We start from the raw sequence: 72,089 nt of genomic DNA on the forward strand, positions 1-72,089 counted from the left end.
ATTATGCTCAGTTTATATTTACTTCATGCTCAGATTTGACTCATTTCCAACTCAAACTCTTTCAAATCTATCTCAGATTTTGAGTCCACACACTTGCACAGTTGTTACATCAGTCAAGGAGAATTTTCTAAAATTCAAGGATCTGACACTGCCAGTGAGAGCTTGCGCTCAAGGACCTGACATTTTTCTAGTTCGGGGAGAGTTTTACCCTCAAGGATCCGAACACCCTGACGAATTGCTAAATCAGGCTGCAAAATGAACTGTCACTAGCTTTGGCATTCGGATATCGCACTATCTATCAAAATAGATTTGCTATCTAGTTTGCTTCAACCCTCTGCCAAAGAGGGGCATCTGTAGACACCCCATTTTTGCACTCGCCTGATTAATCAACTCGTCAACGCGATCGCAACGGTTCCCAATGATGGATGTTTATTCTAATGCTTTATTTTGTTACCAGATATGTTTCAGAAATCCGGATGAGGTATCTCGAACTAACAAAACTTTAGAAACCACGCTACGTTAGGAAAATACGACCCCAGAAACATAAAAATCATCATCTTGCAGACCAAAAGGAAGCTTCACGATAAAAATTACTAAAAATGATCAAATTACCAAAATACCCCTAATATCAAAACAACCCTAGAACCTACGTTACGATTAGGAAAACTTATTCAAACACATAAAGTAACAAATCGAAACCAAATAAATCATTTCGCCAATTTTCACAGAATTTAAGAAAATTACGAAAATGCCCCTCATAAAGTTCACGACCATTTCATACAAAAAAATTCATAAATGACAAAAACCAACATTCCCATTGAATTCCTTACGAAAAACTGATTCCAAAACATCTTCGAACATTGAAAACGATTTAAAACGTAAAAAATCCTCTCTTAGGATAAAACGGTAATTTTACAATTTTAATAATTAAAAATTTTGAAATTAATAAATAAACTATTAAATAATGTAAAGTGAAACATTAATAAAATTAATTTAATAATTTTAACCAAAAAATCGACCAATCAGGCTTTCAGGCAAAATTGTTGATGGTTGCCAGGATATTTATTCAAGGACCCCTCCATCTGGGGGCCCAAAGAATTAAAGATATAATAAAAGGGGATTCTCCAAAAATTAAAGTCAATCAAGTAAGACTAAAGTCAATCCTAAAGTCAATCAAGTAAGGCTAAAGTCAAGATATTAAAAGTCAACCAAAAAAGACTAAAGTCAAAGTATTAAAGTCAATCTCATAAGACTAAAATCAAAACCCTAAATCAAAACCCTAATTTAAACTAATCAAGTCAATCTCATAAGACTAAAGTCAAAATCCTAAATCAAAACCCTAATCTAAACTAATCAAGTCAATCTCGTAAGACTAAAGTCAAAACCCTAACGAATAAGTCAATTTCATATGACCAAAGTCAAAATCCTAATTAAAACCCTAAAAGAAACCCTGATCAAACCCTTATTCTTCTAAAAAACTTTATAAATAGGAGCCTCCACATCCTATTTTCGTATAAAAAAAAAATCCTAGAAAAAGTAGGTGAAGAAGCCTCCACAACCTCTCCAAAACCCTAATTTTAGAGTCCCAACTCCTTACCTAACACCCATACTTCAATTTTAGCCTGAAAAACACCTAGAAACCTTTCAAAAACACCCCAAAATCCATAACAAATTCGAAGCATCCAGATCCAAAAAGGAGATACCTTGCCTCGGAGATCAGAAATCAAATTCGAAGACAGAACGAAGTAAAGAGTACGGTACAAGGAGTAGTTTCACCAGATTTGAGGGAATAGAACCTTTGCGTATCGAAAGTAACATTTCTATTATTTTTTATCTAGGTTTTGCCATTAGCAATGTAGTCTTATTTGGGATAAGTAGATATCGGCACTGGCCAGGCGAGGTTGGTGCCGAACACCTTCCAACCCCGTAATGTGATCACCGGATTCAGTTTTTCTATAGTAGATTAGTTTTTTATTCGTTTGGAGTCAGTATTCGGTTCCTAGACCGTAATAACTAGGTGGCGACTCCCAAATCTCAAAGGTCAAAAGCGGATCCGCACAACCCCCGGATCGAGGGTGCTTTCAGTTGTGACGATCTTGGTATTTTTGCCAAACACCGGGGATATAAGCTTCAATTATCTTTCGGTTCCTTTAGAGTCATCCCAGTGCCTTGGTATTGGAAGATTGTTATCTGCTTGGGAGATGGGTTTCGGAAAGATTTTTGCCATTCACAGTTTATACTCTTACGGGCCAGGAGTTTTTTGTTTTTTTATATTTTTTATTTTTTTGGTTTTTTATTTTTTTATTTTTTTAACTAACCCTTATTGCCCCTGGTGCCAGTTATGGTTTTCACCAGACCTGGTTTCCACATTTTTACGCATCGAAGTCCTTTTTGGGATTTTTATCGTGCTGGTGGCTTTGATCTTGCCATAGTCTGATTCTTTTACTAATAGCGCCCTTTCAGATTTTCACTATGCCCTTTCAGACTATGCTTGCATTTTTTTTATTTTTCATTATAATTCTGCTCGGAGTCTCTGTGTCTTTGTGGCTTGGTGACTCAAGTTGAGCTGCGAGATCGATGACTCTACTATTGTAGTGGCACTCTTTCTTGAGTAATAGATCTGGATTCCCCTCTCGAGTTCGCTGCGACTATTCGTGGTTCGACAACTCAAGTTGAGCCGCGACATCAGCTACTCTGCACTTCGAGTACTCTTTTTTTTCGAATATCCGACTTGGATTCCCCTCTCGAGTCTTCCAACGACTAATAAGACTTTTGAGGTCCGGACCGAGTTGCAAGATTATTGGTGCTGCCACTATCGTTATGTTGCCCTATAACATTTCCTGATCAAAAAGGACTTTTTGGTGGGACGAAACGTTGGCTTAGGCTTATGGTAGTGGAATGATACAAAAAGATTAAGGTCTGGATGTATTTAGAGTAGTTTAGACATGGGGCTCGTCTATTTTTGTTTCGAAAAGGTGATCTATGTCTCCTCCCAGCGTCTCTCGAACTTGTTTAGGCTGGAGATTTGGGTTGAGCTCAGATCAAGTATCCGAGTTTTTGACTTTTTTTGATTTTTTTTGTATTTTTAGCTGTTTACAGTTTATCCTCATGCGGGCCAGGAGTAATTTGATACTTTGATTTTTGTTGATTTTCTTTTCTTTTGTCTCTTTTTTCCTTTTTTTTGTATCGTTTTGTAGTTGTTGACTTGCCGCAATCTTAGGTTAAGAAATGAACGTGATGGCTCAAAAGGGTTGACTAGGGTTAGATAATTTGTTTGGGGTAGCAAAGATGGCCTTTCATCATCTTAGGGTCGATTTTTAGGCGTAGTATTTCTTGACAGTGTGAGCATTGATCGTTTGTGGGAAGACTTGTCCGTCCATCTCCGTAAGGATCAGAGCTCCTCCTGTCATTACCTTCTGCACGATGAATGGTCCCTCATAGTTCGATCTGAATTTCCCTCTAGCATCTTCTTGGATTGACAAAATTTTCTTCAGCACAAGGTCTCCTAGCGAGAAATTTCTAGGTTTGACTTTCTTGTTGTAGGCACGGGTTATCCGTTACTGATCGATCTGTCCATGGCAAATAACTGCAAGACGTTTCTCCTCTACCAGATTTAATTGATCGAACCGAGCCTGAATCTATTCAGCTTCATCCAACTTTGCTTCTTTCAATATTCGGAGGGAGGGAATCTCAACCTCAACGGGTAAGATTGCTTCCATTCCGTAGACCAATGAATACGGAGTTGCCCCAGTCGAAGTTCTGAACGAGGTTCAATATGCGTGAAGTGCAAAAGGTAACATATCGTGCCAATCTTTGTACGTAACTGCCATCTTCTCGATAATCTTCTTGATATTCTTGTTGGCTACCTCGATTACTTCATTCATCTTAGGTCTGTAGGGTACAGAGTTATGATGAGTGATCTGGAAGTCTTCGCACATTTTGATCATATCTTTGTTCTTGAAGTTCTTGGCATTATCCATCACCAATTCGCTTGGAAGCCCATATCTGCAGTTAATGTTGTTCTTGACAAACTTTAGGACATTACTTTTCGTGACGTTGGCGTATGAAGCAGCTTCTACCCACTTGGTGAAGTAGTTGATAGCCATTAAGATGAAGCGATGTCCATTTGCAGCTTTAGGTGAGATTGGCCCGATGATGTCCATTCCCCAGAGCGAAAAAGACCAAGGCGTAGTCATGTTATGCAATTCTGATGGCGGAGCATTGATCTTGTTGACGTAGATTTGGCACAGATGGCATTTGCGAACATGCTGATAGCAGTCACTTTCCATTGTTGCTCAGTAATATCCCATCCGCATAATCTTCTTTGCTAGCATGTGACCATTCATGTGGGGCCCACAGACTCTCCCATGTACAGTCTCAATTAGTCATTTTGCTTCTGTTTCTACTACACACAAAAGTAAGACCTCGTGTGTGATTTCTTGTACAGAATGCCATTGTTGATGAAGAATTGCCCTGCCAATTTCTGAACAGTTCTGCGATCATTTGACATTACATCTGAGGGGAGGGTTCGATCTTCGAGATATGCCTTGATGTCTGAGTACCAAGGCTTTTCTTCGGATTCTTCTACTTCGACGGGAAAACAGTAAGCCGGCTCATCTTGAATTCCAATCTCAATTGGGTCAATGATCAGATCTTCTGAAATGCTAATCATGGATGCAAGCGTATGTAGTGCATCTGCGAACTGATTCTTAGCTCTTGACATGTATGTGAATGAGAGCCTGTCAAAGCGTGAGCTTAGTTCCTTTAGATACTCGTGGTAAGGGACCAGCTTCTGTTCCCGGGTCTTCCATTCTCCAGTCGTTTGATAGACTACTAAGCTTGAATCTCCGAAAACGTCAATCTCATCTACCTCGAGATCTAACGCTGCTTTCAACCTTACTATGCATGCTTCGTATCCGAACTCGTTATTAAAGCATTGGAATTTCAATCTGATGGCGATTGGCACATGAGACCCATCTGGTTTGATCAAGACCACCCTTATTCTGTTTCCTTTCTGATTGGTTGTTCCGTCGAAGTACATTTTCCAGCCTGGTTCTTTGTCATCGTCATCATCCTCAACCTCGATAAATAGTATGGCTTCATCCAGAAAGTTCGTCTTTAATGACTCGTAATTAGGCAAAGGGTGTTCGACGAGGTGGTCAGTGATGGCTTGCCCTTTGATGACTTTTTGAATGACATAGGTGATATCAAACTCAAATAACAATAATTGTCATTTTGCTGTGCGGCCTGTTAGTGCTGGTTTTTCCAATAGGTACTTTAGGGGGTCCATCCTGGTGATAAGCATAGTCGAGTAATTGAGCAAGTAATGACGTAGTCGTTGAGATTTCCAGACTAATGCATAGCAAGTCTTCTCAAGTGTCGAATATTTTGCCTCGTACTCGGTGAATTTCTTGCTGAGATAGTAGATGGCATGTTCCTTCCGTCCTGATTCATCATGTTTTCCTAGCACACATCCCATTGACGTTTCTTTTACCGAGATATACATCAGTAGAGGTTGCCCTAGAGTAGGAGGGACTAAGACTGGTGGATTAAGCAGATATTGCTTGATCTTATTGAATGCTTCCTGACAGTCTTTGTTCCACTTCTTCGGCGTGTCTTTCCTCAATAGCTTGAAGACTGGCTCACAAATAGGTGTGAGCTAAGCAATGAAAAGGCTAATATATTGGATTCTCCCCAAGAATGCCCGAACATCTCTCTCTGAAACGGGTGCTTTCATCTCGAGGATATACTTGGTTTTTGCCGAATTTATCTCGATACCTCTTCTGCTTACTATAAACCCCAGTAGCTTGCCTGATGTTGCCCCGAACACGCATTTTGCCAGATTTAGCCTTAAACTGTACTTTCTGAGTCTATCGAACAACTTCTTCAGATTCACCAGATGGTCTTCTTCAATGCCGGATTTAGCAATCATGTCATCCACGTAGACCTCCATTTCCTTATGGATCATATCGTGGAATAATGCGATCATTGCCCGTTGGTAAGTCGTCCCTACGTTCTTCAGTCCGAATGGCATGACTTTGTAATGGAAAGTACCCCATGGTGTGATGAATACAGTCTTTTCTTGATCTTCTTCTACCATTTTTATCTGGTTATAGCCTGAGAAGCCTTCCATGAACGAGAACATGTCGTGCCCTACTGTACTATCGACTAGAGTGTCGATGTGTGGCAATGGGAAATCATCCTTAGGGCTGGCTTTGTTCAAGTCTTGATAGTCAACACGCATGCGTACCTTCCCATCTTTCTTAGGTACTGGGACAACGTTAGCCAACCACTCAGGGTACAAAGAAACTGCAAGAAATTCGGCTTCAAACTGTTTCATGACCTCGTATTTGACCTTGAGGGTCCATTTTGTCTTCAGTTTTCTCAGTTTTTGCTTGATTGACTTACTTCCGGAAGCGATTGGCATTTTGTGGACAACCAGATCTGTATCTAACCCAGGCATATCCCTGTATGACCATGCAAAGACGTCTTGGTAGTTTCGTAAAAATTTGACCATTTCCTCTTTCTGTTGTGACGTTAATAAGGCTCCAATCTTGACTATTCACGGGTCCTCTTCTGTACCAAGATTGATTGAATCTGTATCTTCGATGTTTGGCTGAACACCTTTCTCGTGACGTTCTACCAAGTCTTTGATTTCTTTGGGTGGGCATTCCATTTCGTCCTCAGATTCTTCTTCGATCCCCATGAGGTCGAAATCGAGTTCAAGATCGAAATCATACTCGTTCATTTCAAATTCTATTTTATCTGGATACTCATTTGATCTAGACAAATCCCTTGAAAACTCTTTTTTTGGGTTTTGAAAGATATCTATTTTTTTGTAATTTTGAAAGCTTTTTGATTTTTTTGATTTTTGAGAAATTTTTAATTTTTTCACTTTTTGAGGAATATTTATTTTTTTGTGAGTTTCTGGATACTTGAAATAAGAAGAACAATCATGCAAATTCGTTAATACAAATAGGAAGTCCCCAAAACAGTCTTTACCCGAGGACGAGGGCTTGTTATGATCCTCGGGTAAACTAATGTCGCCTAATGACTTTTTTTTTTAGGCCTCAACAGCCTCAAGAGTTAATGGGAATTCTTCCCAGTTGTACAATGTCTCCCTTTCTCTGAGGGGGCGGATGAGATGAACGAGTGATTTGTTAGATGATTTGATTGATGGTTCGAAGATGACAATGATCTCTGATTGATTGTTGTCAGATTGGGGCATAGTCCCTCCCAAACTCGGTGGGATGACGACTGATGCCCAGTCAATGCCCATGGGGAAGGGTGATTCGTTCCCTTAGTTGGTAGTGGTTTCCACTTTGGTGGATTCTAGAGTGGTCTCTGACAGACTTTCGTTGGAGTCCTCATTGAATAAAACATCAATGCCTTCTATGGAGGATGAGTGGGACTCAATAACTGAGTCTTCATGAATGTGCACAGGTTTAAGATTTACCAGTTTTGGTTTTTTTACCGATTTTGTTGGCAACGGTTCTGATAAACTGTCGGGCATAATATGAGATTTTGGGAAACTAACGTTGATGTGAGGGACCTTGCCCAAATTCCAGACATTCAGTTCCCAGTTTTGCCTTCTCGCTAGTCGAAGCTCTTTCTTCTTTTCGTTCATTTCTGCTATATCCTTTTTTGTAGGCCTAAACCCCAGACCAAAATAAGGAGTATGTTTTTTCGCTTCAACCGGCGTATCTCTCCCTTTTCCTCCCGATCCCAACCCTTGCTTGGGTCAGTGACCTGTCTTTTTCATAACCCGATCAATCATCAGATTTTTTCTTGATAGCTTTGCCTTTATCTTCTCTTTTCCCTTCTCAATGTGATTAACAGCAGCAAATTGGTAGGAATGGTACATCGCCTTATCCTTCGTCATCTCAATGTTGATGAATGGCACATCTGGAGCTTTCCCAGCTGGGATCAGGTTTTCTGTCAGTACAGATATCATCTTTTGTCCCATGATAAATTTGACTCTTTGATGCAATGAGGATGGTACTGCTCCGGCTATATGGATCCATGGTCTGCCCAGTAGCAAATTAAAGGTTGTCGGTATCTCCATGACCTCGAATGTTACCTTGAAGGTACAATGACCTATCGTGATTGGTAAATCCACCTCTCCCAAAGAGTCCCTTCTCGAGCTATCAAAACCTCGAACAACCTTGTTGTTTGGTTTGACATGCGACCAGTCAGCATTGAGTTTTCGGAAGGTTTCAAGCGGACAGACATTAAGTGCTGAACCATTATCAATTAGCACCCTGGCAACCATCATGCCCTTGCACATGACCATGATGTTTAGTGGCTCTACGTGCCCCCGCCCTTCTGGTACAAATTCACTTTTAGTGAAGATAATAGGATTGGGGGCCATGATCTAGCCAACTGTTTGCTTCAATTGTGTCGGTGAGGTGATTGTAGGTACATGTAATTTTCTCAAAACTCTCAGTAATGCCTCTTGGTGTTCTTCTAATTTCTGCATTAGGCCCAATATACTGATTTGAGCTGGCTCTTTGTTTAGCTGGTCCACAATATTATGCTCATTCTTTCGAACGAGCTTAATGAAGTCTGTAGCCTCTTGGTTTGTCACTTTCGCCTTCTCTTCTGCCTTATCGTCTTTGTACAACTTACCCTTTCCTTTTGCTTTCCTCTTTTCTTCATCTGTCACCTTTTTTGTTGTTTCTTTTGTTTCTTCCTTGATGTTTATCCCCTTTTCTAGTAATTTTTGACATCTCCCAACTCTTGTCATATGGCCGATATCAACCACCATGGCTTTCTTCATGATCTCGACCCCTGTTGTGGTGGTGATAGTGGTCTCGTAGCTCCAAGGCACTGCCTAGTTAGAATTATAGGGGAATGGTTTGGGTGAGTATATGGTTATTGGGTGGATCGGGTTTTACATTGAGAATGAGAGGTGGTGGTGATGATTTGGACATAATGGTGGTGGGAGGAGTTACATGAGGATTGTATGGAATGACGAGTGGTGGACGTGAAGATGAGGTGAATGGTATATAAAGGGGAGGTCGGGTTGATCCTTGAAGGGTTGGCAGTGTGTATGGTATGACAGGAAGAGGTCGGGTCGAATTTTGATGGTTTGGTGATCCGTAAGGTATAACTAAAGGTGGTCGGGTAGCAGTATTTTGATGAATGGGATGGATGGTGAGGTCCGCCAATCTGAGTGGCAATTACAAGTTTTGTGATGAATTTGTTGTATAATGGTTGACCGTGTTAACCGCGGACGCCTGCGATTCCTTGGTTAAGTGGACCTTGATTTTTTCCCCAATAGGCGCTATCAAATTTAAAGGATTGAAGTCGAGTTCTCCACAAACAGCATTTACCCTGTGCCCGCTCCCCTCTCCATTGTGAGTTGGTAAGGGGTTTTGATTGATATTCTGTTGTTGGGGCGGGTTGGCAGGTCCATCTAGGTTGAGAGTCCTTTTATCGATCAGGTTCTGTACTTGATGTTTGAGTTGCCAGCATTGGTATGTAGAGTGCCCTGGTGCACCCATGTGAAATTCACAAAAAAAATTGGGGTTGTACCCTGGCCCTTTAGCAGCCTCAGGATTTGGTGGACGTTTCGCAAGATGCTCACCCCTGAGCAAGATTGGTAGTAATTTCGATAATGTCATGGGTAACCTGGTGAACACTCTGTTTATTCTGTTGGGACATGCCTGTTGGTTCTACTCATATAGTGGTGCTTGCTGTGCAACTAGTGGAGGATTTGCCCTGAACTAGTTTTGAGGTGCATGATTCCAAACTGGTGGTGTTGGTGCCCATGAAGTTGATGGCACCTGAGGTCTTGGTGCTGGTGAAGGAATGAAGAGGGATCAGTTTGGCTGTACGTTGTTGACCTGCGTTTCTTGACTCTTCTTTCCTGTAGGTACTGGTTTTCTCTGAGAAGGGATTCCAGTTGTCTCCCCTAGACTTGTGAAGTCAAATATCAGACCGGTTCGGATCCCGTCCTCGACCCAATCTGCCACTTGTACTAGATTGGAGAATGTGCCTGTGGTGTGCCCCACCAGATAAGTATAGAAGACGTGCCATAATGTTGAGATAAACGTGGTGTTCATCTCTTGTTCGGTCATTACAGGCCTTACTTGTGAGGCTGATTCTCGCCATTTCTGTGCATATTCTTTCACCGTTTCTCTCTGCTTTCTTGTCATTTTTGCCATGTCATTCCGGTCCAGACCCACATCTATATTGAACTGGTAATTTTGCTAGAACATCTCGGCTAGGTCCTACCAGTTCTTAATGAGTGAGTGATCCAATCCAGAAAACCATTTAAGTGTCGGCCCTATTAAGCTTCTCTGAAACAACTGCACCAACAACCTGTCATCTTCGCCATACTGACACATGAATCTGTAGTATAACTTTAGATGTGACAGAGGACACCCTACTCCGTTATATTTCTCAAACTCCGGACACTTGAACTTAGCCGGTAATTGAGCATTGGGGTAGAAGCAGAGATCCTTGAATCGAGTCACATTCATCGTGTTGAGGCCCTTCATTCTTCTCATCTCTTCTTGTAGAGACTCGATTTGTTGAGCCAATTTTTCGTCTGTTGCGCTCTTAGTTTCTGTAGCTCTGTACTCACATTCATCATCAGGAATTACCACAGGGGGTGGTCGATTCTGTGGAATATAAAACATGGGCCCCTGGTATTCAGGCACCGCAGGCGGCATGGTGGTCTGTGGTCCTTGGGGAGGTTGCTCGGGTAAATCCTGATTTGATCCAGATGCATATTGCTGTATTGTTTGAGCTTGTATGATGCTGGCGTTGGCTAACACAGTATTTACTATATTTTCTTGCCTCTCGATTATTTTCAATAATGCTGCGATTTGTGGATCGATGCTTGACGTTTCGACCACCGTGGGCTGTGCTGATTCAGAAGAACTCATGGTGACTGTGGATGATCTCAAAAAATATAGAGGTACTTCTGGCTGCTTGTATTTCTTTTGCTTGGCCACCTGTGGGTACAGAAGACCAAGCGTTACTATCTTGTTTACAAAAATGAAGATGCATGATATTTTTATTAGGTCAGGTAAAGTTGTTTATTATGAGTTTTAACGGAAAAATAATTTCTTGGCGCGGAGCCGGCATCAACACGGAGTTGGTAAAATATTTTACAAAAGAATTACATCAGCACAGAGCTGGCATCGATATGGAGTCGGTAAAATGTTATTGAAAATGGAATTAACTCAGCGCGGAGCTGGCATCGACACGGAGTTGGCATGAACACGGAGTTGGCATCAGCACGGAGTTGGCATCGCCACGGAGTTGGTAAATATATATATATATATATATATATATATATATATATATATATATATATATATTTTAAAAAAAGGTAATTTCATCAGCATGGAGCTGGCATCGACACGGAGTTGGGAAAATATTTTGAAAAGTAATTTCATCAGCACGGAGCTGGCATCGACACAGAGTCGAGAAAACATTTTGAAATATGTCATCAGCATGGAGCTGGCATCTACACGGAGTCGGGAAAACATTTTGAAAAGATAATTTCATTAGCACGGAGTTGGCATCGACACGAAGTCGGGAAAATATTTAGAAAAGTAATTTCATCAGCACAGAGCTGGCATCGACACAGAGTCGGGAAAATATTTTGAAAAGGTGATTTCATCAGCACGGAGCTGGCATCGACACGGAGTCGGGAAAATATTTTGAAAAAGTAATTTCATCAGCACGGAGCTGGCATCGACACGGAGTCGGGAAAATATTTTGAAAAGGTGATTTCATCAGCACGGAGCTGGCATCGACACGGAGTTGGGAAAATATTTTGAAAATGTGATTTCATCAACACGGAGCTGGCATCGACACGGAGTCGAGAAATATTTTGAAAAAATTATTTTATCAGCACGGAGCTGGCATCGAGACGGAGTCGAAAAAATATTTTGAAAAAGTAATTTCATCAGCACGGAGCTGGCATCGACACGGAGTCGGGAAAATATTTTGAAAAGGTAATTTTTGAGATAAGTCGAGTCGGAATAACCCATGTTTTTGGTAGTCTCCAATTCAGTTATCTGAAATCACCGCCGGCCAGGCAGATCTCCAAGGAAGAGGCGGCGCACAATGGCACTCTTAAATCTCCTTATTCCATGAATAGACGTAGTCTATCCCCCTCGTATCAATAGGGTAAGATCTTTCTAGGCACCGACTTTGATCAAGGACTGCAATTGGTGCTTTTCAAATTTTTTTTTTAATTGAATGCATTTGAGTTGATTGATCGATTGTTATCTTTGTTAGATCATGAACTTGGTTCAAAATTGGATATGGATTCGACGTTTAGTAGATCTGGGTCTTAAACCCAGCCTAAATGGATCTGGGTCATAAACCCAGTTGAGTCGGGTTTGGGTCGTGGACCCTGTTGTAAATGGATTTGGGTCGTGGACCCAGTTGGATTGGATCTGGGTCGTGGACCCAGTTGAGACGGATCTGGGTTGTGGACCTTGATGAAATGGATCTGGGTCGTGGACCCAGTTGAAATGCTAATCTGGGTCATGGACCCAGATGAAATGGATCTGGGTCGGACCCAGTTGAGAATGGATCTGGGTCGTGGACCCAATTGAAAAGGTACATGGATCTAGGTCGTGGACCTAGTTAAAAATGGATCTAGGTCGTAGACCCAGTTGGATTGGATCTAGGTTGCGGACCCAGTTGGATTGGATCTGGGTCGTGGACCCATTTGGACTAGATCTGGGTCATGGACCCAGTGGGATTGAATCTGGGTCATGGACCCCAGTTTAAATGGGTACAAGTGGGAATCCGGTTCGCAAAATTATTTTGAGTTGGAAAATCCGCAAATTCTTTCCCCTCTTTTTTTTATTTTTTATTTTTTTTTTTTGTCCTTGAAAACATTGATTAACAAAATCCACTTTACTTAATTTTGTCCAAAACTTGAGATTTTTTAAGGATGCCATCAACGCTGGATCGATTGGTAAGTGAGCCTCTTCAAAACTGGACTGTCGAGTTCATTTTGTGGGGTTGAGTTCACTCTGGTCCGTGTTAATGGCATGGATGTAACCCTCATTCTGTTATCCGTGTTTTTAGCATGGATGAGACATTCATTGTTTCAATTGTGCTTAAAACACGGGTAAAATAGTCATTGTTTCAACCGTACTCAAAACACGGGTAAAATAGTCACTGTTTCAACCGTGTTCCCAACACGGATGAAGTATTAACTGCTTCAACCGTACTCCCAACACGGATGAGGCACATTTTTGTCCATCCGTGTCATGGACACGGACCAGAAAGAAATCCAGGTTCTGGAAATTCATAGAACTGTTTTCTTTGCCCATGTTTTCCATGTCTCCTTGTTTTAAGTCCTTTGCTCACTGTTTTTTTTTTGAATGATGCTATGTGCACTACTCCCTTTTACCTAAGGGAGGATAAAAATAAATTGAAACATCTACCTAGTAAACTAGGGGTGCCCCATTGGGCTTACAACATAGGCTTCGAGGCCCGACAACAACTTGTACCATTACAACCTTGCTTGGGGGCCTATATAACTTTGAAGATTCGTGTCCTAGCATTGACTAATCGGGCATATGCATGCGGCTAGTGGGTAGCTTCACGGTTACCCGATCTTCAAACCTCGATGCATACCAAAGTACACACGTCGTTGGTTGGTGATCAAATTTGATGTGTTCATTCCTGACACTTGAAATAACGATCTCAAGCCGTGGAACTACTAAGCATCGGGGCTAAGTATATTGAGGGTGGGGTGGCTTGGAAGTGAAGCTATGCTCGTAAGTGCATGTGCCATTTTTTTTTCATTTCTTTTCTATCGACCCCCTTACAAACATGTAATAAAAGAAGCAAAAGTAAATAAATATTACAATTTGATCAAGCGAAGAACAAAGAACACATAGGAGACAAACAAACAACGTTAGTAAAATAAATAAAAAGATCTATTTTTTTTCAAAACAATCGAGTTATCACGAGGGATGAACCATGGTTCCCCAGTGGAGTCGCCAGCTGTAGATACGTGGTTTTCGTCATTACGACGACCACATCTACTAAAGATTGGAGTCGCCACCATTCATGTGCTAAGTGGGTGTGAATGGTCACCCGATGGATATTTTTCAAAAAAATAATATTTTTGGCATTAGTGACTCGCGATGGATAAGGAACTAACAGAACCTAGGGATTCGGGCAAACGGCTCGGTTAGAGAAAATGGAAGGTGTTAGGCACCCTTTTCTACCCACCAAGTGGCGATAACCTCTACGTAACTCGATCATTTTGATTTAAAACGAAGAATAAAAAAAAAAGTGCCATGTGGGTGCATTTGTACCCTAGATAGGGATTCATTTTTAGCTTGATCATAGGGTCATTTTATTGATGGAAATGACCCTCATAGACCTTTAATCTTGGGGTCCATTTATCCTAAACCATTAAAAATAAAATGAAGAGGAGAGAGATGATAGAAGAGGGAAGATGATAGAAGAGGGAAGATGAGAGGGTAGAGAGAGGAGAAGGGGTGCACTTTGAACCCACCTTGTGTCCTTAATCTCATTTTCTTCTTCTCTTTTAACTTCTATGTCTTCTTGAATCCTTAGTAGAATGTGAGAGAGTTATTGTGAGAGTAGGAGAGTAGAAGAGAGATGAGTAGGGATTAGATTTTTTTTCTAGTAAGACTTGGTAACCATTTTCGGAAGGAGGGGAGGGGCATTTATAGGTGTTGGGAGGATGTTTGGGGGTATAATGGGTTTAAAGTTTAAAAAGAGGGATAATGACATAGGTTTTAAGGATGGGAAGTATGAAATTTGGGGTGAGATTGATGGTAGTTTTGTAAAGAATGAAAATGGGTGAGGTTTTGATCCAAATGGTTTGGATTCTACTCAAATCCATTTGGGTAGAGTGTTTGGTAGGATAAGATGAGTGATGGTTGATGGGGGGAATGGGGGTGTAGGGGAGTTGTTTAGAGAATGAGTGTTAGGTTGGTTAAAGAGGTGAGCTATGTAGATTTAAGAGAATGAGTTATGTAAGAGGTTGGTAGATTGATTTTTGGGAGGATTAAGGGGATGAAGACATGTGACAATCACGGTGAGAGAATGAGGTGATGAGATTGGGTGATTGGTTGATGGTGGTTGTTTGATTAGATAATAGGGTATGGGTTAGTTAGTTGATGATGAGGGGGGTATGGGTTGAGGTGATTTTATTGGAGTGTTTTAAGGGAAAGTGATGGGTTGATATGTAAGAGATATAGGTCGTGATGTGGGTAGGTTGATGATGTTAGAGGATGGTGATGGATTAGAGTATAGGTTGCAATGTGGGTGGTTGATGATGTTAGAGAATGGTGATAGGTTAGGCTAGGGTAGGGTATGGATTGAGGTGATTTTGGGGGGAAGTGATGTGGGTAGATGGATTGTTTAGAGAATGGTGATGGGGGTAGGTGATTAGATGAGGGAGGTGAAGGGTGGTGATGACATGTGTCATCTTTTGGTGTGAAGATTGGGATTGGTTGATGTGGGTAGTAGTTGATAGATTAGGGTTGTGGGTTGGATAATGAATTGGGTATGGATAGTGGTTTGTGGATTTTTGATATATTGGGCTTGGGCTTTTAGAGGGTTGTAGGTTATTTTGGCTTGGATATGATTAGTTTTGGATTGGGTTTTTGAGGGTAGGTTTGTTTTAGGGTTTGGGTGACATGGGGTTAATTTTAGGTTAGGGTGTAAGGTGGGAAATTAGTTTAGGAAAGAGGTAAATGTTTGTGGGCTTCGAATGTACTTAGGGTGTTTGCAGGTTTGGAAGTGGAGCGGTGGGAGGTAGATGAGGGGTAGGTATCCCAAGTCTCACATTTTTATTTTTTTTATTTTTTAATTTTTTTTGCATTTTTTTGAAATCATTGATTTGATCAAAAATGCCACGTGTTGGCAAATCGGGCCTTTTAGGCTCGTTGAAGGATTTGATTGAAAATCGGGTATTTTGGATGCAAGAGCGGAGCGGTGAGGGTTGGGGAGATGTAAGGTAGTTCAAACCCCCTTGGTGGGTCCCTTAGACCATTGGGAGGTCTCAGGGGCCTTGGCTCAATCGAAAATGTCATTTTTCACTGATTTGGGCCTTTGAGACCCATTGATAAATTTTGTTGGAAAATTGACATTTTTGGATTTTGATAGTGGAGCAGGTATATGGAAGTATACCGGATCTTTCCATGTGGGCCTGTTAGACCACGAGGTGGTCTTAAGGGCATCAATTCGATAAAAAATGTCAAAATTTTGTGATTTGGGCCTTTGAGGCTCGTTGACACGTATTGTTGAAAAACTGTTGTTTTTGAGCCCCTTTCAAGTATGGGCTCGTTCAAATTGGGGTATCTACAATGATGATCGATGTAATGTGAGTTTTAAAATGTTTAGTTGCTCATCCCTGGCTATATGTACCAGTTAATCGTAGTTTCTTCTTTAAAACTTTGCATATTTTAAAATGATTCAGTATGTTTAGTCGTTCATGTTGGGAGAGGTTATTGGCAGAAATTGTTTATTTCCTTATTGGGTAACCATTGTTACTCACCCTTTCCTTCTCCATTTTTTTTTAATTTCAGATCCGGAGTTTGGCGAAGCAGGTGTAGAACACGAGTGAGGACTATGTAGTAGGTCTGATAGACAACTAGAGTCCATTACCTGGTGAGTACTGGGGCTATATCCCCTAGTGGTGTCAGTTCGTCTAGAGGTATTTTGGATTCTGTATTGAGTGTTAGGAATTTTGTTAGAGTGAGGAAATCTCTGTATAATCCTGTATATAAATTTTCTTCTTCCGCACTCTGACTTATCGTACGTTATTAGACGTATATAGGCTTCCGCTAGTATTATATTTTGTTTGCTTATATGCAGGATTGTATGTCGTTTATCAGGTGCAAGTTGAACGCTTTAGAATGCTAACATAAACAGAGGAGACCATGCCAAAATTTCGAGGTGCCACTTAGTACCTCGAGATCTGACATGGGGATTTGTGTTAGTGTTCGGCGGGGTGCCACATGATAAAACCAATATTTAAAGGAGAAGAGGTTTTATATTTACCAATAAAAACATCTGAAACAGTGCCAAACTTTAAACCATGCCATGAGTACAAAATATTCATAATCAATAGTACAAAAGAGGAACATGGATGAAGATTCAACAATTGCAACTTGCTGGAAATCAAAACAATAAAAAAAAAAAAAACTTCAATTTTTTTTTTTTTTGACAAACAATAAAGAATTGTTGACATAAAAACGAGAGGAAAAAAAAAATATAAGTACAACAGTTTAGATGTTTGTGTGTATACATATTAAAAAACTTTTCCAATACTTATTAATAAACTTTCAAAATTTTGTGTGTATACATATTAAAAACCTTTTCCAATACTTATTAATAAACTTTCAAAATTTTGTGTGTATACCTATTAAATTTTCACAGAACTTATATCCAAATATTTAGAGAACTCTCCCATCTTTTTAAGATTTATTAATTTTACATCTCATCTTTCAAAATCACCATTAGTAGTACCCTTCATCTACTCGTATCCAAATATTTAGAGAACTCTCCTATATTTTTAAAACCATCCTTATGTAACTTAAGAACATAAGATACTTTTATACATGTATATCAAACATTTAAGCTTCACTACAAACCAATTACATTTTAATATTTATTCTTAAATAGCATGCATAAAATAAATTTAAAATTAAGAACATATTTTTTATGATTAATCATACTATTAACACAAATCTTCATAATGAAAATCACATACTATCTTACTTAATTGAGTTACTAAGATTCATGATCAAAAAATCTGAGAGGAGAGAGAAGATATATAAAAAGAGTGAAAAGACTAATTGTTGATCAATAACCGTGATATTCAATAACAAACAATGGGTAGTTATTGTCTAATTATGAAACCTTTAAGTGTAAAGAGAGAATAATGAAAATATTATTATGCGATGTTGAGATATAATTTGTTTTACAAAAATACAAGTTAATTTGTGTTTTAACCCTCTTTACATAAAGTATTTTTAATTTGTTTAATTCAAGAAAAGAATAAATCATGAATGATTAAAAAAAGTTCAAAAAGTTGTGAATTTTTATAAGAAGTTGAATTGGACGGAAGTTTTAATTGTTTTGTGTATCATTCGAAAAATTCGGGTATAATTCGCAAATTATTCAAAGAATTACTAACTCTGACATACTTCAACAATCATTAGGGCTTGGACCTATATTCAGTTGGTTGACATATATTTCAAACCAACTATGAGGTTGTGGGGATCAATTCTTGCTTGTTTTTTGCTAATTTCTCCATCAATAGTCTGATCTACAAAGAAAAATTATGGAAAATAAGTATATGTACCCTAAGCTCAAGGTTTCAACTTTGGTACTTCACACTAAAAAGATAAACTATTTTTCATCTCCATACAGAGGAATCCTCGTTCATTTATGTCCTCAATTAAAATTAATATCATGGAAAATAATTAAAAGCAAACAATCAATCACCATGTGGTTCAAGAAAATAAATGAATCTTCATAAATTTTGAAATTATAAAGGAAAAAAAACATCCATCTTGTTTTTGTTTTCTAGTTGGCAAGCCAAGATTGAATCCAGAGCACATAAACCAACTGAACAATAATCTCGATCCCAATAAATTTTTTTTATAATCAACCAACTACCATGTTCAGAAATGTTCAAGATTAGAATCAATTAGCCCCAAAAAACCCAAATAAAAAATACGAGAACGGTGACAATTAGAAATAAGAAATCCATCTAAATCATCGAAAAAAAGTAAACCACACCAAGATCATTAGAAATGAAATAAGTGTCTTCAATAATCTTGGAAACTCAGAAATACCACAAAAAAGGAAAATAAGTTTGATGTCACTAACCTGTAGGCATATTTGCAGAGCTTCTGTGTTTACACGAGAGAGAGAGAGAGTGTGAGAGAGAGAGAGAGTAAGAGAGAGATGTTTACTTGCAGAAAGGGCAACTTAAAAAGATAAAAATCCAACCTTATGTTTACAATCACTTATCCCAAAAGACCAATCAGATGGGGAAGGTGCAATTATGATAACACAACACTCGACACCTAATTTGTGTAAAAGAAGACTAGCATAAACTTATAAACATGATTCACATTGTATCATTGCAAGGCACAAAGGCTTTATTGTAGCAACCAAAGGCTCTTTGTTCATGAGTCAATTCACATGATTGACTCAACTAAACAACCTAGTTTGACTCTAGGAAAATTGAGTTTTGTCACAAGAATCAATTTAATTCAAAATGATACAAATTAAATTTTCATAGATAGATCACTTCCAAGGATTGTATAAAATATTATTTCTTAAGATCTATAGTAATTCTTGAAAGATAACAAACTAATAAGGATCAACAAATCTTAAAAATGAATTGCTGCAACTGATATTGCAGCGTTGAAAACTTCTATTTTAGTAATCTTTTATTTACATCTCATCAATTGTAGAGAGCCTTCAACGATACTAAATCAACATTCTATTTTATTAAGCAAAATCCAAATCTCAGATATCAAATCAGAAATCTATTTTATTAAGCAAAACCCAAATCTCTAAACTACAAATTCTCAAATCAGCAATCTATTTTATTAAGCAAAACCCAAATCTTTGATACCAAATCAGCAATCTATTTTATTAAGCAAAATCCAAATCTCTACAAATTCCCAACTACCCAACACTTATAAACTCTAAAATCTACAAAAAAGAAATTCTAACCCAAATCAACAAACACATTTTTAAGTACAACCTAAATTACCAAACACAATTTTGGGAAAAACCTAGATCACTTCAACTGGTATAGAAACACCAAAATCTAAATAAAATGACTAAATTTCAAAACTTTCAAGAGTAAATGCAGCAAACCCAGACCATCAAAATGAGGAGAGAGAAAAAAAATCATAATATTTACTAATAATACTATTGATTTTTTGAAAAAAAATAAGAAGAATGAGAGAGAGAGAGAATACCTTAGGTCGTCTCTTAGTCGAGGTCGTCTCTAGTCGAATTCGTCTCCTAGTCGAGGTCGCCGCTTTCGTCCCTTCTCTCTAGGGTTTTTTCTTCGTCTTCTTCGTAAATATTTATAGGATTTCATTGTGTTTTATTACTTGGGGTGTAACTAATAATAGTTAGCCTGCCAATATCATGTTTCTTTGGAAATTTTGAAAATGTTGAGGACAAATTTGGAAACAAAATTTTATTCTCTTCCCTTCCTCCTTCGTCTCTCCATTTTTTGAGGAAACACAATTTTGCCATTTTCCCCTTCCCTTCCCTCCATTTTTCTTCTCTTCTCCCCCCCCACTTAACAATCCAAACAGGAGAAAGGAAGAGAAAATTGCAAATTTTCCCTTCCCTTCCCTTCCCTTCCCTCAACGAGAAAATTGCAAAATTTCCCTTCCCTTCCCTTCCCTCAACCCAAACACACCGTAAAACACTTTTTATCATTTTTTTCTTACCCACACGAAGCAGAGACAGTCAAAAGAGAGAAACTCGACAGAACCTCAACAGAGAGAGCTCGTTGGGAACTCGACAGAGAGAGAGAGCCCTCGACAGAGAAAGAGAGAAGTCTGACTTCCTTCTGAGATCACAATAGATTTGGGTTTCTCTTTCCCAAACCCTAGCAAAAACAAAATCTCTAGCAGAGCAAACGAATCCCTTTCCTCCTTCTCCGTCGCCGATGAGCCTCGATCAAGCCCCGAAGACCGGAAGGTTCTCTCTCTCCATCATTGAGGTATCATCTCTCTCTCATTCTTCTGGTTTTTTTCAAAAAACCAATAGTATAAATTATCAAATAATATGGGTTCAATATTGTTGTTCTAGAGAAGAAGAAATTACATGGGAATTCGACCAGAATTTTTCGAAAATCATTCATAGTTGTTAGAGCTTTGACCAAAAGAGATGTAGGTAAGGTTGCATGATTTTGAGCCTTTGGGTTTTTCTCTCTCCCCATTTTGATGGTCTGGGTTTGCTGCATTTGCTCCTGAAAGTTTTGGAATTTAGTAATTTTCTTTAGATTTGTGTGTTTCTGTACCAGTTGAGGTGATATAGGTTTTCCCCAAAATTGTGTTTGGTAATTTGGGTTGTGCTTAAAAACGTGTTTGTTGATTTGGGTTTTAATTTCTTTTCTGTAGATTTTGGTGGTAAAAATCTTCGGTCTTTTATCCAAATCCATGCTGCAGAGATTTGGTTCGAATTTAGGCGTTCTAAGGCTTAGGGATATCGAAATTTATTCTTTTTGGATGCAAATTATGGTGATAACGAAGAATGGGTGGAAGCCTGATGTAGCTTTTTTACCATGTGTTTGTTATGTCGTTACACACTACTTTTTGGTTCGAATTTAGGCATTCTAAGGCTTAGGGTTGTCTGAATTTATTCTTTTGGGATGCACTTATATGAATCGAAGAAATGAGTAGAAGGCTGATGTAGCTAACTATGTGTTTGTTATGTTGTAACACACTCCTTTTTGGTACAAAAAATTTAGGTGTTTGATGGCTTAGGGTAGTCAGAATTTATTCCTTTTGGATGCATTTATGGTGATTCTGAAGAATGGGTGGAAGTACTTTGTGCCTTGTTATGTTGCAACAAACCCTTTTTTGGGAAAAGTTGGGAGGCTTAATTGTTCCACCAATATCTCAATGGTTCCCTTTGAGGGATTCACCACTTAACACAAAGACGAGATGGCTTTGTTTGATGTTTTGAGCATCTCATGCTGGAATCGCCTCTTTTGTTCATAAATACTAGTTGTGGCATTATGTTCTTTTATAATTATTTTATTGTTGAATACTACATTTCATTTGCCAAGCAATTGTATCCAACTAATCTTGCACATTGGAATGGTTTGTCTCTATGTTTGATTTTGGTTTTGGTTGTATGGTTTGGTTTGTTTTGATGTCAACTATGAGTACTTTGGGTGCAGGCTATTAATTTTCTTCATGTCTATTGATTTAATTTATCATAGTATATTTCTCAATGTGATCTAGGACTTCATGGCTTCAGTTTTAACTCTTCTTTATTAGTTACTCCTTTGACATGTTCTCCACAATTGTTCATTGGATGCTCGTTGGTTACATATTTGATTTAGTTTTACTTGGTGGATAACACATATTTCAGAGTACTTATCTTGAGGATAAATCTCAAAATTGGATTTTGTGTGATTGGGAGTACTTATGTTTTAAGTACTTCTGGCTCCTATATCCACACAGGCCCTTATGTTCTAACATGCATAAAAAAATTATTTATTTATTTTATAATATTATTTTATTACAAAACTAATACATTATTGCATTAAACTTCGATGTATCGTTATACATCAAAACTCGTCATCACCTTCTTTGTTAAAACAAAGAAGATGGGTTCTTACTGTAACAAAAAACCAAATCGTAAAAAATTCGACTTCTTCGTAGAGTATGAGGATGAAAGAAGGAACTAAGTCATCGTAGATGACTTAAGATCGAGTTTAAAGAGCAGCCACAGTATGGATCTTGGGGTGTTTCACGACCAAGCAGCAACCTCTACCACGTCGGAGCTTCGATCCAATAGCAGCCACGGCATGGATCGGAGGCAGCCTTGGCATGGATCTGAGGTGCAATCTTAGTGCGACTAAATCTAGATCAGAAGGTTGTGAGCTCGATCCATGCTCATCGCACAAAAACGACAGATTAGGTGAGTTTGATCTGATCTCGTCTCTTGTTCGTCTAACACTTCTGATTCTACCTCCTTCCCTTTTTGTTTTTTTTATGAACTTCAACAAAAAGTAACAGAAATCGAAAGAAAATAGGGTCTTCTTAGGGGGCGATTGATTGCGCTTCAAAACGCAATTTTACCGGCGTTTGCGTCAAAACGCTGCGTTTTGAAGCTGAATCAAACTGGGCGCAATCATTTGCGTTTTGCGTTACCGAGTTTGCGTTATCAAATTGCGTTTATAAACGCAAATGTGAAAAGCGGAATTTTAGAACTTCTTCAATTTGCGTTTGCGGGAGATGCGAATTACCGAAAAACGTCTCATGTGAAAAGACGTTATTGCCCTCCGTTTTTTTTAAACTCATTTCTCTTCGTATCTTCTTCGATAGAACCCTCACACAACATCGTTCTACCGAACCCTCGGACACCGACGTCTTCGTCTTCTCCTCTTCTCCTAAAGTCTCTCCCTCTCTCTCTCTCTCTTCCATAGAAACCCTCGATTTGGTATGGGTGCTTCTCAATTATTTCACCCTTCGATTTCTACAGCCGACTGATCTCATTGAAGACGACGACCAGTCGACTGATTCATGGTGCCAATAGATTTCTCGAGCTTCAATTCATGGTGCCAATAAATTTCTCCGTTTCAATTGCGCTTCGATAATAGATATTCGAAATTGGGATTTTTTCTTCTGCGAAGATGGGTCACTCGAACTTTTGGAATTCTCATCCGAAAACTTACGGTCCTGGATCTCGTGCCTGGTGAGACGATTTTGTTTCAGTTTTCGTCTCGGTTTGTTTAATTTATTTCGCTTTTTTGTTTTTCTTGAATCCATGGATTATCGTCTCGTCTGGTTCTATTCTTGTTAAACCCTAGCACAAAATATAATTTTTGTTCGATGATCTAACGCTCTGTTATTCTAACATTGAATTTGGGTTTTATTTTTATTTTTATTTTTTTTGTACTTCGCAAATTCTTATTTATGAATCAGTGCAGCTCGCCGGTGAGACGATTTTGTTTCAGTTTTATTCTCCATCTGTATTTATTTAATATCTTTCACTTTTTTTGGTTCTCGAATCGATGAATTATCATCTCTTCTGGTTCTGTTCTTGTTATAAATCGATTCGAAAGATAAGGGAGTTATAGATTATAATTTTTTAAAAAAAATAAATTGTCTCGAATGTTTTCGGATATTCAATAATTTATATATATATATTTTTATAATTGAATATAATGTTATTGGGTATTCGATAATCAAATTTATTAGGGGAGTTATCGATCTCTAACTCAACTCACCAAGATCTGCCAAATGAACAATAGATTCATATATTATCAAGTTTTAGTCCCCTCAATTTCAAGAGATAAATAGATTCATATATTTTTTAGGGTTTTATAATGGATAAAAAAATCCTTTTTGATGCCCCAAAGAAAATGCTCCTCAAATATCCAAAGAAATAATGCATGTATTATTTTTTGTAGTTGGCCATTATGCGGGATGGTTCTATCTTCTCATTTAATTTACTTATGGTATTACCTTGTACAGCATGCTTGGAATGAGAACTGTGAAACTATGAATTTTTATTATATTTTTCTTTTGATCGGTATAAGAAATTTTTTTATAAGACTTCCATTTATATTTGTTCCACTAAAATATTGGAGCTGATAACGTTGTCTTATAGGGAAAGTAAGTATGGCAACTATTGTATAGAGGACGATGATTTACATGTTGTAGTTTTGTATCTTTTTTTGGGGGTGAAACGTGTGATAAGTGCAATTCTTGGGGATAGTAAAGGTGAATTAAGTTTATATGTCCTATGTTGAATTTAAAGAATTTATAGCCGAACCTCACGGGCTTCTTTGTTTCAGACCTTAGTGAAATTTACTCTTTAGGATAGATATTTTTATTAGTTTAACTTGATTATAGATTCAGATATAAAAATAGTGGCCTTGTTAAAGACATCTAAAGGTATTTGAAAACGAAGGTGCATCTCAAATATTCACTTAAACGAAGAGGTGTATGTTTGTCTAAATTACTTTCTTTTTTAAAGTAATTCCTTTAGGATTTTTTTATATCAAATAACCAAAACTGCCTTAGTTGTAATTATTAGAGTCTCTGTGAATATTAGTTTGATATCTAACCGTGGGTTATATTCAAGGGGGGTTGAAAGGTAATTCATTGTCTCCTAACATGTGCCAATTGATTGGTCTTTGGTACTCGTAAGTGCTTATGTACAATGTGAATTTTGGATTGCGTACTATGCATGTATTTTGTTTGTCAGGAAAAATTTCATATGTCCATTTTTAAGAGGAAATGTTGCCGAAATTTCTATATAATTATAAATTTTTCTATAATTTTTTTTATAATTATAAATATTTTAAAATTAAAATAATTATATTTTTAAATTTTTATATAATTTTATTATATTTATATATATTTAGTGTAATTATATATTATAGAGGTATTTTGATAATTTTTAATGCATTCTAGGTGCATTATCAACCTTAAGGGTATTCTGGTCATTTTACCCTTATATAGTAGATTCTTGAAGCTGTATCAAACAGTAATCACCAGATTCTGACAGCACAGCACTTTTACAAAAGCTCTATCAAACAAGTTTTTCAGTGTTTCAGATTCTGACAGCAGAAGCTGACAGCAGATTCAGGCAGTTGAATCAATCGGGCCCTTAGTGTTTAACGAGGGTGAGAAGAAAAAACCCCCAAATTTCTTCCCCAAAATCGATGGAGAATTAAAAACCCCAAGTTTCTTTCCAAAAACGATTTAGGAAAAAAAATTTATGTAAGAAGAGATCTTAGGTTTTTGTTCAATCTAGTAAAAATCGATTTAGGTTTTTTATTCGAACAACGGAGCATGAAACAAATTAGGCTCTGATACCAATGTTAGGTTTTTATAGGGAGCGTACATTTTTTTGTTGCAGTGGAGATCCAAACCTTGAGTCGTGTCACGTTGAGTCGATCATTGGAGATCGGAAATCCAAATACCCGTCACGTCGACGCTTTTAGAGCAATCGTTGTTTCCACGCCTTAAACCCTAGGGTCTTTGATAGAAATTCAGAAAACTGCCTACTTAGAGAAAAGAAATTCTTTTGGGAGAATCTGATATTTTCTAGTGTTTTTGTTGTTGTTTTTAACGTCCCCACATCTTGTCTATTTATAGAGATAAAAAAAAGAAAAGAGATTGCAGTCTCCTATTATAATAGGGACTCAACCTTATTAGGATTCTTGACTTCAAGAGGAGTTTTAATACGTGATATACATAGATTGGGTCCACATGGACGCCCAAAACAACCAACATCTTCTTTATTTGAGTTTATGATTTTTCAAATTTCAGTTATAAGCTTCACAATTGATTATTATTTGCTTTTAATTTATTAGAGTAGATATTAGTGATTGTTTGGTCTGTGGGTTAGGCTGAAATCTATTTCTTGGAAGATTTCAGGTCTGAAACAAGAAGCTTAATTCACATTAGATCATAGAAGTGCTGATGTATATGACTTTTTGTTGCTCATTAAATTGAAATCTATTCTGAATGAATGAAAAATTTGAAATTTTGTTGTATTTTTGGTTCATCACATTTACACCTTTTAGTCCTCTTTACCAACAACAATGAAATACATTCTATAGAGTGAGGTCAAAGTTTTGAACTCCTATTTGAGGTATAATCACTTGTGGACTTTGCCAGCTTATAGGCTAGCACTTTCTTTCCTTTCTATATAAAATCAAATTTTGTACTCCTGTTTTTGAGGACCATAAGTATGTTGGAAGATCCAACAGCATATAAGTTGTCATGCTTGACATGATATCAGATCATTGTAAATAAAAATCACTCTTTTTTAACATTATAACCATCAAGAATAAATATTCCAAATTTTCATATAATTTAGATCAAATTTTCTAATGATATTAGAAATGTCAAAATGGATTGTATGTTATAATGTTTTTATTGAATAAAAATAGTAATTGTTACTTTTTTGGAGTATAAGTTGTTAAGTTATAATGTTAAAAACAGTAATTGTTACATATAAAGGCATTCTGGTCATTTTAATAGAATCTAGAATAGTTCTCAAACATAGAACTCTGTCAGAAGTACTTCTAAAAGTACTTTTCAAAATCTGTATCCAAACGCAAAACTTTGTCAGAACTACTCTAGACAGTACTTCAAAAAGTACTTCAGGGAGTACTTATGTTCTAAGTACTTCTGGCTCTTGCATCCACCCAGACCTATAGATTCCGCAAGATAAATTCTAATCGTTTTAAAGTTATTTTATAAGGTTGAGTTACTGGAACCTCATATTCTACTTCGTGACGTGAAAGTGGATAGGAATTGTAGATACTTTTTCATTCATATCTTGATGAAAAACATTTATGACTCCCATACACTTTCATGTCAAGAAGTGCGATGTGAGGTTTAGCCTGAGGTCACTTCACCATTATACCAAAAAAAAAAAAAAACATTCAATCATCCTCCACCTTTCCTGTAGTCATTGCCATATTAAATTAGAGTGATACTATTGTAGCACCAACTTGTACTAAGGCCACACCAATTCCTATGTATAAATCATCAAAGAATTGTGCATAGTTGGTGTGGTGGTAGTCAAAATTGGTGTGGCAATAGCAACTCTCTTAAGTCTTAATTAATAATTTAATATAAATCTATTTATTTGATAAGGGTTGAGATCCCGGTTTGATTTGATTATATATAAGCTTTGAATCGAGAATCAAATCGAATCGAATAGGTTGAATCTTCTTAACCCAAGACCAAATCACTCTGTGTTACAAATCAAACCAAACTAGACCAAGGGTGTGTTTGAAAACGGTGTATTGGACTTTGGAGAGAAACGGTGTATTGGACTTTGGAGAGTAACTTGCGCTAGTTACTTGCTAGAGTGTGTTTGAAATAGTCAAATACCATGAGTCGTCAACTCGTTCAACTCTCCAAAAATCTAAAATAGGGGTTTTTAACTTTCACCGTAAGTGGTGAAAGATGGCAGCACTCCTAGCTTGGTTTTTGATGATTATAATGATGCTGTATGCAATACCATGAACATTGCTAGCATAAATTTGTTTAATGATCTTCTTGGCACGACTATGCATATGACGTGCTCGATGAAATGCGTATGAAAACAAGATGTTGATTGTGGTGATTTGTTCTAGCTTGGTTACAATTTGGTTTTGTGTGAATCGAGTGGCTATGTCCAAGCTCAATTTGTTGTATTTTATTCTTCCACATTTTCTGTTATTAATTCTATGAGAAATTGTATATATTAAAATAGGGGAATGCTAACGTCCAAGACTAAATAGGGATGTTAGCATTCTCCACCACATTCACTTTTTAATAATACTCTTGCCCATTTTATTTTTTTTAGTAAAAAAGATAAGGGTGTGTTGGTTTTTCACATAATAAATTCTAAGAGCATTTTAATCTTTGGACTTAAATATCTTGTTTTCAGTAAATGTATTTATTTTGTAAAAAACCAAAGAACCCTTGTCTTTTTCACTAAAAGACAATGAATAGATGTATTATTGAAAAGTGGATGTGGTGGGGGAATGCTAATGTCCAAGACCTTAAAAGAGAAAACTATCAATCTTTTCTTTCCGAGTTCCGTGCATCTTTCTATTTTGTTAGTGTCGATCACTTTTTTACATGAGCTTCTTAAGGAAATTTTTATATTTAACTTGAGGAGATAAGTTTTTGACATCAACTAATAAGGGATCAAACTAGTCTGTTGTTATTCTTCTCAGATATCGTTAAATGCTCTACTATTTTTTTATTTTCTGGACATGGGTTAAGATGATTATGTTGATAATTTACATATTTTCTTATTCTTCCACAAAGACATTTAATTCAGAATGGCGACATGTCTTATGTATTTGCATTGGTGTATTATTTGTTTGCAAGTGAGCGCGTAGTGCCAACATACATATTCAATGTTGTTTACTTGAATTATTACATATTTTTTAGATTCATGGTGGAATGTCCCTGCTCATCACATTAAAAGAATTCGACAAAGGAAAGTAAAGCATTAGAATATGGGAATAGAACATGATGTTTGGCGAAGGTGTGAACTTGATCAAACTTTCTTTACATATTGCGAATCTCATAACAGAGAACGGCTCTGTCTCAAATCTCTAACTTGTGCTAGGGCCCTCATCATCAACCCTTCTACTTCCAATGAGATTAGAGATTGTGTCCTTGAAACCCTAGTTAATTGTCTGCAACACAACCAAGACCCTCTTCTTGTACACCATGTTCTCAAGCTTCTTTCTGATCTCGCTCTTCATCATTGCCATGTCACCCATGTTGTCTTCGACGCCATTTATGCTTATGTCTCGGTCCTCAAAGATGCATTTCATCACTTCACCGCTGAAGCAGTTGCGGTGCTCACCACGATCGCAAAGTACAGACGAAGCTCTTCATCGTCATCCACCATTACTATGCTTAACAAAGATTTCTTTCTCTCGTTATGTTTAAGTCCTAGTATGTCAGTTCGGTCTTGGCTTCTTTCCAACGCTGAAATATTTCACATCCATTCCTCTCTTTTGGTTACTTTGTTGTTATGGTTAACGAAAGACCCTTATCCTTATATGAGGAGAGCTGCTTTAGGTTGCTTGGCTGGTTTAAACAATTTGGTTGATATTAAGGAGTGTGGTTTGATTGAGGGATGCTATGGTCGTGCAGTGGAGCTTCTTTTTGACACAAATGAGTACGTGAGGTCTGTGGCAATTCATGTGGTAAGAGATCCATTTAATTATTTTAGTGTTGTGTTGCTTAATCTTCAACAATAAAAAAGAATCTGTTTTCTTTTTGCTAATATTACAAACTGGTGTCCATTTAGTTCAAAAGAATGTAGTAGCTTGGATGGTTATGATCTTCTGGTCAGATATTTCTTCTTGGCTTAAGAAGTATCCTTAGTGGGATTCATAAAATGGAGAATTACACCTTGTATGTGTGACACAAAGACTGGAATGACTTTCATGGATTATATTTTATATGTACTTATTATTCTCTTATATTTTCTTATGAGTCTAGGTCAGCGATTGGGGGCAAATGTTAGCAGTGTCCAATCATGAAGTTGGTAACGAAGATTGGTTTGATGCAGTCTTTGTTCAGGTACTTCCTACGATGATTCTGGGTGATGAAATATTCATTACTGCTGCTTGTCCAATCATTTAACTATTTTATGAATGTTGCTTGCCAATCACTTTTTTTTTTATTTTTATATTATAATTATTATAGATCTATAATTGCTTTGGGGTTTGAAATCTAAGTTGATCAATGAAGGCTTTTTTCTTATTCATAAAGAGAAAAATGGAATTGTAATATAGTCTAGACGTCAGCTTTACTTGAGGAGAAAGGCTCCCTTAATTAGATACACAATCCTAGAGACAATTTTGCTAAAGATCCATTAATATTATTTATGTTATGATGAATAGGGTGGATATTGGCTTAGTGAGGAGCACATGTGATGAATCTCATCTTTGCCTTTGGTGGATATCCATTTGGTGACAAATAATTCTTCCCCAATAGATTACATGGGATCATCTTTTATGATTTAGGGTGCTAAGAATGGCTTTGAGAAAACTTGAAGGCCTGGGATCAAATCTTCTAATATGCAAATGGTGCATTTTGTTAAGACTTGTAAGTGTTATGCATTGTTGATTGAGCTCCTTTCATGTGGTTTTAGATTGGTAGCTTTTTAGGAATGAAACTTGGTTGATCAAGCTCCCGTAGAGCCGTGTTTGGGCTGGCATTTTATGGCAATGTTAACTTGACGCTTCAAATTTCCAAGTATTTTTTTTATTCCACCATGCCGACATGACATGACATGACACTCCATAGCATGGTACGAAACACCAATACTCTCTCACATATGGTAGAACCGATTTTCCATATTTTCAAATGAATTAACATTATGAGTGTGGATAGTGTATTTTAGTAACTTGGCTAGCTATTCAACTCCAAATATTGTTCATTTCCACAAATTAATAGAGTACCACCTAGAATTGTCGAACTCCTTTGGACACCTTAATGCTTAGACCCTGTGCTATGTGTCAAGGTTTAGATATTTGAGCCATAAAAAAATTAGGTTAGGATGGACTAAAGCCAACCCGACCAACCTAAACCCGGATGCTTTGTACATAGTGTATAATACATTTTATATATTCATAATTTCTTTTACAACTTCTAAGCAATACCTCTCTTGAATTTTTTAATCTTGAAATATTTCCAAGTAACCTTTTTTGCAAAATATGTTGAAGATAAAATGATTTAGGGAGGATATGAATTATGTTGATACTAAACAGTAACAGATTCATACTTAAACTAGCAACCCAACCAACCCGATTAATTCAACCTAACCCAATACGATTGAGTTTGGCTTGGGTTGAGTAGTGAATATCTTGGGGGTCGGCCGAGCATCTCAGGCTCAACCATGGGTTGGTTTAGCTTGGGTTGAGTACTTTAAAGCATGGCTTTACCCCAATCCACTCAAATTGCATCCCCATAAAGAATGAAAAATACGTCCAAAGTCCTACTTCACTAGGGGGAATTAGAGATTATTCATTATTTTTCTGCCACTTTGAGATTATTTGCGACATTTAGTGAACATGGAGTAAGAAATACAAACTCTTATATGACTCAAGAATCACTTCGATAGGTCCGACTACCAACCACTATGACATAGCATGTAGTTGAGCGACCTTTAACCATTGGATCCTACCCAGATGATCCAACCAAAAGAATGCAATATTTGATGGTCACAGCTAATAACTATTTGATTAGGTCAAATTTTGACCTAGAGTCTACTAAACCTTCTTCACTTTGTGCATGGGGGAAGACAGCTTATTCCTACTTTTTTGGTTCTTATTATAATTTAAGCTCATGAAATAATTTTTAAGCATTTATAGGCCCCTGCTATTGTTTCTCATATCATGTTTGGTTACAGCTTTGTTCCTTGGTACGAGATATGTGTGTGGAGGTCAGAATCGAAGCTTTTCTTGCTCTTGGGAAAATAAAGCTGGTATCCGAGGATATATTGTTACAAACCCTATCAAAGAAGATCCTCAGAGTTGTAAAAGAAAGAAAAAACTTTTGTCCACATACTGCAGGAGTAATTGACTTACCAACATCAAATGTTGCTGGTGTTTTCGTACATGGGCTTGAGGACGAATTTTTTGAGGTAACTTGGACACTCTGGTCCTATTTTATTTACATTTTTGATGGTAGCCTACAGCTTGATGTGATGTTGATGAAAAAATCTAGTCCGATACTCTTTGGTACGTAAAGAGCATAATTGTACAGCTTGGCACTATTGGGTGAGGGATAGGGGGTCCATCAATTGATGGGCTTTGCTCCTATAATAGGGTGATCTCCAATACCCTTCCACCCAAAATGACTACCTCGGAGTGCTCACACACACACACACACACACACACACTCTCTCTCTCTCTCTCTCTCTCTCTCAATATATCTGTACATATCTAATCATGTCTTAAAAAGATCTAGTCAAATGCTCCCACAATAAGGAAAACCAATGATTGACTTTAGTTTCTTGCAAGAAATTTTGTAGTTCACAAGAAAATAGTTATTACTATTATTGTCGAAGTGATGTAAATTTGTGAGATTTTGATGTTTATAATTATTATAAAAAAGTTCAGTTTTCTTGCTACAAAAGTATTTTTTTACTTTCTATATTTTTAATTTTCTTAATTATTCCTCGATAAAATATGCCTCTTTATTTGGTTTGGAATACTGATCTATAGATCATCACATTTGATATTCAATTATACTTTTTACCTGCAATTTGGAAGTGATTTTCTCCCGTGCTTTTCTTGTACTTGCATAGACCATCAAATATGCGAGATTTTGATATTATAATTAAAATAAAATTTTTCAGATTTTCCTTATTTTTAACTCCCAATTATTCCTTGATAACTATGCTGGTAAGTTTGGCCTTGAGAATTAATCCATAGACCATAACATTTGATATTCAATTTTATTTGTTACTTATAATTCAAAAATGATTTTCTCATATACTTGTCTTGTACTTAAACAATTCTATATTCGCTTTATTGAAGGTACGAAGATCGGCCTGTAATTCCTTGGGGAGGCTCACTATTTTCTCTATCCAGTTTGCCAATGATGCCTTAAACTTGTTGATCGATATGTTGAATGATGATTCAATGACTGTTCGGCTACAAAGTTTGGAAACAATACATTATATTGCTACCTGTGATCGTCTAAAGATGCAAGAAGCGCACATGCATATGGTATATCTTTGGATCTTTTAAATTTCTTGGCTTGAAACACAAGACAGTCTGAAAAGGCTGGAGACTAGGGTTAGGTTGGGTTTAGTTATGTGCAGTTGTCACGTGTTATGGGTCTAGCTACACTATCAATGGGGAAAGACTTCTTTTACATCATGAAAGAATTGAGTCATACATAGTGTCCTCATTTTGTAACATGCTTTGATCTTTGCAGTTTCTCGGTACCCTTGTTGATTCCAGTACCTTGATCAGATGTGCAGCTAGAAATATCCTACGATTAGTGAAGCTGCCAGTTATGGAGATGTTCAAATCATCAATTAGTGGTCTTCTTACTAATTTGGAAACCTATCCAGAGGTGTCGTATTCCTTTGCCTTTTCCTTATCCCTTCTTTTATTTATTGAATGCATGTCTTTTTAAGCCAAATTATGTCTAGTAACGTACATATGCCTCCATTCAAGTCTTTTATTTCATCCTTTTCTTTTTTCTTTCTAATTTTTGTTTTGATTCTCCTATTTATACATATCATGCTGGTATCTTCTAATTTCTTAATTTCTTTTCAGGATGAAGCTGATATCTTCTTTGTTATATTTAATATTGGTAGAAGTCATGGGAACTTTGCTATCAACTATGTGAGGGAAGTTTCTCAAGAGGAGGTTGTTTGTTCTCTTGTACCATTAAAGTTCGAAATATCGTACTTTTATCTTTTTTTTGTTAGATGATGATTAATTTGTACAGCTTGTTGTCACATACCAAGCTTCTCCACATATGGTGTCCATGTGACACTCAAGCTAATCCCCCTACATACCCAAATCAACCTTCCACAAAGAGTCCTAGGAGTTCACTTCAAATTCTCAGTGCACTAGCCCACTCAAGAGATCACTCAAAGAAGTTGCTGAAAAAAATTGTATTGCTTATAATTTTGAGTGGTCCTTGAGGGATAGATATTATTGAGGACCTCCTCACTTTATATAGATGTGGGGACTATGATCTAGAAAATTTAACCACTATTTACATTTCATATTCATCGGACCAATCTAAAACTTCCATAGAATTACTCTAAGAGCACCATGCTCTAGAACCTTCACATGATATACAAGATTATATTCAACTCTTAGTACATCAAAAGATTGTTCTATGTTTTTCATATATAATTAGCACATTGTATAGGTGAGCCCTTCCAAAACTATCTAGCTTCCTCAAACCATGGTGAAAGGTAAAAATCTTAGGTCGGATAACGGACCATGACACACTTTCCATGAAGCCCAACCTGCCTCTTAACCTTTGCCTTTGGTCCGGGCAACAACATCCTCCATTTTGAGTTGCTTCTTTGGGTGTTCTGCCCGCCTCCTTGAGTCTTCTTTGGCCCAAGCCTTGCCCAAGTCACCTTATAATAAATGAACTCTCTAGACTCTTCTATATAACCGTAGCACATCCTAGAGATTTCCAGGCTCTTCTAGAATTTTCTATCTTCCTCAAGACTTGGTGAAGGGGAAAAATCTCGGGTAACATAATGGATACGTGGCATTAACTATATAATTTATTTTCCTTTTACAAAGCAAGTGTTTCCCTTGCAAGACATAACTGAAAATAATTGGTTACTTTCAGATAAAGCTGTCCTGTGAAGGAGAACTGAGAATGGACAATGCGAGAGTGCCAGCAATATTGGTGTTAGCCATCGCAGCAACACTTTCACATAAACACCGAGTCTGCAATATTATGGCAAGAATTTTTTCATATGCGATTCCGTTTCTGGGAAGGATATCCCTTTCTTTAAGAGATTTTATGGACCGAGATACTCTTTTAGCTTATTTATCTCGTTACAGTAGATTTATGCATTTTTCTGCCACAGAATTGCTTAGAGAGGACGATCTCTTCATGTCTGTGGTTGGAGGCATACAAAATCAGTATAACGACGAAATCATTCAGATAGCTCCCCTGCAGCAAATCGGTAATGAAACCTCAGTAATTCAGCCTCACAAAAATCTGTGGGATCCAAGACATGTAACTTCTGTTAAGGAATATCAACAGAAAGCGATTATCATGCATGAGGAAACAACAAATGCTGTGAAGTTAATTCTCAGAACGGTTGCAGAAACCTGGCCAATGATAAAATCTGGGTGCAAAGATGAAGTACAAAGAGCATTGAGGTTCTAATCTCAAATTATTTTCGCCTTGGCTTTTTAATCATTCTTATATGGATCAATTATTGCTGCTTTTCATTCTTGCCTTTTTTTTAATCAGTAAGTTGGGTTGGAGGGACCCCTCCCTTTATTTATTCAATACTCACGAATATAATTGCAAGATATATCTTCAAGAATAATATTAATGAGCTCTTGAGGAATAGAGACAATATCCTTAACTGCAAAAAACTCATTCCCACAAGCTCCTAGCCGAGCTAAAAAGTGTGCTGCCCTATTAGTTTCCCTCCAATGAAAAAACTAAGGTACAAAACTGTAAAGATCTTGCCAAGAGCTGGATTTCATCAATTCTTCATATTTCCATGAAGGATTGATCTCTCCATTTAATACAATGAATATGAACATATTTGCACTCTTATGAACCCCTTCCTAGAAGTAAAGAGTGTTGCTTCCTTCATTGCCAACAATTCGATAACAATAATGTCTTCATTGTCCACTGCTGCCCAATTCACAAACATGATCTTTCCTTCAAAATCTCTCCCAAGGAAGCCAATCCCAGCCCCAAATGAAGAACATGAACCATCCTTGTTAATCTTCACAATTCCTTCTTTCGGACAGGACCGGAAAAAACTCTTTGAAGTTTTCCCCACAAACTTACAAGAGTAATTCCAATTTCCGAAAAATGGTAGACTTCCTTGTTTAGGATCATTCTTAATTTCCACCCCTTCACAAGCTCCCCTTACATCCTCTCCGATCCTATCAAGAATATAGAGTTAAATCATTCTTTATTAATTTGCCTGTTTCTTCTTTCCATAAATGGTAAACTACAGTAAATAAGCATAAGTTCACCATATGTTGAATCTCTTTTCTTGGGAACTGGGCTCCATTTACCTCCAATGGTTCTTTACAAATAGTTCCAACTCCCACTCTACTAATCCCAAATTTCAGTAGTACAACTTTCCAAAGCCAACTACTGAAACTACACTCAACGAATACATGGTCACACGTTTGTAGAACCTTATAGCATAACGTACATCTGGAAACATAAAGGATAATACACCTTACCCTCTAGTGAAAGAGAGAATCACCATAAAAGGACCAACTTAAAACATGATAAAAATTTGATAAAGTTAAAACCATCCCTTTTCTTAGGAGTTACCATTCATTCTTAAATTCTTATACAACATCCTTTTAAACTTAATATCTATTTTTTGGTTTTGATAGTAGAAGAATCATCATTGTGGTTTTATGGTGGTAGTGAATTTTTTTTTGTTTAACATATAGGAACTGCAAGGAAGAGCTGGCGACAATCACCATGGACTCACCTGGATCCGTATGTTTGTTGGCATTTGCATCTCAATATATTCAGGTAATTCAAGTGCTAGCTAAAGTATGGGAGCATTTTCTGCCATCAAGAAAGTTTCATGGCAATGGAACCCAGAAGTTGGATCTTTTATTGGAAAAAATACAGACATATCTTAGAAGAATGAGGAGTAGCTTTTCAGGGTTGAGTAAAGAAGAAGAGTTACATGTCTTAGATTTGGCACTTCTTGCTTTCGTTATGAGATTGTCCATGGTTGAAACATGCTGTCACCTGTCTACTTTGAAGAGATTACGTGCTACAATGTCACGTGTAGAGCTTCTCTGTGAAGAAGGATCCATTAAGCCCTCCAATTTTGCTAGAGAACTAAAGAAGTTATTCTCTCTATGGGAGTCCTCAGATGAAGTTTTGTACTACTCATTACCTTTACAGAGTTTGCTTAAATTCTTTTCCCTTAAAGATGTCATGTTTTATGGAAAGTTCAAACATATCAGGGCAGAACTGGATGTCCCAGGTAACGACTCAGAGAACCCTCTTCCCTTCATTTCAGGCTTTCCCGTCGGTGTTACATTCCAAATCACCTTGTACAATGTTTCTCGTGAGGATAAGTTGTGGCTAAAGATGGCTGTGGAGGATCATATTCAATATGTTTTTCTGGATTTCAACCAAATTGAAGTGTATAATGAGGTCAGGAAAGTCACACTAAGTGTACCCTTCTACAGGACTCCAAAGACGGTTTCTTTCTCATTGAGAGCTTGTATTGGTAAGGAATATCCATTTGAAGATGCTGTTTATTTGGGCCAAGGTCGGGGAGGGCCAAAATGCGAGCTCACTTTTCTTTGCGAAGAAAAGGAAGTTTATTTGGTTTTAAGAAGTTGAAACCACCCCAAGAGAAGGGTCATGATATCTTGAAAGAAACCATCCCGGGTCTGGGCTAAATTAAATGTAGATAGGGCAAGTAAAACTAAAACATAAAAAATAAAAAATAAAAAATAAAAAATAAAAAATCAGGGTTTGGCTAGTGGCAGATGTCTCCTAAGGGGTGATGATGGTGAATTCTTAGCAGCTGCTGGCTGGATTTTTGGTGAAGCTTCTTCAAACATAGCCGAATGCTGTTAGTTAATGGTTTGATGGGTTCGTCTATCCCATGGAGATTGGATCCTATTCATCATTCAATTCTTTCCTCATTGTCAAAGCTCAATTGGGATATTCTCCATGTTTGGAGGGAGGGAGTGTAATACACAACAGCTGATGCACTGGCGGAGTTTGACTTTATGAGCAAATCCTCCTATCCATTTTTTCCAGCTTTGAAGTTCTTACTTTGTTAGCAAAAAAAAAAATGCTTCATGGGGGAATCGGCTGGAATTAGTGGGGATTTTAGACTTGTAAATTATAAGTGATCTTCTCATCCCGATTTGTTCTTGTGCATAATTAATTTCTTTCTATTTACCAAAAAAAAAAAAAAAAAAATTGAAAATCTATCATTAATATTATCAAAAAGACAAAACTTAATGCTGATATAAAGATAATTTGGTGGTACTCTTTCTCTCTAATATTAATGTAAGATTCATTGTATTACATTTGCAGTACATAAAGAATTACAATAGAAGCTAAAATAATTTCTAATTTAAAATATCATTATAGACTTGAATCTCTAATTGATGATATTTTTGGGTGTTGAACCTTTTAAAATAGGAATGAAGGTTAAGAAAGACATTGAAAACTGTTTCATCTTAATAAGAAGAATTATGAGTATCAAATAAAAGAACCTCAAGAACAATTTAGAGATGAGACATGAGAGGATACTTTTGGGATTTCAAAAATCCACTCATGTTAAGCGTAAGCTTCATCATGAGGAGCCTAACGCTGTGTTTGGATTGAGGGAAGGGGAGGGAAGAGAAACTCATTAAGGGAAGGGAAGGTTCTCTTCACCCTGTTTGGATTGAAAGAGAAGAAAAAAGAAAAAATTAACTTTCTCCTGTTTGGTTAGGATTCATAAGAGAAGAGAAGAGAAATTATTATTGTCAAATGATTATTATACCCTTCTTAGTAAAAGACAAAATTTTACTTATACAATGATACAAACCTTCATACCATATTTCTTGCAGAAATTCCCTATTATCAAACTTAAGAAATACAAGACTGTATATCATGAGAGCTTACATTTCCACCAATGTTTTAAAAATCAAATTGATTCCCTGGTTCAAGTTGGTTGGACAGATGTATGTTTTTATTAAAAAAACCCAATGTTTTAAAAATCAAATTGATTCCCTGGTTCAATTTGGTTGGACAGATGTATGCTTTTATTAAAAATACTTGTTCATCTCATTGACTCAAAATCCAAGTCATTTGGCACACTAAAATATGCAAATTTGAGATTAAAGACATGGTCCTAGACATTTAAGCCTACAATGATGGACCTTTTCAAGCTTCTTACAATTTTTAGCTCTCTCAAAATGTTGAAGTAAGCTATCAACCTCCCAATAGTTACTAGCACACATCATCTGTAACCCAAATTCAAGCAAATTATATAATTATAACGATTTATCATGCCATTTATTTTCGATCAATTATAGTGAGAGTGGATAACATTGATTAGAAAGGCTCATTTTTTTATTATTAATATTGTAAAGTTATAATGTTTTTCTAGACTATTTTGATCTAGATTAATTGTTCTTGATCGATTGGCGCTAATAGGGGTTATTCCATACTAAATATTTACAAAGTCTAAAAAAAAATTTCTTCCTTCCCCATATAAAACATAGTAGTAGAGCTTAGTTAAGAACCTTGAGAAGTTGAAGACAAGATCTACTGTCAATAAAAGCTTGAAGGGCCAGATGATTGGGAGTTTGATCTTTGAATTAATTTGCTTAACCTTTCCAGGCCACATGTTTGACTTAAACCCTTATCCTTAGTTGTTTGTTAACAAATGAGGTCAGGTTGTTGGGTGTGACATGGTTCATTGTTGACTCCTCATGCGTTACTACTTGGTGGCATTTTTAAAGGTTATTATAGCCATTTATTTTGATAAAAGGATAGCCATATATAGTAGTCAAATTACATAAAGGATGTTATGTTTCGGGTCGCAATATGGTTTTCATACATAGATGTTAGGCAGCCATCTTCAAGTTCTCCTAGGACTGTTTGGACCAACTCATGATGAACATCACAATTAAACCAGTATGATCGGTGGAGGATTTGCTTTTCTTCGTCAAGGAGCCAAAAGAAAAAAAAAATGTACATTATCACAATTATTGGTCTCTACCCAACAGATCCCTCTAGCTTCAAACTCATGAGCTCGTTCACGTCAGAACTGAACTCGGCAGGAAGCTTGTTGAAGACATCTTTGCAGAAACCAGAAATAAGGGCTTTGACTGCCTTCTCGTGATCAATGCCCCTTTGCTGAAAGTAGAATAGCTGATCTTCACTAATTTTTGAGGTGCTAGCTTCATGAAGAATAGAAAATAACCAAAAATACTATATAAGCTTCTACATCTATTAAAATTAGGCATATAACTAGGTCAGGAAACAATAGCATTATACATTTATGTACTTCTATTTGTAAATTCTAGCTGATAACAACATGTTTGCAACAAGAAGAAAACATTGATAGAACTCCCATACCCAGTTAGAATAAGGTTTACATCATGAGGGTTCTAATCAACACAGTGAAGATAAGCATTATGAGCTTTCTCGACCTGCCCACCCAAGATAAATAACACCCAAAGAACATCAGAATCAAAAGAGGCATTATCTAATAGAGAATTGTGCATATCAGGAAAGAGAAACTTTTATTGAATGTTACCAAGGTTAACTACATGAAAAAATACAAGAGAAAAATGAGGGGGGGGGGGGGGGGGCGAAAGAAAAAGAGGGGTAACAACTTAGGATTTAAATAATGTCTGAGATACTAGTCTGATGTTATCATTGTCATAGTCAATCCTTGTCAGCGCTGCAGTAAAAGAACTTTCGTGGCACAACAGAAACATCGTTCAAATTAAGACAACATACAACATATATGATTCAAAATAAAGACCTGCACTATAAACACTTACTTCCTAAACAAGAGAATGATCACAACTCTGTAACTTAACATGGATATTGTGCCAGACACCAACCTAAGAAACTGATATTCCAATACACCAGCACGGTTTGTTCCATGTCTATGAGAGATTTTTAAATAAGTAATTTCATATAGTATACAACTTAATGGAAAATTGTATATACATATGCTGAAAATAAGATACAAAAGGATTTACAAAAATAAATAAATAAATAAAATATAGAGGATAAATTACAATGTGACTAAACTGTTTTTGATACATGAACATACTTTTTTTTTTTGAATACATGAACACACTAGTGTTAACACTGACTAGTGACAAATTTCAGAAAAAAGAGTATCCATCCTCAGCAATGCGAAAATCAACAGTAACAGTTTGAGTGAATTCACATCTCATGATATAACTAATGTTCGCAAATTTATATTTTACAGTATGGTACGTGTACTCATGACCATATTTACTAGGATGAGTGTTAAGCAGGAAAGGAAGTCAAGTAGCTTTTGGGATGAAGGGAAAAAAAAGGCACATAACCTTGATCGTTGGATTAGAGCCAGTTCGAGCATCCCATAGAATAAGGCAAGAATCGTCTCCTACGCTGCAAAACTCCTGTGCACTTCAGAACAATAATAATAGAAAAGGCAAGTGTTAGCCAGTGAATGAGTATTATATCAGATACAAGCTTTCAAATTCTTGCTGCCAAAAATTAGAAAGGAAGAAAAAGAAAGCTGCTATTGGCACCCCAACTTTTACTTATTACATCCCAATTTCTTAAGTTATTTATCACACCCCAATTAAAGATTAAAACACACTATTCAAACATACAAAGGATTGGCTCAAGTTATTATCTCAACATTGTAACACTCATTCAAATAATTTCAGTAGTTGCTTACAACTAGGATTAGGCCTATATAAAATCCAAAACCTAAAAATACAAATCTAACAAAAAAAAAAAAAGAGAGCTTCTAATGGCACCCCAACTTGTACTTATTCTCAACCATTCATTTTTTTAATTGGGGTACAATAAGTAAAAGTTGGGGTGCCAACAGCAGCTCTCAAGAAAAACTAGGAAATTTGAGATGGATTCTTCTTTCTCCTCCACAAATTTCTTTCTAAGAAATGTGAACTACTACATAAATGAAATGTTCAAATAGATGACCGATCATACGAAGCAAAGGACAACCATGAAAATTAGTAAGGGTCCTATGCTCAAAATGTTCAACTACGATCATGACAGTTACCTTGAAGGACAGAACTGCACATCTTCAACGGTATCCTCATGCCCATGGTAGACACCACGAGGTCCAACAGAATAGCTATCTGCAGCTTTATCACCACCAACCTTTGATGTTTGTTTACTCCCAGAACCCGGGGATTTGGTGGACTCTGGATCTGTGGTTGAAGTGGAGATATGATCCTGTATACTCCACAAAACAACTTGTCTTTCCCTGGCATAAGAGCACTGTCAATCAAAATAACGTCCGAGGAAAAAAGCAAATATCAAATGCTAAGGCAGGAAGAAAGACAATCAATTTTGTTGCACCAGGCTAAAGGACAAGGAAATGAGACTGTGGTATTCCAAAGAAGTTTTTTGATAATATAATATCAAAATAAATAAATAAAGTAATATAGTATACAAGTAAAATCATAAATTTTCTTGATGCAAAGTCACAATCATGGTTCAAAGTTTTGTCTGTTTTCAAGTATTCCGAACAGAACATTTGTCGACCAAGATCGGAACAAAATATTGACCCTGAAACATTGACTATTTCTAGAATGTTTAGATTTCTCAGAATGTTCCGGTCAAGTCCATCATGGTTTTTCTTCTGAGCATAACACTATCTCAAAACAAGATTTTAAACCATAATCACAACTAAGAATACAAAATTCAGTATCATGCCCAAGCATGATATTAATTAGCAATTCATGTTACACACAAATATAATGTGTTTAAATAATCTAATATCACTCTAGAGATGATCAATGTATATTAGTATGCCTATGACATGGCTCAATAGTTCAAATACTATGACAAATAACTTTACATAATAAAATAGCTTCATAAAAATAATGAATAAAAAAGAAATAAAGATATCAGGATTTCCATATATAAAAAATATTGTGCAAGTCTCCTTCAAAAAACATACTGCCAATGAAATCAAAGAAACTACTGAAAAAGAAAAGCTTTCTGACCTCCAGAGAGCACAAAGGGTTCAGTGTGGCACATGGCAAGCGCAAATTCTACATTATCTTGATGCCCAGTTAATATCTGCAAGATAATGCTGTTCAAGGTTAATTGGAGCTATACAAGAAGAGGAGCAAAAAGTCATTCAGAAGTAACCGCAATTCTCAAATTAGATAATTAAAAAGTATAAGTCTTAGTCTTGTACCAAGACTCTTAACAGGACAATAGCTACTAGGACTATTTAGACTAAATCTTTATCTAATATGTATGTGCTCAAGGATGACATTCCGTGAAGTCAAAATAAATCAGCCAGAAAGTTAATATAATCATGAATGAGTATATATTGAGCTTAGTGCAAATAGACCAAATCTGGACGAGAATTTGCAGCTCCCAGGACAGCATGACGATTAGGTTGAGCCTCAACATCCCAAATGAGAACCTGGTTTAAAAGTACCAAGAACCTTAGCCATATTAGATCAAGCTAATTTTATAAACTTAGAAATTAATAAAAACCAAGTTAATCTAACAAAAAATAATCATATAAATCAATTGAAAACATAGTTTAACTAAGATTGCTTACATCAGGACTGTCAGTATGAGTGGCGACAATCTTACTATTCTGTGGCAATTCCCTGATTCTGTTGACCTACAAAGTAAAACATATATAAAGTGAGGCATTACTCACCGAGCCTAATTAAAACAAATGCTTGAGATGCAAAATGATTGGAAAATAAAAGCTAAACTAATGCGGATGGTTATGTTCAAAACTCAATGATCAGTATTTTTATTTACAACTTCCAATTGATTAAGCTAATGGAAAAAAAAAAAACTTGGCAAATAACGCCAAGTGCAAAGGATGCTGAAGTGGCTACAGTATTACGTGAGGATTTAGAAAAGTATGAGAAGCACTCGGATTATGAAAGTATGAGAAATACCCCCAATTTGTAATGACTAGAGTCATTGGTACCTACACATGCCAAGACTTGATACAAGAAGAGTAAAATGCCCTTGGGCTCCCTTGTCACTAGTGAATCAGGTCCTGCCATATCGTCCAATAGAGGATCTCCTCCTCAAACCACTCAGCCTTACCGTTTGTCTTGTCCCATGCATTGATCAAATCCTCCTTACAAGTTATCGTGACTCCAGGACCTATGGTATGAGACATTAGTGTATGTGACATTCTCGTGACGTGTCACATGATCTACTTAGCATAGTATTCGTGCTATATGTGATGACATTAAATCATGACTAGGTATCCATGTCGTGATATATTAATCATGACAATGTGAACTAGCTAAGCCAACTTAGGGCTGTCAATGGATCGAATTCGAATCGGACCAGGGTCGATTTGGTATCAATCCGATAAGGATCAGATTGGGGGTTTTTAACAGAACACACCATTGAGATCCAAACCGATCCAATAATAATCAGATTGGGTCCAGATCGGACCAAACCCGATTTGATATACAAAATCTAAATGAACTTTATGTATTTAAATAAATATATCATTTCTAACATTTTATCGGATTGGGAAATGGTCAATCCAGATCTGATTCAATAAGATATGAGATCGGATACTTATCAGAATCTAAATAATCAATCCACACCCAAAATTATCAGTTTGAAACAGATTGGATTTCGGATCTGATCCGATCCATTTACAGCCCTAGGCCGACCCATGTCTATGTGGCCTTTCAGAGACTTGACTAAGCATACATGTGGCACTAATGCCATATAGCTCAAGGTTCAAAATAAGTCATTCAAAAAGCACAACCCAAATGACAATAAAATTTTCATTCAACCAATTACGTGTACCAAACTCACAGCCTTAATCAAACAGATTCAATTAGCGCCTACCAGGACTATGCAAAAGTAAATGAATTTTCAAGATTAGTAGAATGGTGGATACAAATACTAAATACAAGAATGGCTCATACTTCACCAGGATGTATAATGGTTTTGAACTTCCGTACAAAAGGAGAACGCACTTCTTCATTGAACTGCAAAAGAGGGGTCGCCGCCTTCGTCCCTTCTCTAGGGTTTCTTCTTCGTCTTCTTCGTCCTTCTCTAGTGTTTCATTGTGTTTTATAACTTGGGGTGTAACTAGTAATAGTTGGCCTGCCAATATCATATTTCTTTGGAAATTTTGAAAACGTTGAGGACAAATTTGGAAACAAAATTTTGTTCTCTTCCCTTCCCTCCTCGTCACTCCGATTTTGGGGGGAACAAAATTTTGCCATTTTCCTCTTCCCTTCCCTCCATTTTTCTTCTCTTCCCTCCTCACTTAACAATCCAAACAGGAGAAAGGAAGAGAAAATTGCAAATTTTCTCTTCCCTTCCCTCCCCTTCCCTCAATCCAAACACAGCGTAAAGGGCTGTTTTAGGTGGTTATTATTGGGCAAGTTGGAGACTAAAAATAATATTTTTCACTATATTTTGAAAATAGATTTGTTTTTCATATGCACTACAAAATAAATCTAAATGAAAGAATGTTCACAATAATAAAAATAATTTTTTTATTGATGCATTTTAAGGTATTGTTCATAGGAATGGTAGATTCATCTCAAATATTTGAATGGTTGAGCATTTGAGTTTGCATATTTTATGGGGGTGTAGGAGGAATTAAGAAAGAAAGAAAGGTGTGAGGGCATTAATGATAAAAAAAACCTTTTATTGGATTATGTTCGGTGCAGATTATCAATAAAAATGATGGATAAAATACTAAGTCTTGTCAAGTAAGGATCAATCCACAGAAACAACGTTGATCCATAGTTTCTAACTTAAAATGATTATGATTCAAATTAACTAATAAAACATGATCTAAAGATTAACGTAATTGAAATCAATAAATAATAGAAATAACAATGTAAGATGATTTAAATTGGTTGAATCCACCAGAAGCAATATCCATAAAGATGTATTTGATCTCTTTTATCTCAATCTAATCAATCAAGCTAATGTTTTAGATCGAAAAACTAATCTAATTCAAGCACAATATTTATTGAATATTACAATCACTTTTAAATTGATAATTATAAGAAGCAAGATTTAATTTATCAAAAACTAAAAATGATTTAACTTGACCTATTCTAAGTTTAAACCATCAAAAGTTATGATAATCAAGAGTAGTATTTTAACAATTATAAATCAAAAGTAAATCATATACTTAAGTTAAAACATTGAAGATCAAACACAACTCTATTTATCTTACTCTAACTTCATCGACCTCTCTAATGATGGTCTAGTCATATACCATTGTAAGAAGATAAAACTAAAAAATAAAGGAGAGAGATGAGAAAAGAAGAAATTGCTCTTCATTAATTCTTAATATGAAAACTAATAGGAACTCTTCAACTTACAAAGCTTGAATAAGAAATTAAACCTAAAAAATAAAAACTAAAGATTGAAAAGAAGAAGAAGATAGGAGAGGAATATAGAAAATTGAAGAAGATGATCTATGACTTTGGTCTGGTCTCTTATTTATAGAAATCAAATTAGTATTTCATAAATTCGGAACACTTCCATATTTTACAAAAAGTCTAAACCTTGATCTTTTTGTTAACAAATCAAGCCACTATTACATTGCACGCCTTTCTACCGACATCACCACGCCGCATTTCTTGTGCTCCCAGTGGGTCTAGAGAGATGGTTCATCCTTTTGGATCTCATGACCTTGACCTATCACAAATAAAAAATCAAAATTAGGTAAAAAATCATAAATTATTCGAAAATAATAATAAACATGGACTATTACTAAATTATGCTTATTTATGGGATTTAGTGTATGATTAAGCTTTAAAGTCTCTATAAATAGGGCTCTAGAAATAATTTTCTAGGTCATGATCAGATCATATGATAAAGAAAAACTTGTGCAGACGATTTCAAACCAAAACAATCATCTTTAATCGATTTTCATTCAAAACCGAAGCAAAAGAATTTGAAAAATTTTAATTTTTTACATACATCTTCAAAATGCTTGAAAAAATATTTGAAAATAACTTCTTCCTCCTCAAATCCCTTTCATTGGAATGGAGTCTCTAAAAGTCAATTTAGATGTTAGAAATCTAATTTTTTGGACAAAAATGATGAGAAAAAGTCCTGAGTGAGGTTCCTGTTAGAAAAGAGGAAGTTACCAAATGGACTATTTAATTAGTTAAACCCCGAAAGTCAAGAACTAAATAAAAAGAAAAGTTTCAGTCGAGGATCATTAAGTAATTTTCCCATGTGGGGAAAGTCAAAATCACTATTCCATATTAATCGGCGATTCAATGATTTATGCCTCGCTGATGGGCGATTCAATGATTTATGCCTTGCTGATGGATGGGTTAACACGTAAGTCTACCAATTTTATGGAATTTAGCCGAAATTTGGGTAATATTTACATGGGTGCGTTTCATTGATTTGGAAGTCGACAAAATTAGTTAATAAAAAAAAGAAAGTCAACGGTTGTTCATCCATTTCAAATTTTAATGTGAATAGAGAACATCAAAGATTTATATCACACCATATCTCCACCAATTGTATTAATTAAGAGAACAATATAAAAAGAGAACTGCTACTATCACACCAACTTTTACTAATGCCACAACAATTCCTATGTAAAAGTTGGTGCTGCAGTAGTAACTCTATAAAAAAATCATTCAATTCCAAAACTTCTAACCCCATCAAAAATGATTTACAAAATTTGGACGGTATAAAATTTTTCAACTTGTACAAATAGGGTTAGAAGTTTCATAATGGGTTGATTTTTGGAAAGGATGATCTCCTCACCATAAAGACCATCCTCACAAAAAATCAGCCCATTCCAAACATTTTTGCTCATATAAGACAAAACACGTTGTAGCTTTATGAGTAGCTTTATGTGTATACGGATCCTAATCCATATATATATATATATAGGGAAATGTTCAGCACCCTAAGTTTTACCACACACTTTAACAAACGTTTTTTGTCCTACATGGGTTAGAAGTTTTGGAATGGGCTGATTTTTGGTGAGGATGATCTCTATGATTAGAAGATCATCCTCCCCAAAAATCAGCCCATTCCGAAATGTTTAGCCCCATGTTTATACGTTGAAAAATCGTGGACCGTCCATTTTTTGTAAATCATTTTTGATGGGGTTAGAAGTTTTGGAATGAGCTGATTTTTGGTGAGGATGATCTCCTCACCATAGAGATCATCCTCACCAAAAATCAGCCCATTCCAAAATTTCTAACCCATGTAAGACAAAACACGTTTGTTAAAGTGTGTGGTAAAACTTAGGGTGCTGAACGGGACCCATATATATATATATATGGGTCGGGTTCCTACGACACACATTGCGACACACATATAGACAACGTGTTTGTCTTATATGGGCAAAAATGTTTGGAATGGGCTGATTTTTTGTGAGGATGATCTCTGTGCTGAGGGGATCATCCTGGCAAAAAATCATCCCATTCCAAAACTTGTAACCCCATCAAAATTGATTTTCAAAAATTGGACGGTCTATAATTTTTCAAAAAAAATTGGACGGTATAGAAGTTTCATAATGAGCTGATTTTTGGCAAGGATGATCTCCTCACCACAGAGATCATCCTCACAAAAAATCAGCTCATTCCAAACATTTTTGCCCATATAAGAATGGTTGTCGTTTGAACCTGACCCTATATATATATATATATATATTTTGATTCCTTCCTCTCATCTCTTTTGTATTTTGTGTCTTAGCTCCAAGCTTCAACCATGGAGGATACAATGAGATGGAAACTTTCTACAAGATCGATTCATCTCTACATACACCAACAACAACAAGAAGATATACAATTATATAACAATTCTGAAATTTGTCGTCATTCTTTTGCAGTCAACTCAAAAGGGATATTCTTTGGTGATTACCATCTCCATTATTCAATTCCTGTTCTTCTGTTGGAGCTCTCTTTGATCTCTGTAATAACACTTCCATCCACATTATTTTAAAGCCTCCTGGACAAATATCAATCATCTCGCAAATAGTCGTAAGTGATATTTTAATTTATTATATATAGTTTGTTTGTTATGTGAAATTGAAGGATTAATGTATTTAATTCTTGTTTATTTATGTTAACATGACCAGGGTGGTATTATACTCGGTCCTTCCCTACTCAGCCTAAACCATACATTTTCGATGAAGGTGTTCCCACGTGAAGGCATTTTGTTACTTGAAATGTTTTTGTTGATCGGACAACTTTTCTTCCAATTCCTTGTTGGAGTAAAGATGGACCTTATGGTGATTTTGAAATCAGGGAAAAAAATCATAGCTACAGGTATTCTATGCTACATTGTACCATTTCTAATGGGTTCAGCTCTAGCCAATTTCCTTACTTATATTTTCAATTTGGACAAGTTTATGAGATACTATCTAGCCTCAATAGCAATTATCCATTCCCAATCTGCTTTCCATGTTATTAGTCGTTTTCTAAGTGAGCTCAAGATTCTCAATTCCAAGCTTGAACGCATAGCCACAACTGCATCGATGATAGCTACATTTTTGGAATGGATCGTAAAAGGATATCATTTCACCAGCAGTGTAAAGAATCAGTCATCAAACATATTGATACGATCTGTCGTATCAAGTGTTTTCCTTCTAATCATTGGTATTTATTCCATGCATCGATTGGCATTAAAAGCAATCAGACAGAGGAAGGAAAACCAGTAAATGAATCCTACATATTTGCGATCATAATGTTTATGTTGCTTTATTCATTTATTAGTCAGTCCATCGGTCATCTTTACTACGTGGCACCTTTTATATTGGGTTTGGTTATACCGATGGACCACCCTTTGGATCTGCTTTAGTAGAGAGGCTTGATTCCTTTGTTTCAATGATTTTCTTGCCAATCTTTTACACTATCAGTGGCTTAAAGACAGATGTGTTTGTCATAAAAAGCTTCAAGATTACATGCCTCATCGAACTAGTTGTCTTTTTATCTTTCGTGGCAAAGGCTGATAAACCACGAAGATCTCAGTGTGTTTCTCAGCCAAATCAGAAGTACTTGGACTAAGTCCTTGGCTGCAACATTCAGAGAAGAAGTCCATTAGTCTTATTTTCAGTTGGAGTCCTATTCTTCAGCAAGTTTGTTATTTCTGCTTCCATGATTTAGTTATGTTTATGCACATTAGTAGTGGTTGTAAGTTTAGGAAGAGTTGTTAGGATATATATGTATTTAAACTCTTTCAATGAATAATGAAGGACACAGAAAAACAATTAACCCAAACCTTGTGGTCTGTTCTCACCCGAAGAGAGCAATTTATCCTTATTTCTTGAGCTTTGACTGGGACCTATCATTGGTATCAGAGCTTCGTTACAATGGCGACCAACAAAGAGAGGATCGGAACCTTGGAGGCTGGACTCGGTGGAGTTCAAGATGGAATGCAACGACTTGAGGAAACCATTAACAAGCTGTTTGAAGTTTTGCTGTCAACAAAGGAAAGCTCCAACAACAACAACAATGGGCAAGAAGGATTCTTCCGACCACATTGAGAGGAGAACGACGACGGCAGACAAATTTTCTCTTCCAAAATGGCAAAGTTGGAATTTCCAAAATACTTCGGAGATGATCTAACATAATGGTTCAACTGAGTAGCTCAATTCTTCGAATTTCAAGGCATGACAGACAATCAAAAGGTCTCTCTAGCATCTTTTCATCTTGAAGGAGAAGCTAATCAATGGTGGCAATGGTTGCATCGCGTTTACCAGGAGGAAGGCCGCTTGGTGACTTGGAATTATTTGAGGAGGAATTGTGGGCTCATTTTGGACCAATAGAGTGTGAAGATTTTAATGAAGCTCTATCCAAAGTTCGACAGGTCGGATCCTTTCGTGATTACTAAAAGAGTTCAAGAAGCTGGGTAATCGGGTCACGGTTGGTCACAAAAGGTGCCCGTAGGATCGTTCATGGGTGGTTTGCGGTCAAATTTTTTTGAAGCGATTCGTATGTTTAAGCCTAAAACCTTGAAGGAAGCGATAAGCTTGGCTTGCATGAAGGACGAACAACTACAACGACAAAGGGGGTTCTCATGCTCCCCACTACCTAATCCTACCCCACTGGCTCTATCAACAAAACAAAAGCTTCACCTATCAAGAGACTATTTGGGATGAGATGCAAAGAAGACGTGCACAGGGACTTTGTTTCAACTGTGATGACAAATTCTCATCTGGTCATAGAAGCAAGGGCCTTCAACTTCTTCTATTAGAAGGTAACATCGATGGTGAATTAGAAGGAGACAATAACGAGGCCAACATCGACCTTCCTTCTGATCCTGAAATTTCATTGCATGCTTTAATTGGATGGACAGCTGCGAAGACCATGCGTGTTATGGCCAAGCTTGGGAATTATGAAGTTGTGGTACTCATCGATAGTGGCTCTACACATAATTTCATCAGTGACAAGGTGGCCACTTTGCTGCATCTACCCGTGGTGCCCACTGAACCTTTCAATGTATGAGTTGCAAACGGACAACCATTAAAATGCCAAGGGAGATTCGAAAATATCCACATACTACTACAAGGTATCCCTTTTTTCATTACTTTTTACTCTTTACCACTAACTGGTTTAGACTTGGTATTGGGTGTTCAATGGTTGGAGCAACTAGTATCTGTTGTTTGCGATTGGAAGAAGATGACAATGGAGTTTCAATGGGCCAACAAAACTCGATTATTACTAGGAACCAGCACTCAAATCCTACAACAGGCATCACTAGAAGCAATCTCGAAGGATATGAGGCACAACAGCTCCATTTTTGCAATCTGCTTGTAACCACCAGAGGAGCCACAACAGAACATTTAGCCAGACATGCAAGTATTAATTGAGGCCTTTGTTGACATCTTTGAGGAACCACAACAATTACCACCAACTCGCGAGATTGACCATTGTATTTCCTTCAAAGAAGGAATGGAGCCAATCAACGTACGCCCCTATAGGTATGCCTATTTTCAAAAAGCTAAAATTGAAAAATAAGTTCTTAACATGTTAAAATTAGGGCTAATTCGACCAAGTACCAGTCTTTTTTCATATCTGGTTTTGCTTGTTAAGAAAAAAAGATGATACATGGCATTTTTGTATCGACTATCGAGCCTTTAATTCTGTTACCATCTAAAAGTGCCCTCGATCCGTGGGGTGTGCGGATCCACTTTTGATTTTTGAGGTTTGAGAGTCGCCACCTAGTTATTACAGTCTAGGAACCGAATATTGACTCATGATGGATAAAAACAACTAATTTACAAAAAGAAACTAAGTCCGGGGATCATGTTACGGGGTTGGAAGGTGTTAGGCACCAACCCCGGCCGGCAAATGCCGGTCTCTATTATTTCTCAAAAAATAGATTACATTGTTAAAAGACCTAAAAAAATAAATAGAAGAAAAATGTACCTAGATATTCGCGACGATTTGTTTCCTCAGATCTGGTGGAGAGATTTCTTGTATGAGATTCCTTGCTTCGTTTCCGTCACTGAATCCACTTCTGATCTCCAAGATGAAGTATTTGCTTCCTAGATCTAAGTATTTTCTAATTTTTTGAGAGATTTTTAGGTATTTTTGAAGGGTCTTTGGGTGTTTTTTGAGCAAAAGTTAGGCTTTGGATGATATGTAAGGGATTATGATTTCAAAATCAGGGTTTTGGGAAGGCTAGGGAAGCTTTTTGACTTACTTTTTCTAGGGTTTTCTTTGACCTACGAAATTAGGTTGTGGAGGCTCTATATTTATAGAGTTTTTTAGAAAAATTAGGATTTGACTAAGTCTCCTTTTAGATAAGATAAATTAGGGTTTTGACTTTAGCCTTATGAGATTGACTTGGTCTTTTTAGATTAGGGTTTTAATTATGATTTTGAATTTAGTCTTATGAGATTGACTTGGTCTTTTTAGATTAGGATTTTAATTAGGGTTTTGACTTAAGTCTTATGAGATTGGCTTGGTTTCTTTAGATTAGGATTTTGACTTAAGTCTTATGAGATTGACTTGGTTTCTTTAGATTAAGTTTTAATTAGGGTTTTGACTTAAGTCTTATGAGATTAACTTAGTTTAGATTTTTAAATTAATTTTATTAAAGTCTGAATTTACGTTAATTAATATTTTATTTATTAATTTTGAAATTAAAAATTTTAAAAATTGAAAAATTACCGTTTTGCCCCCAAAGAGAAGTTTTGCGTTTCAAGTCGATTTTCGATGTTCTGGGATGTTTTGAAATCAGTTTTTCATAAGGAATTCAATGGGATTATGGATTTGTATCACTTATGAATTTTTTTGACGTGAAATGATTGTCAACCCTTATGAGGGGTATTTTCGTAATTTTATCGAATCTGGTGAAAATTGGCAAAATGATTTATTTGATTTGATTTTATTATTTTATGTGTCCGAATAGGTTTTCCTAAGCGTAAAGGGGCTCTAAGGATATTTTGATGTTAGGGGTATTTTGGTAATTTGGTCATTTTTTAGTGATTTTTATCGTAAAATTTCTTTTTGTCTACAAGATGATGATTTCTATATTTTTGGAGTTATATTTTCATAGCGTAGTGTGGTTTTTACAATTTTGTTAGTTTGAGATACCTCATCTGAATTTCTGAAACATATCTAGTAACAAATAAAGTATTGGAATAATCATTCATCATTGGGAATCGTTGCGATCGAGTTGACGAGTTGATTAATCAGGCAAGTGCAAAAATGGGGTGTCTACACCATCAAAGATCAATTTCCCATTCCAACTATCGATGATATGCTCAATGAACTTCATGGGGCATCTTATTTTACCAAACTCGATCTACGGGCTGGTTATCATCAAGTACGAGTGAATCCATCTGATATTCATAAAACTGCCTTTCGTACTCATAATGGTCATTATGAATATTTTGTTATGCCATTTGATCTTTGTAATGCCCTATCCACATTTCAAGTTATCATGAATTCCATATTTTGTCCTCACATTCATAAATTCATTTTAGTATTCTTTGATGATATTTTAATTTATAGCCCCAACTGGAACATACATCTTGAACATGTTAAGCACGTTTTTGAAATTTGAGGCATCACAAATTATTTTTAAAACTCAAGAAATGTGCATTTGGACAACAAGAATTAGAATACTTGGGGCATATTGTCACTGCTCAACGGGTCAAAGTGGACCAACATAAAATAAAAGCCATGCTTGATTGGCCTTGACCTACTAAAATACGTGAGTTCTTAGGTCTTACAGGTTATTATCGGAAGTTTATTCACAACTATGGAATCTTAGCTCGATCGTTCACTAATCTCTTGAAGAAAGGACAATTTGGGTGGACTGAAGAAGCTGAGACCTCCTTCAAGCTCCTTAAGCAAGCTATGACTACCATTCCCACCCTTGCCATGCCAAAGTTTTAGCAACCATTCACTATCGAATTTGATGCTTTTAGGGAAGGGATTGGAGTTGTGCTCACCTAGCAAGAAAAACCCCTCGCTTTTATGAGTCGAGCCTTAGGAGTATCCAAATTATCATGGTCTACATACGCCAAGGAGATGCTTGCAGATTATTCACACAATACGAACTTGGCGACCTTATCTTCTCGGGCGAAAAATCTACATCCAAACTGACCAACAAAGCCTTAAGTACTTACTCGAGCAGCGTGTGGTCACACCGGAGTAACAAAAATGAGTTGCAAAGCTGCTTGGATATGATTATGAGATACTTTATAAGCCTGGAAGAGAAAATTCAGCAGTTGATGCCCTTTCCCGCGTGATAGGCTCCCCGACTCTTAATGTTTTATTTGTTTCGCAGGCTCAAATCTAGGAGGAAATAAAAAAAAGCAACTGAAGGCGATGCTTACATGGAACGAATTGGCAAGATGGTTGCTACCAAACTAGGCTTGCCCTACACAAAGCTTAACGGGTTGATATTATATAAGAATCGGGTGGTGGTGCCTCCCAAGTCCCAAATTCCTGAACAGTTACTACGTGAGTTCCATGACTCTCCTTATCTTGGTGGCTACTCCGGAGTGTTGTGCACATATAAATGTATCACCCAACAGTTTTATTGGCCATCAATGTATCGAATGGTGAATGAGTAGGTTTCCTCTTGTGATGTTTGTCAATGAGCTAAGGCGTCCACGTTGTCCCCTACCGGTTTCCTACAGCGGCTGCCCATTACTTGTCAAGTATGGGATGCTGCCCATTCCTTGTCAAGTATGGGACGACATCCCCATGGATTTCATCGAAGGACTGCATCCATCCCAAGGCAAGAACACAATCTTTGTGGTCGTCGATTGCCTTAGTAAATCAGCTCACTTCTTGGCCTTAATTCACCCTTTTTCTGCCTAGGTGGTAGCTGAAACATTTGTCGATAGCATCGTAAAATTGCACGGCATGCCCAGATCAATCATCAATAACCGTGATCCAATTTTCATAAGCAACTTTTGGCATGAATTCTTTAAATTGTCCGACACACAACTGAAGATGACTCAACATACCATCTACAAATTGATGGTCAGTTCGAAGTAGTCAATTGATGAGTCTAGCAATATTTGCGCTATTTTGTTCACCAGCAACCATGAAAATGGTACTCTTTTCTTCCCTAGGCACAGTTTTGGTATAATATAGCCGACCATGCTTCGACCGGAATGTCACCTTTTCAAGCTCTATATGGTCGACCTCCACTCATGATTCCTCATTATCAGTTTGGTTCTTTTCCTATTAATGAGGTAGACCAGAACTTGGCCTCATGCAATGATCTTCTCAATCAGCTCAAGTTCAACTTACATGAAGCTTCCAACGGGATAAAACAAATCATAGATTCAAAAAGGCGTGATATCAAATTCAATAAAGGCGACCTTGTTTTCCTTAAACTACACCCTTATCGCCAGCAAACAATGTTCAAATGAGCATCTCAGAAATTGGCTAACAGGTTTTATGGGTCCTTTGCAATTGAGAAACGCATCGGCAAAGTAGCATATCAACTCCGACTTCCTGCAAGTTCTCGCATCCATCCGGTATTCCATGCTTCTTTGTTGAAGAAGAAGATTGGTGATTCATGTGCAAGTTGTCCTAATTTGCCACCTCTCAACGATGATGGTGCCATCATAATAGAACTTGAGGAAATCATAGATACTCATTGGATTAAAAAAGGGGGAAATTTCTTGAAGAAAGCTTTGTCAAATGGAAACGCCTTCCCATTGAAGATGTTGAAAGTGCCCTCGATCTATGGGGTGTACGGATCCGCTTTTGACTTTGAGGTTTGGAAGTCGCCACCTAGTTATTACGGTCTAGGAACCGAACATCAACTCTAAACAGATAAGGAAAACTAATCTACAAAAGAAACTAGATCCGGAGATCATATTACGGGGTTGGAAGGTATTAGGCACCAACCTCGCCTGGCAAGCGTCGGTCTTTACTATTTTCCAAAAATGATTACATTGTAAAATAGACCAAAAATAACAAATAATAATAATAATAATAAAAATAAAAGAAAGTTACCTTGCAGATACAACGATTCCCTCAGCACTGGTGGAGAGTATCCTCGTATGTATTTCCTTGCTATTTACCCGTCACCGGATCTGATTCTGATATCCAAGTTGTGATATTTTCTTCTTAGATCTGTGAATTTTTTGAGTTTTTATGGATTTTTGGATGTTTTTTAAGGGTCTTTGGGTGTTTTTTGATTAAAAGTTGGGGGTTGGATGATAGGTAAGGGGTTAGGACTTCAAAATTAGGGTTTTGGGAAGGTTGGGGAGACTTCTTGACCTATTTTTTCTAGGATTTTCTCTTGGATATGAGATTAGGGTGTGGAGGTTCCTATTTATAGACTTTTTTAGGTAGAATTAGTGTTTAATTATGTTTCCTTTAGGGTTTTAGTTAGGGTTTTGACTTTAGTCTTATGAGATCGACTTAGTCATTTTAGATTAGGGTTTTAATTAGGGTTTTGACTTAAGTCTTATGAGATTGACTTGGTTTCTTTAGATTAAGATTTTAATTAGGATTTTGACTTAAGTCTTATGAGATTGACTTGGTCTTTTTACATTAGGGTTTTAATTAGGGTTTTGACTTAAGTCTTATGAGATTGACTTGATTTCTTTAGATTAGGTTTTAATTATGGTTTTGACTTAAGTCTTATGAGATTGACTTGGTTCAGATTTTTAAATTAATTTGATTAAGATTTTAATTTATGTTAATTAATATTTTATTTATTAATTTTGAAATTAAAAATTTTAAAATTTGAAAAATTATTGTTTTGCCCCCGAAGAGAACTTTTGCGTTTCAAGTCGATTTTCGATGTTCCGGGATATTTTGGAATCGATTTTTCGTAAGGAATTCAATGGGATTTTGGTTTATGTCACTTATGAAATTTTTTGGTGTGAAATTATTGTCAACCCTTATGAGGGGCATTTTTATAATTTTGTTGAATTTGGTAAAAATTGGTGAAATGATTTATTTGATTTTAGTTTATTGTTTTATGTGTTTGAAAGGATTTTCGTAAGCGTACTGTGGGATCTAGGGATGCTTTGATGTTAGGGGTATTTTGGTAATTTTTTTTCATTTTTTAGTGATTTTTATCGTAAAATTTCTTTTTGTCTCCAAAATGATGATTTCTATGTTATTGGAGTTATATTTTCCTAGCGTAGCGTGGTTTCTATAATTTTGTTAGTTTGAGATACTTCATCCGAATTTCTGATATCTAGTAAGAAATAAAACATTGGAATAATCATGCATCATTGGGAATCGTTGCGATCAGGTTGACGAGTTGATTAATCAGGTGATTGTAAAAATGGGAGGTCTACAGAAGCTCCTCTTTGATAGAGGGTTGAGGCAAACTAGATAGCAAATCTATTTTGGTTGATAGTACGTTATCCAAATGCCAAAGCTAGTGACAATTCATTTTGCAGCCTGATTTTGCAATTCGTTAGGGCGTTCGGATTCTTGAGCGTAAAACTCTCCTCAAACTAAAAGTTGTCAGGTCCTCGAGCGCGAGCTCTCACTGGTAGTGTCAGATCCTTGAATTTTAAAAAATTTTCCTTGACTAATGGAATAAATGTGCATGTGTGTATTTGAAATTTGAGATAAATCTCATGTGTTCTAAGTAAAAAATTGAGCATAATTTGAGTATAAACTGAGCAAAATTCGAGATAACCCTTGGTGGCAACTGAGTAAAATTTGAGATAACCCTCGGTAGCAAATAAACAAAATCTGAGATAACCCTTGGCGGCATCTGAGCAAAATCCAAGAAAGCCTTTGGCGGCAACTGAGCAAAATCCAAGAAAACCCTTGGCGGCAATTGAGCAAAATCCAAGATAACCCTCGGCGGCAACTGAGCAAAATCCAAGAAAACCCTTGGCGGCAACTGAGCAAAATCTAAGATAACCCTCACTGGCATCGGAGCAAAATCTGAGATAACCCTCGGTGGCATCTGAGCAAAATCCAAGAAAGCCTTTGGCGGCAACTAAGCAAAATCCAAGAAAATTCTAGGCGGCAATTGAGCAAAATCCAAGATAACCCTCGACGGCAACTGAGCAAAGTCCAAGATAACCCTCGGCGACATCTGAGCAAAATCCAAGAAAACCCTTGGCGGCATCTGAGCAAAATCTGAGATAACCCTCGGCTGCATCTGAGCAAAATCCAAGAAAATCCTTGGCAGCAATTGAGCAAAATCCTAGATAACCCTCGACGGCATCTGAGCAAAATGCGAGATAACCCTCGACAGCATCTGAGCAAAATCCAAGAAAATCCTTGGCAACATCTGAGCAAAATTCGAGATAACCCTCGACGGCATTTGAGCAAAATCCAATAAAACCCTTGGCGACAACTGAGCAAAATCCTAAATAACCCTCGACGGCATCTGAGCAAAATCTGAGATAACCCTCGGTGACAACTGAGCAAAATGAATAAATCTGGGAGAGAATGGATGAATCTGAGAAAGAATGAATAAATCTAGGAATGCATCAATGAATCTAAGAAAAAATGAATAAATCTGAAAAAGAATGAATGAATCTGAGAAAGAAAAAATGAATCTGAGAAAGAATAAATAAATCTGAAAAATGATAAATAAGTATGGGAAAGACATTAATGAATGTAGGAAAGAGAGAATGGCCTATCTCTTATTCTAGGTGAAAGGGTAATGAGTTAATCTCTGGGCAAAACCAAATATGAGATCAGAAACGCTTCTGTTTGAACCTCAAAGTTTTTCAAAAATTTTATGAATTTTTTAATTTCTTTGTACCTCAGGGGTTTTCAAAAAAGCATTATTATCAAGAGGGTAACCTTAAATCTGGGGTTCTCATTATCCTTTAGGATTAACATTAATCATGCTTGAGATAAAAAATGCACCTAGTTTGACAGGAAACATTGTATTGAACACATCTCATAAAAAAAATACCCCTAGTATAAAGGGAAAATTACATATCAAAGAAGAAAGAAAATGCCCCTTGTATGAAGGTTTGATATATTTGATTTCACAAACGCAACAAAGATTCAACTTTTAATTTTGACTTTTTATATTGAAGATTTTAAGTAGGCTCAAGAAAATAAAATATTTTCTTTCGAGATTCATTGTAGAATCTACCATCTTTCCTCTTGGTTCATTTGGAGATGTAGACAATTTTCAGATCAATCGTAGATGATACTCGTGATTTCTAAGTCTTTGCTTGGTTTAAGCTGGGTATTAAATTTGATTATTCGGACTTCAGATGTTTTGGCTCGAATCGCCTTTTAGCTTTTCAACTCTATGGAGATTTTCTTCTATTATTCTTTGTTGCTCTAACTTTTGCCTAAATGACCCTTTCAGGTTTTCAAACTAGTGAGCATGCTCTAGCTTTTGCCTAAATTGCCTTTTCAGGTTTTCGATCTAGCGGGCTTTTTTCTTTGCTCTGATTGTTGTCAAAACTGTCATTTCGAATTTTCAACCTTGTGAGCTTGCCTTAATTTTTGCCTAAGTCGTTCTTTCGGGTTTTCAACTTAGCAGGTTTTTTTCTTTGCTCTAATTATTATCAAGATCGTCCTGTCGGATTTTCAACCTTGCGAGCTTGCCTTAATTTTTGCCTAAGTTGCTCTTTCGGGTTTTCAACTTAGCAGGCCCTATTTTTCTTTTTTTTTTCTTTTTTTTCTTTTTTGAATTGCTGTTTGATTATGCTTTGCTATCTTCTTTGACTTTTCACATGGTACTAGGAGGACTTTTATGGGTAGGCTTAGGACTGGGTATAAAAAGAAAGGAATTCTAAGGCTCAAAAACTTGAATGTCCCTTGTGTGGTATTTTCTCTTAAATTTTCTTTTTTCTTTTGAATTTTGTTCTCCATTTTGACAATATTTGAATTTTATTTGTGAGAAATTTTTTTATTATTTTTATTATTTTTATTTTTTATTTTTGATGTGGTCGGACCTGAAGTAATTTCTCAGGTTGCCTACATACCCCAGAATTTTGGGATCAGACCAAAACGTAGTTCGAATTTTTCCCTCCCCTAGGTTGGGTGATCAAGTTGAGAACGAAAAAGGTATTTTTCTATTGAAAAAAGCTGCAAAGGGGTTGAGAAAAGATATATTGAACTGGTTAATAGGGGAATTGATTTGGCCAAAGCTGGTCTCCTTAGATGTAGTACCGTTTGATTTGGTCAAGGTTGGTTGGTTCTGGTAATTCAATTCCATCATGGTCTTGAAGTCTGACAGTTTTTCCTGGTAATATTTCCTTGATGATGAATGGACCTCCTCAATTTGGTTTGATCTTCCCTCTAGGGTCAAAGATAGGTGCGTGATTCTCTTTGAGTACCAAATTCCCAACTTGTAAGTGACGGGTCTTGATCTTTTTGTCAAACGCATGGGAGACTCTTCTTTGAAAAGTCTGCACGTGGTATAAAGCTCTTAGTCATTTTTCTTCGATCAAATTTAATTCTTCATACCGTTGACGAACCCAATATGCTTTTGACAACTAACTTTCCAACAAGATCCTAAGAGATGAGATTTCGATTTGAAATGGGAAGATTGCTTCTATGTCATACACTAAGGAGTAGGGAGTAGCTCCAGTAGAGGATCAAATTGAAGTTCGATATGCCCATAGTACAAATGGAAATTTTTCTGATTAATCTCGATGTGATTAACACGTTTTCCAATGATTGTCTTCAGATTCTTATTGGCTGTTTCAACTACTCCATTGGTCTGAAAACGATAAGGAGATGATTTGTGGTGCGAGATTTTGAACTTCGAACACAGTGTAGTAACTTCGACTTTAAAGTGTGATCCATTGTCAAAGATCAGTTCCGAAGGTACCCCATATCGACTGATTATGTTTGTTTGGATAAACTTTGTAACTCGAGATGCAGTGATAATAGCATAAGAGGCATCTTTGACCCACTTAGTAAAATAATTGATAGCAACTAGAATGTATTCATACCCGTTTGATGCCTTAGGCGATATTTTACCAATAATGTCAATTTCCCAAACTGAGAATGACCACGGTAAAGTCAGACCAACTAATTGAGAAGGTGACACATGTATGAGATTTGCATGTATTTGGCATTTGCGACAGGTCTTGTCTATGGGATGATAATCTGTTTCCATCGTAGGCCAGTAATACCCTTGTCTCATAATTTTTCTGGCTAACATTTTCCCACTCATGTGAGGACCACAGTCCCCTGAATATAGTTCAACCATTATCTATTCAGCTTGATATTCATCAACGCATGATAAATGAATCCCATCATAAGACCTTTTGTATAAACTTCCTGCGCACAGGGTGAATTGAGAAGCTAATCTTAGTAGAGTTTGTCGTTTCTTCCTCGATGCTTATTTCGAGAATTCTTGTTTTTCCAACACTCTTTTTATATCTGTATACCACGACTTTCCATCGGGTAATCGAGTAGTAATATTGATCTGATAGCAATATGCAGGTTTATCTTTGACTTCGACGGTGATCGATCTCAATTCCATGCCAGGGGGCAAATGGATCATTGAAGAGAGAGTGGCTAATACGTCAGCAAATCTATTATCTTCCCTTAACAGGTGCTGGAACAGGATAGCTTTAAACTTACTCACTAAGTTTAACAGATACTCGTGCTAAGGCTTCAACTTTTCATCCCTAGTCTTTTATTCTTCCAACGACTGATGTATGACCAAGGCTGAATCCCCGAAAACTTCAATTTCTGTAATACCCATATTCAAAGAAGCTTCAAGTCCAGCGATGCACGCTTCATATTCAGCTGTATTATTGGTATTGGAGAAAGCTAACTTAATAACGATAGGAATGTGGCATCCTTCCGGAGAAAATAGAACTGCCCCTGTTCCATACCTATTCTGATTGACGGCCCCATCAAAGTATAGCTGCCATATTTGATTATGTGATTCTTCTTCAACATGCAATATATTATCATCTGAGAAGTGATCAACATGCCTTATTCCTTCTACCACTGGATGATCTGTCAAGTATTCTACCACAACTCTCCCCTTGATAGATTTCTATGTAACATGCGTGATGTCAAATTCTGATAACAACAGTCATCGTGCGGTTCTCTTTGTCAGTGTCGATTTCTCGAAGAGATATTTGAGAGGATCCATATGAGATAACAAGATAACTGAATGAGATAACATATAGTGCTAGAGTCTTTGAGTAGCCCAAATCAGTGCCAAACAAGTTTTTTCTAGGACTGAATACTTTCGTTCATACTTTAACATCTTTTTGCTGATATAGTAAATAGCCATTTCTTTGTGTCACCTTTGTCATACTGTGCAAGCATGCATCCTATAGCTTCTTCTGTGACTAACAGATAAAGAAGAAGTGGTTCACCCGGTGTAGGTGGAACCAAAATAGGCGAGTTCAAGAGATATTCCTTGACTTGATCGAAAGCCTTTTGACATGGTTCATTCCAAATTGTTGGTTCATTTTTCTTGAGAAGTTTGAAAATAGGTTTGCAGACATTGCTGAGTTGAGCAATGAATCTGCTGACATACTGGATTCTGCCTAAAAAATCTAGAATTTGCTTTTCAGTCTCAGGTGGTGGCATTTCTTGGATGGCTTTAATCTTCACAGGGTCTACTTCGATCCCTCTTTGACTGACCACAAATCCCAACAATTTCCCAGAAGTTACTCCAAATACATATTTCTGCGGGTTGAGTCGGAGTTGATACTTTTAAATCCTAGTGAGAAATTTTCTAGTATAGCAACGTACCCTAGTCGTTCCTTAGACTTGACTATCATATCATCTACATAGATTTCGACTTCCTTGTGTATCATGTCGTGCAGTAAAGTCGTAGCTGCTCTTTGATAGGTGGCTCCAACGTTCTTCAAACCAAAAGGCATAATTTTATAGTAAAAGATTCTCCACTGTATGATGAAAGACATTTTTTTCATATCCCGAGTATCCATTTTTATCTGATTGTACCCTGAAAAACCATCTATGAAGGACAATAAAGTGTGCCCTGCCATATTATCTATTAGAACATCTATGTGTGGTAAAGGAAAACTGTCTTTTGAATTCATTTTATTTAGGTCTCCAAAGTCCACACACATTCTGACTTTTTCATTCTTTTTAGGCATTGGGACGACATTAGCAATCCACACAGGATATTCTACTACTTCCAAAAATCTGACGTTAATCTGCTTTGTAACTTCTTCTTTAATTTTTAGAGTCCATTCCGACTTCATACGTTGAAGTTTCTGTTTGATTGGTCGAGCATCAGGATATAATGGAATCTGATGTTGAACAGTATCTGTGCTTGCTCCTGAGATGTCCTCGTAAGACCACGCGAACATGTCTTTGAACTTTCTGAACAAGTCTACTATCCCTTTGCATTCATCGGGAGATAAGGTGATCTCAATCCGAATCTCTTGAGGACTTTCTTTTGTTTCGAGGTTAATAACCTTTACTTCCTCTATTAGAGGTTGAGTCCGATGTTCATTTTCTTGTTCAAGTAATTTGATTATTTTAGGGGGAGGTGTTTCGTTAGAAGATTCTCCCCCTGAAGCCAGATTATTAGTTAAATTATTATTACACTCAGGGTAATAAAAAATTTCTTTCATTTCATTAAAAAGAGATGGGGTAACAAGACTTATTGCAGACTTCACGGACTCACTTAACTTAGTGGAAATAACAGACTCACTTGACTCAGTGGAAACAACTAAATTACTTGACTCAACAGAAATAAAAGACTCATCAATTATGTTGAACTGAATAGGACTAATAGGACTGACAGAACCAGTTTCGACATATAATACATGACTCATTACATGATAATTAGCTAGAAACCCGACAGCGGGCTTGATTACAAACTGAGGATTTGAGGTCTCCTTCCCAACTGATAATACTAAGACACTATGATCTTCAATGAACAACTGATCAATGTTGAGGGAGTCCAGGTTGAGTTGCCAGTCTTCACCTTCATTTTCTTCCACTCCTGTGTTTGCTTCCTTTTCAGGCCAACCCATACCAAAGAAGATTTCAAATCCTGACAGATGAGTACTTGTGATGTGATCAATAAATGACTCTGGGAACCCACAGTAACGGAAGTCTTCTCCTTCTTTTACAAAATATCCATTAAGGGTCTTATGATAAGGCTTTATTTTAATCAAATTCGTGGTATAGCCTTGCCTTTTTGCGATTGTCTTGTCCCGTTTTGTCTTTCAATATTGGGTCCAATCTTCCTTAATAGGTTCATACCTTAATCCAACGTGCAGACGACTTCCTTAATCACTGGTGCCTCTTTGATACCTTGTTACTTATGACTTAGGCCCATACCCGAAAAAAATCTCATTTTCTTGAACATGTTAGCCATACAATAATTGGAAGTATTCTTAATAGGAAAATGTTCTTTCACGGAGTGATCCCATTGAACTGAGCAGATCTACTCAAATGCAAACCCGTTAAGCTCTATCCCCTGTTGTTTTAGTTGAATCTCAAGTAAAGACTCACTCTCAGCTTCAGTACTGTTTACAATTCCTAAAATTTCAACATCTCCATGAAGAGTAATCACTATCCCATTTTTGATAAATTTGATCTTCTGGTGCAGTGTGGAAGGTATGGCTTTGATCTGTTGTAGCCACGGTCTTCCTAATAACAGATTAAAAGAAGACTGGATATCTATGACCTGAAATTTTACAAGAAATTCATCTATGCCTGTGGACAATCGGAGGTGTAAAATTCCCAGTACGTCCCTCTTGGTGTTATCATACGCCTTGACACCTTGATTAGTGGGCTTGAGATCTTCAGCTTTAAACCCAAGGCAAGTGGGAGTCTTCTAAGGGCAAACATTCAGTGCACTCCCATTATCAATCAAAACCAGAGGTACCCTCACCCCGTTGCAGTCGATTGTAATGTGTAACGGCTTACTGTGGCTCGTTCCTTCTTTTGGGAGATCTGAGTATGAGAAAGACAATATGTTCTCCACATAAGTTGTCCCTACTATACTGGCCAGCTGATCCGGAGAAGTATCGAGCGAGACTTGAGCTGTACTTAGCACTTTTAGAATAGCCTCCCTTGGGAAGTGGAAGCCATGAACAAATCCCAAATTGAGATATTGGCCCTTAATCTCTTCAATTGCTTGATCATGGAGTCATCTTCTTCGATATTCTCTTTACTGGGATCTATTTCTTTTCTCGTCAAGACTGCAGGATTGTCAACACATAGTTCTGGTGGCTTAAAGAATCTTCTCCCTAGGGTCATATGTCTAACTTCATTGTAGGAGAGGAAGAAAGACTCATCTTCTTCAGTCAACAAGTATGGATCTTCATCTGTCAAAGAAACAGGGCTTTTTGGATTCATTTGAGTTAATAGGTAACTAGTGAATGCAGGCTATTGTAACGAGGTGGGGATAAACAATATGTATCGTCTGAGGTTAGATAGAAGGACTCGTAGCTTGTGGTGAAGATTTTATCGATGAAAGCTATTCCGACGATGGGATAACTGGGTGGTTTGATTTGAATGGGATGGATGAGAGATACATGGTCAAATGGTAATTGGGTGTTAGAAACCATGTTCAGGGTTGGTGGAGGTTGATAGGTAGGTAATGGATTAGTAATGACATTTGGTGATGTTGCGCTAGGGATTGTGACCTTTTTGTTATCAATAAGGTTTTGAATGGAATGGCGCAAGGTGATACATCGATCAGTGTGATGGCCAGGATTTTGATGGAACTCACAAAATAAGTTCGGGTTATGTTCGGCTGACAAGGGATTTGGCAAAGGTCAGAGTTGGATCGGGGTAAGAAACCCATTTTTCAATAATTTTTGAAAGGCTACAGTAAGAGTCATCCCTAGATTGGTAAATTGACGCGGAGTTTAGGGTTGACTTTGGTGAGTTTGATTATTGGTTCGGGCTGGAGGCTGAACTGGAGTAGCTGATGTGTTGGCTATGTAAACATGGTTGATACTGTGTTTGGAAACAAATGGTTTCTTAGATTTATTGTACGAGGGGTTAGAAAGAACCCCAGAGACAAAATCATCCTCGAGTTGGCTTCCGACTTGTAATAAGAACTCAAAAGTAAGAAGATATTGGGCCACTAAGTGCTGAGCATATCCTTGTGTGAGATTCTTTAGGATAATCACTACTTGTTCCTTCTCTGAGGGTCTATCGCACATTTGGGTAGCCTTGGCCCTCCAGCGATTGATGAAATCAGTGAATGTTTTCCTATTTTTCTGTTTAGTTGACTCCAAATCCCTTCTTGAAGTCTCGATTTCAGTACTATATTTATATTGATGTTAGAAAGTTTTTGACATATTTTCCCATGTACCTACTATAGTTGGATCTTGAGACATCAACCATCGTAGAGCTGATCCTAATAGAATTCGTTGAAATAGTAATGTCATCTGTTCATCATTGAGCCCCATAGTGCTTATATTAGTAACATATACATTAAGATGCGTTTTCGCAAAACCTACCCCACTGAACTTATCTATTTTAGGTATGACAGACTTCTCTGGTAAATGGATTCTAGGGATATGATTCAGAGCTTCAATGCTCGCTTTAATTTCATCGATACCTTTTATACTCTTCAGGGCTAACTCTAACTAAGATATCCTATTTGTTAGTATCGAATTTCCATCAACAGGTTCTTCATCTCCGTCAAGTTCAAAGACATCATGTGCATGTCTCATTGTATTTTCTTCTACCCTTTTTCTTTTTGGATCATCAACGAGATTGTCTGTTGATTCGGAAATCTGTTTTAAAACTTCTACTTTGCCTCTTATATTGTTGATATCATTGGCAAATGTTGCCAAAATCTTACGAATTTTTGTAAGCTCAGATTTCGAAGTCATTTTTGCCTGTTGAGTTGGTGTTGTCGTTCGTTCTAATTGACTGGACTTACGACTCCAACTAGGAGGTGGACACTTGAATTTGGGCGCAATGATAATCCTATAAACCCTATCAACGATAAATTTAATCAATTTCAGTGTTACCCCATTGATAACATTTTAATGAGTTATTTAGATTAAAGTTGTGTACCAATCCATTAAATAATCCATTCATGCAATGTTCATTCAAAATAAATGTTTATTCAAAAGAAAAATAGCTTTATTGGACATATTGAAAATTGTTGACAAAGAAAAATTCATTGAATAACATCTTTTTGACTTAAACTATTTTTTTACATGGACGTTTGGCCTTGTTTTGATAGTCATCAGGATTGCTGGAAGTATCAGGTTGATCCTCTTGGTGCTAACAACTAATTTTTTGAATTTTGCTAACCCGTCTGGATATCCTAAGGTGTGCTTGTTCCAAGCCTTCTCAATGAGATGCATTAACTTTTCAGTCAATGGGTCGGGAGGGAAAAAAGCTTTGTGTTGAGGTAAAGATAACTCTATAGGTACGTCGTACTGCTTTGGGATCAATGTAAATTTGTAAAAAGATGTTTCTTCTAGTCCGATGAAATGAACATAATAGGATCCTTTGATTCCTAGAACAAGGGGATCAGTTATCCAAGGGAATCTTAAATCGATATGACGGGCATGGCGAGAATCCAACCATTTGCTCTAAGCCTTGATTGAGTTGTAACGCACTAACATGTTTCTTTTGGAAAAGTGTTCTGACCCATACTCAAGGTTTAAAAGGACATCTATAGTTTTGAGATGTTCACAAAGCCACATATAGAGTAGGTGGGGGTTTCCTTTGATGTTTTCTCCCTCACCATTCTTTATGACATCTAGTCCTAAGAAAGTTTCAATTAGGATAAGAGGTACAGAGTTGACTTTCCTTAAGAGTTGGGAGGCTATGTCTATGAAGGACTCAACGACAGTTTGACCATCACTTTTGGAGGTCAGTATGTATTGAGCTAGGATTCGTAGGCATAATTGATAGTCTCTAGTGGCTCGCCAGGCTTCTGGTTTTACATTGACGGGATGGCTGCGGGAGCGATACGGGCCCCATAAAGGCACTAAATCCAATTTTCCGTTATGGACTAGGGCCTTGACTTCTTCTTTTGAGATGTTCAGTTCTGTGGCGAGGTCACCAGAATATCCTGTCTTCAATGAGGGCCTGACTAGAGGGCCTGAAGTGGATATTCCCATAATGCCACAATAATCCTCATGAGTGGGGCACAAGTGCATATGCTCAATATGGAATATATGAAGGTAGGGGTTCCAGTGCTTAGCCATAACATGTAAGAGGTTCTAGTCTATCTCAAATTCGTGGAAGTATAGAGCACATCTCAACATGAATTTGTCAAAGTTGATTTTCTGTACAGGGTGCATACCCAGGACGGTTGTTTTAACTAACTGGTCGATCGAGTTATTGCTTGTGATTAGCATCCTGGTTTAACACAAAAGGGTATCTTAGTACACTTCCAAAGTTCATGTAAAATATCTTTGTAAGTCATTATTCAAACAAATCATTTTGTAAATTATTCCCTTTATTTTATTTTCTTTTTGAAATTTTTTTTTTCTTTGGAAAACATTTTCTTTTGGAAAAGATTTTTTTAGAAAATATTATTATTTTTTATTTTTTATGTTTTATTTTTTATTTTTTAAAAGAACACTTTTTTTTTTGGAAAATACTTTTCTTTTGGAAAACATTTTCTTCTTTTAAGATGGGTTGGAACTCGAAAGACTTTGATTTTCATTTTGATTTAAATGGCTTGGCCCATCATGATCGTTGCATCGAGATGGACTGGGTCATTATGAATCATTGCTAAAATGGATTCTTTATTGGGTCGGTGCACCCATTTTAATTTCAAGTCAGGTTAAATAAAATTTTTGATTCTTGAGGACAACCATACATTCTAATCTCATCATTCATATACATTCATCATTCACAAGGTCCCATTCAATAAACAAATCGGGAACACCTACGATAAGTTCGAGTTGTGACCTACAAGGGAGGTTTCTAGACCCTAAGCTTATTATATGCAGTGCAATTTTACCTGGCCACCCTTGCCCAAGTACACCTATATACCTCTCGAGCGTATTCAATCAAACAGTACATGGTGACTTGGTTTGATATACCATATAGGTGATAATATAAAACTTCAATCCACTTTTCTGAAGTCAAAAATAGCCAGTTTAATCCCTAGATCAGAGGTGGCGCGTGATGCTTGAGCAAAGGCATTCTTAAATCACCTGTTTTCTAAAATAGACGTAGTCTATCTTCTTAGTATAGTAGTATATCGAAGCAGGATCTTGCTTAGGCACTAATTTTGACCAAGAAGTGCAATTGATGTATTTATATTATCTTTGATATACCTATGGGTACAAGTCAAGAGTTGTAGCTTTCATAAATGGTTTGGCATCCCACGAGGGGACAAACCACGTACTAGTACTACATTGGCAAACGGGACATGTGACTATGTGGCTTATAATAGGTCAAAGGCTCAGGTCGCTCCAGCCTGGGTGCATCGATATACCTTTCAGAGTAACTTGATCAGACGATACTGATGCCCCAGTTTAATATACCCTATGGTACGTGACTGGAGTTGTGGTTTTCATTAATGACGTCGTATCTTCGTAGAGACCAGGCCACGCACTAGTGCCACGTTGGCTATAAGGGGACATGTAAGCGTGCAAGACAGTAAATGTGCTTGAGGTGTGTGCAATACAGGGTGGGGTGCGCCCGGCGCCTTTTCAAATAGATCAATTCATGGGTCTATACAGGCAAATGTATTAAACCATATAAGTAAATGCATACAATGAACAAGAAAGATTAAAAACCATCCATATGGTTCAATTCGAGATCAAAGCGCACATCTCCTGCATATATCAATTTAGAATTATGGCAAATCAATATTGAATATGGCATAGTAATTGATCAGATCTTAATCATTGCTACAAGCACAATTTTTAATCCAAGCCAAAATGATTTTTTTATGGTTCAATCAAGGGTCCCTTTTGGGTGACCCAAAATAATTCGAGATTTCGATAGATGTTAAATTGATGATAAACTGACGGTTGTAGGATCAAGAAGCAAAACCCTTTATGATACCCAATCTTTTTTGAAATTTAAATAATCCTTCACATATGGGTTGGTGTGTCAAAAGTGACCATTGGTGTGTTAATAATAGGTTAAGATGAACCGAGTTGAACAACTACGATTTCTACCAAATTAAACGAAAATGACTCAAAACGTTTATTTAATTGTGGCATCTCATCTGACCTCCCGATTCAGATCCCGAAATAAAAAACTTGAACCGATTCCAAAACCCATCTCTCCCATCCAAATAATTTCCTGAATTGAGAAGACTCTTCCATCTCATTTAGATACAGATCTTATGGATTTACAACAAATAAATGATAGAGACATCCGAATTTTCACTAGAATCAATAACGATTCAGATAAAATCTACAATTCTCTAACTGAAATCTCGGGATTTTCAGAACGAAATACTAATTCTTTTCTTGTTCAATTTATAGTAGATTCTTTAGGGAAAAAGTATGAATCAATAGAAAATAAGAAGAATCAGATCCCAAACGCAATAAGAGAGGATTACGATCGCAATTCTAGCGTTTTTAGGTCGAATTTGAAGAATTTCACGAAGAAATTAGATCAAGAGATCGATCAAAATAAATTAGATTGGATCTAAATTTGACGTTGATTGCTGGACATCCGCTTAAATCGATGAATCTCGATGAGATGCCGAAAACCCAACCCAAAAACACTAATTTCTTCAAACGTACAGTGCAAGAACATAAAAACTAGTTTTTAACAAAGTGAAGGATACTTGATCCTCTTTGTTTTTAGATCGGATAAGTGAAGAAAGAAACGTTCTTTAAGCAAAAACGGATGAGTTTAATCTAAATAAATGAACAAAAAAAATAGATCCGATTTTCAGAATTTAATAACACAGATTAAAAAAAAACCTTCGATTGAAATCTTACCCTATGACCATCCTACCCTTTTACTCCAAATCAAGCGCTCACTACCGATTGGAACCAGCAAGCCATGAAATTTTGTTCTTCGACAGCCAACAGAGACATTGATTCTCATTAAAAATGTTTGAAATTGGTAAAGTTCCAGGAGGAATTGACGAATTCAAACCTTGCATTGCAGCCTCAACAGAAATCAGAAATATTCTTCAAACAATAGCGATTCTATAATCGATCAGAAGGGAAGGTTTAAACCGATCGGATTGAGAGAATGGACCGATTGGTCTCTGCTGAAAATAATGGAGTTGGGAAGAAAACGAATTGAAAATTGAGATAAATAAGGGTTTAAAAAACAAAATAAAGCTTTTATTAAAAACACACCACCCACCTCATTAAAACATTAAGGGTTTGACAATCAAAAATAGATTTTTACTGGGGACACATCACCCTAAAAACAATTAAAAACGATTGGTTGTTGCTAACAGAACCTCAAAAACCTTTTTTTTTATTTGTTGTTGATGGACAGAACAACACTTGCCCCCCAAAAAAAACAAATAAAGAGTTTTTATTTTATTTTATTTATACTATTAATGGACACACGATTAACAAAAAAAAGATTTTTTTTATTTTTTTACCTTTTAAAAGAAAATATATTGCCAAAGGGCAGATCGACACATACCTACAAACAAATAAATAAAATAATAAAAAAAACTAAAAAAAAAAAATTCACGATTCAATGATCATCATTGCATCTTTAATTAACTTATTGAAATCTTGCATTATTTAGAGTCATTCCAAATGATCCTTGATTGAGCCATATACAATAACATATCAAAAGTAAAGATTCAAAGTCCAAACCGATGAGCAATAATTGAGCCAATAAGAATAATAAAAACAAAAATAAATCGACAAATAAAAAATTAAAAATAAAATAAAAATAACTAGGTCGTTATGGCAAAGCTTCCCATACTTGGGGCTTTTCAAATCTGAACCTCAATAGTCCCCAGTGGAGTCGCCACTGAAAACGTCCTCGATCCGCGGGGTGTGCGGATCCACTTTTGATTTTGAGGTTTGGGAGTCGCCACCTAGTTATTACGGTCTAGGAACCAAACATCGACTCTAAACAGATAAGGAAAACTAATCTACAAAAGAAACTAGATCTAGGGATCATGTTACGG

General features: G+C 36.6%; 1 protein-coding gene and 1 long non-coding RNA gene across 8 annotated transcripts; one reads left to right on the forward strand and one right to left on the reverse strand.

Moving 5' to 3' along the window:
• Positions 1-20,372: 20,372 nt before the first annotated feature.
• On the forward strand, positions 20,373-37,859 carry SIEL (ARM repeat superfamily protein). Of its 7 annotated transcripts, none has more exons than XM_086445997.1 (11): positions 20,374-20,737; positions 20,827-20,910; positions 28,665-28,761; positions 29,382-29,434; positions 29,733-29,813; positions 31,648-31,881; positions 32,780-32,971; positions 33,183-33,323; positions 33,530-33,622; positions 34,575-35,116; positions 36,392-37,859. In XM_086445997.1, the coding sequence occupies exons 3-11, from the start codon at positions 28,746-28,748 to the stop codon at positions 37,305-37,307; spliced, it is 2,268 nt and encodes a 755-aa protein (XP_086302123.1). In that variant the 5' UTR covers positions 20,374-20,737; positions 20,827-20,910; positions 28,665-28,745; the 3' UTR covers positions 37,308-37,859. The 7 variants fall into 7 exon arrangements, with proteins under 7 accessions (XP_086302120.1, XP_086302122.1, XP_086302121.1 ...); XM_086445999.1 differs by having other exon boundaries at positions 20,827-20,906; XM_086445994.1 differs by having other exon boundaries at positions 20,373-20,737; positions 28,665-29,434.
• Positions 37,860-39,443: 1,584 nt separating this feature from the next.
• LOC147400346 (uncharacterized) lies at positions 39,444-45,046 on the reverse strand. Its single transcript, XR_015179311.1, has 7 exons — positions 44,612-45,046; positions 43,255-43,320; positions 43,039-43,113; positions 42,683-42,758; positions 41,731-41,937; positions 41,024-41,105; positions 39,444-40,126 (listed from the first exon to the last, which is right to left on the reverse strand). It is a non-coding gene; the product is annotated as an uncharacterized LOC147400346 (long non-coding RNA).
• Between the last annotated feature and the right edge of the window lie 27,043 nt (positions 45,047-72,089).

The sequence above is a fragment of the Akebia trifoliata genome, chromosome 6 (genome assembly GCF_017979445.1).
Source record: "Akebia trifoliata isolate Shusen 1 chromosome 6, ASM1797944v1, whole genome shotgun sequence".
NCBI classification, from domain to species: domain Eukaryota; kingdom Viridiplantae; phylum Streptophyta; class Magnoliopsida; order Ranunculales; family Lardizabalaceae; genus Akebia; species Akebia trifoliata.

Bases quoted from the DNA above. Each gene is read 5' to 3' on its own strand.
- SIEL (XM_086445994.1), top strand. From the start codon at position 28,733: ATGGGAATAGAACATGATGTTTGGCGAAGGTGTGAACTTGATCAAACT. The intron at 29,814-31,647 runs GTACTTCCTACG...GTTTGGTTACAG, and splicing joins TTGATGCAGTCTTTGTTCAG to CTTTGTTCCTTGGTACGAGA. The intron at 31,882-32,779 runs GTAACTTGGACA...GCTTTATTGAAG, and splicing joins TTGAGGACGAATTTTTTGAG to GTACGAAGATCGGCCTGTAA.